Source organism: Crinia signifera, chromosome 5 (assembly GCF_055691185.1).
Source record: "Crinia signifera chromosome 5, ASM5569118v1, whole genome shotgun sequence".
NCBI lineage: Eukaryota > Metazoa > Chordata > Amphibia > Anura > Myobatrachidae > Crinia > Crinia signifera.
The window spans coordinates 36,631,718-36,703,679 of NC_139221.1; the positions used below are offsets into that span (position 1 = coordinate 36,631,718).

The 71,962-nt window shown below is 48.2% G+C and overlaps 1 protein-coding gene across 2 annotated transcripts; it reads left to right on the forward strand.

Annotated features, from left to right (window-relative positions):
• Window positions 1-2,040: 2,040 nt before the first annotated feature.
• On the forward strand, window positions 2,041-41,139 carry ERICH5 (glutamate rich 5). 2 transcript variants are annotated; one of them, XM_083187017.1, is made up of 4 exons: window positions 2,041-2,417; window positions 32,775-32,996; window positions 36,698-36,811; window positions 38,655-41,139. In XM_083187017.1, exons 1-4 carry the CDS (start codon window positions 2,330-2,332, stop codon window positions 38,669-38,671), a joined length of 441 nt encoding a protein of 146 aa, XP_083043143.1. In that variant the 5' UTR covers window positions 2,041-2,329; the 3' UTR covers window positions 38,672-41,139. The 2 variants fall into 2 exon arrangements, with proteins under 2 accessions (XP_083043143.1, XP_083043144.1); XM_083187018.1 differs by having other exon boundaries at window positions 32,823-32,996.
• Window positions 41,140-71,962: the final 30,823 nt, after the last annotated feature.

Sequence of the window (71,962 nt, forward strand, 5' to 3'; positions counted from 1 at the left end):
TGAATCGGATTGAATGAGGGAATATTCGGCCTGATTCTGGTTAGCTTGGAAAGCTGTGTAGATCGCAGCTTACCGAGCGACAGAGAGCCCAGCCAGCAGAATACCTGCCCCACTGCCACCATTACCCCTTGCAACCATGCGAGGGGATGTGTAACAAAGACACCCCCAGCGGCGTAACTATAGCACTGCAGCTCCCGCCACCGCGGGGGGGCGCTGTGCATGTGGGGGCGCCGGGGGCTGCGGTGCTATAGTTAAACCCCCCCTCAATCACCCGCAGACTTACATATCGCGCTGGTCCCGGCGGCTCCGTTCTTCTGCTGAGGACCACCAGAAAATGGCCGCCCCCATACAGCACACAGTTCTCTGAAACTGTCTGCTGTATGGGGACGGCCATTTTCTGGTGGTCCTCAGCAGAAGAACGGAGCCGCCGGGACCAGCGCGATAGGTAAGGCTGTGGGGGATTGAGGGGGGGGGTTTGCATGGGCGGCGGGGTAGGGGTGCTTGGCGGGGCGGCGACGGGGGGGTGCCCCCCCCTAACGGCGGGGGGGCGCCCAAAACGTAGCTACGCCACTGGACACCCCCCTCACATTTCATCGCTGCAGGATAAATCATTCGATTGTTGCCGACCATCAAATGCTTTCTCCTGCCTTTGCAAATTAAAGTCAGTCTCAACCAACTTTTATTTGCGGGTGCCGGGAGGAAGACAGGGTGGGTGGCTGGCGTCATATCGCTCGTACACACCGGCTGATGGTGCATCGATATATTGCATCGATATAGTGGCCTTTCAATGAGTGCCAACTAAGTGGACAATGGGTAACTGCTCTGTTTTACTGTTATGTTTTCCCTGTGTTGTTCTAATATGTGCCATATGTATGGCGCTGCCAACCAATTGTGGGGCCTTATCAATAAAATGTAATAATAATAACAACTGAAATACATATCATAGCTTTGTTATTAAAGTTGGTGTTAATATTGTATTTTGCACTTGACATACAAATATTTAGTGAAAAGCAACTTATTACACCCAGAAAATAAAAATATACATCTAATATAAAATATTAGAATGTAAACAAAGACATTTTCAAGCAGAGATCTACAAAATTGATCAACATTATTGCTAATAATGCTCATATGATACATAATTAACATAACAGTTATAATAAATGTACGCAGATACTGATGCTTTCTACAGGTATACGGTCGTTAGGTCGACAGCACTATGGTCGACATGGGCCTAGGTCGACCACTGAAGGTTGACATGGGCCTAGGTCGACACCTCAGAAGGTCGACATGGGCTTAGGTCGACAGGGTCATTAGTTCTAAACAAGCTTTAGGTCGATATGGGTAAGATCGACAGTCAAAAGGTCGACATGGGGTTTTGCACTTTTTTTTGAGCCGACATGTGCCGACAGGCGGTATTTCAAGCCCTATCCACTAGGGTGTGGTGGGAGAATAAAATAGTGTGCCGAAGCATGGCGAGCACAGCGAGCCATGTGAGGGGATGCGACTGTGTTGGGACAAAAACAAAGGTGAAAAACCCCATGTCAACCTTTGCTTGTGTTGAGCTAATGACTGTCGACCAAAGATTAAGTTGACTTTCTGAGGTATCAACCTATGCCGATGTCAACCTTAAGTGATTGACACAATGCATGTCGACCTTGGTGCTGTCAACCCTGTGACCCATTACCGTCTTAAACAACCCCCCTACCCTGAGACTTTAATTCCTAGTTTCGTCCCTAAAAATGTTAAGTGAAAATGTATTGTATGTTCCCTAAAGTCTGGCATGGTGCAGGAGGCAACTTCCACAGGTACAGTGCTGCAGTTAACAAAGTTTTAAACTATTTTTTAATAATGTCCATTGAAGTAAAACAAAGTAGATGGATTGCTATGCCCTGTTGCTATAGCATCGACTGAGTGTTTGCTCCCGGACTCAGTGCATGCCACGCATAGCACATACAGGGTGACTGACTGACTAATGATTACCCCCAGGCTCTGGGTGATGGCTGATGACGCATGCGCAGACGCTGCTGATACCCGGGGGACTGCTGTGGCTGCAGCAGCTGCAGTAGAACTGAGAGCTGTATTCAGCTGCTCATATGGCAACCGCTCTGTGCTAGTACACATCGTCCTCTGCCTAAACTTACTGCAGGTGTACTCCTAGCACCAGCCCTGCCGGCCGGGAGGCTGCTGCACCCACTACTACCGCCGCCTCCTGTCCTCATCCTGCTGGATGTGACCTCTGCTGCGGGTGTATTGGTACCCCCTACCCCTCTGTGCACCCTAGCGGAGATACCTGCCAGTACTACTGCCCTGCACATTGGGAGTTATCATGGGGTGTTCCAGCAGCACTCAGACTCACCCACAGGGGAACAGACCCAATGCTAAAGCAATGGAGACTAACGGGACTATGAAAAGTGGTGAGTACATAACTTATATCATGTTTGTATATATGTCTGTATATATGTCAGTGTGTTTTATGTATGTATGTATGTATGTATGTATGTATGTATTTATTTATTTATGTTGCTGTTTTATGTATATATGTATTTTGTTTGTATATATATATATAAGTAGATGTGTGTTATGTATGTATCATGTATGTGAAACCTACATGTCTATCATGTATGTATGTATGTATGTATGTATGTATGTATGTATGTATGTATGAATTCATTCATGTATGTAGGTGTGTTGTATGTATGTGAAAAATACTATTATATCCTGTATTATTTGTATGTATGTATGAATTCATTCATGTATGTAGGTGTGTTGTGTGTATGTGAAACATACATTTATATCATGTATGTATGTATGTATGTATGTATGTATGTATGTGAAACATACATTTATATCTTGTATTTGTACTGTATGTGTGGTATGTATGTATGTATGTATGTATGGATGAATTAATTAATGTATGGAGGTGTGTTGTATGTATGTGAAACATACATTTATATCTTGTATTTGTACTGTATGTGTGGTATGTATGTATGTATGTATGTATGTATGTATGTATGAATGAATTAATGTATGGAGGTGTGTTGTATGTATGTGAAACATACATTTATATCTTGTATGATGTGTATGTATTTAAGTATGTATGTATGTTTTAGAATGTGTGTGTGAGACATACCATACAGGAAATCCATGTATGTTTTGCATAAATACAAACTGTATTTGCTGGCGTATAAGACTACTTTTTTCCCCTGAAAAACATGCCTCCAAGTGGGAGGGTCGTCTTATACGCCGGGTGCACTTATATATCAAACTCTATATTTTGAGTGGAAATGTTGGGGGGTCGTCTTATACGCCCAGTCGTCTTATACGCCGGCAAATACGGTACATACAAGGGTGTTTTGAAAGAGGAGGGGCCCGTGGGTAGACTCTGGGTCAGTCCCCTCCTCTTAATGGTTAATACATTAATACTCAGAAAAAAAGTATTTAAACATGGATGCAGTGTGTGCCGTATGGCCCCTTTGAGCTCAGGGGCCCTTGTGCACTGCACACATTATAGAAATGCCTATACATACATACATACATAAATACATACATACGTTTCAAGTTCAAAACATGGGCCTTAAGTTTAACTCAGTGTTTTCCAACCTTTTTGGGACCTGAGCTACTCGTGACAAAATAAACCCCCTGAAGAGCTACTAAAATAAAAAAAATATGCATAATAACCAAAAAATGCCCTTAACACTTATGCCACACACTGTAATGCCCCTTACACATTATGCCACACACTGCAATGCAGCAGACACAATATGCCACACACTGCAATGTCCAATAAGCCGCATACATACCTCCCAACACTGGAGGCAGAGGAGAAGGGACATCTGCACATTCCGAAGGCTACCGTGGTACTCCTGCGAGGCCACATCCCCCATTTTTTCCGCTATGGGGGCATGGCCAGTGCTCTGAGAGCTGCTGGCCATGCCCCCAGACTCTCTGAATAGACGCTGTGCGCATGTGCACATCGTCTATTCACCACAGGACATGTGCTTAAGGCCAGGGGTCAATGCTTGCTGCCAGGGGTTAATTTTTGTTGCATGGGGTTCATTTTTATTGCCAGGGTTTAATGCTCTTTGCCAGGGTTTAATGCTCGTTGCCCCTTCTACTATGCCCGTCTTTTCACATGGGCATAGTGGGCAGTTGCACCATAATAAATTCCTCCATAATAAACTAATCGCTGCTGGATGCTGCAGCGTTTGGAGCTCAGCTCCATCATCCCCCTGCTGGCTTAAGGAGTCTGTTCTTCCCCCACACCACGCTAGAAGTCATATTTGACCTCTAGTGTCTGACAGGGAACACAGCGCTGCCACGTTCCCCGGAAGTGCCGGGAGTGCTTAGCGCGGTGTTCCCTGTCACACACTAGAGGTCAAATATGACTTATAGCGCCTGTCTCCTCCGGTCCCCAGAACAAGGAGTGTGGGCCAAGGCAGCAGCGGGGGATTGCGGCGGCGGCTGTAGCGGGGCAAGGCGATGGCAGCAGCTGGTGGACCCGACATATAGCAGTGGTTGGGCTACCCGTGTTGCTCAGGCAAGCTACTGGTAGTGCGTGAGCATCGGGTTGGCGACCACTGGCATAACTAAACTGCATCAGTACACTTATCCTGAATACATACTGTAGCAGGTATTCAATATGGAATTCCGACTGTTGGAACGTCCCGCAGTCAGAATCCCGGGCCTTTTTTGCTTCCTGTGACTGTAACTCGACAGCCGGAATTCAATGTTTCGGCTGTTGAGTATCGGAAAGTCAGAGGATTGGCAAAAAGGCGGCGGATTTCACAATCCACGTATGTTTCAAACAATACAGTCTCCCCTCCATATGGAGTCTGGTGTGTAGCAGGCAAATCTTGGCCCGGGATTGAATACCTTAACTGCAGATAATTTATTTATTCAAGAAGTATACAGGCGGCATACAGTATGTTGTTTTGTATCCCCGTGATACCGAAACATACAGCGGATATTCAGCAATGCTTACCTCTCCTCATTGTCCTCCGCTGTCCTGCTGGCAGCCTAAGGGCCAGGCCACACATAGCGACCAAGTGGGTCCCGTTCAACGGCACCCGCTTGGCTGCAGGGAGGAAGGGGGGGGGGGGGGGTTATACACAGCAGTGTGGCTGGATCCTAGTGTCACACAGCACAGCCACACTGTGTGAACACATACATTTGAATTTGACCTATGTCGACATAGACACCAAAAAACCACGAAAAACTCATGTCCACCTTTTGGCTGTCGACCTATTGACCCTGTCGGCCTATTGTCTGTCAACCTTTAGACCAGCTGGGGGGAACCTCCGGCCCGCGGGCCGTATACGGCCCCCGGAGCCAGTTTTTGTGAACCTCCCTCACGCCCAACAGCTGCACAGTGAGTCAAGTACAGGCGAAATCTCGCGAGAGCTACCGACCTATCGCGAGATTTCTCCTGTATGAGACTCCCTGTACAGCTGGCGGACCACACAGACCGGCAACTCGTAACCTGCGGCAACCGAGGCATGCCTCAATGCAAATGGCCCTTGGACCTCAAAAGGTTCCCCACCCCTGCTTTAGACCCTGTTGACCTTTGGATCCCGTCTACCTTTTCACTGTCTACTTTTAAGACCCTGTCGACCTTGTGTCTGTCAACAATATGACTGTCGACCTAGACATTGTAGATGTAATGTACCATAACCATATGGGATCACGGTGCAGTTTTCTGTAACTGTAAAAGACAGACAAATAACAGTGTGGGAGGATTATTTTTGGTCCAAGTCCAGTAATGATTAGTCCAGAGGGTTACATACTTTCCTGCTGGTGTTTATAATTCTTTGGAGTCTCTTCATTCTTAGCTATATATAGAGGTCAGCTTTACCATTTGGTACAGGTAGAGTTGTAGCTGATTCCAAATGAAGTCTGTCTGTTGATCGATCTATCGATCTATTGTCCCGTGTGTAGCAACGGCTTATCATTTTGGAATAGAATCTCTATTTGCATTTATTGTTTAGGAAACAGGAGATTGGAATAACACTGCACCCGGTGATATAACCCTGATTCTTTATTCCAATACTTATTAACCTTAAATAATGTTTCACAACTCCAGTCCAGCAGGAACACTACTGCTGGGTACATAGATATCAGATACATATCAGATAGCGTATCCGATAAACAGGAACATGCTGGTGCTCTAAATCGGCCCTGTCATTGCAGTCTGCACATTCATGATAAGGGGTCCCAAGGGGGGCATGCCACAAGTTGCAGGAGCCTAGACTCGCAGATCGCCCGTCTCTCTGTATGCTGGGTAGCCAAGCAGAGGGTCAAGAGGCAAAGTTTTTCATCCAGCCCCTGCTTGTCTGTGCTGGGCAGCCGAGTAGTGCATTGGGAGACGGAGCTGCTCGGCCAGCCCCTGCCTCTATGTGCTGGGCAGCCGAGCAATGCATTAGGAGACAGAGCTGCTCTCTCAGCCCCTGGCTCTGTGTGCTGGGCAGTCGAGCAGTGCATTGGGAGATAGAGCTAGTCTCCCAGCCCCTGCCTCTGTGTGCTGGGCAGCCGAGCAGTGCATTGGGAGATAGAAGGAAATAAGGTAACTGGGTTACCTACTGGAGGCGCAGAGGCTTGGTCAACCTGCAGTACAATACCATATTTGATGAACCAAATGGAAATTAAAACAACCAGCTGTTTCATCAAATACGGTACCGTATGGACTCATTACCACCATTATTTTCCAGTTATTTTCCAGTCACAGAACTTACCCTACCCCCCTCCCCTTTTTTAAGGTTTTTTAATGGTCTAAAAATTTTTGAATTTATTATTGTGGAGTTTATATTGTTTTCCATCTTTTACTAATACCAATTGCACAAAATAAAACCTACATATTTTTTATGGTACTAACACTGTCTAAATATTTATTTTTAATACTGTATACATTCATTAGCACAGTCTTTACTTTCTTTTCCCATTGGAAGATAGAGTTGGTCTCCCAGCCCCTGCCTCTGTGTGCTGGGCAGCCGACCAATACATTGGGAGACAGAGCTGCTTTCTCAGCCCCTGCCTCTGTGTGCTGGGCAGCCGAGTAATGCATTGGGAGATAGAGTTGCTCTCCCAGCCACTGCCTCTGTGTGCTGGGCAGCCGAGCAATGCATTAGGAGACAGAGCTGTTTTCCCAGCCCCTGCCTCTGTGTGCTGGGCAGCCGAGCATTGCATTGGGAGACTAAGCTTCTCTCCCAGCCCTTGCCTCTGTGTGCTGGGCAGCGAACTAATACATTGGGAGATAGAGCTGCTCTCCCAGCCACTGCCTCTGTGTGCTGGACAGCCGAGCAATGCATTAGGAGACAGAGTTGTTTTCCCAGCCCCTGCCTCTGTGTGCTGGGCAGCCGAGCAATGCATTAGGAGACAGAGCTGTTTTCCCAGCCCCTGCCTCTGTGTGCTGGGCAGCCGAGCATTGCATTGGGAGACTAAGCTTCTCTCCCAGCCCTTGCCTCTGTGTGCTGGGCAGCGAACTAATACATTGGGAGATAGAGCTGCTCTCCCAGCCACTGCCTCTGTGTGCTGGACAGCTGAGCAATGCATTAGGAGACAGAGTTGTTTTCCCAGCCCCTGCCTCTGTGTGCTGGGCAGCCGAGCAATGCATTAGGAGACAGAGCTGTTTTCCCAGCCCCTGCCTCTGTGTGCTGGGCAGCCGAGCATTGCATTGGGAGACTAAGCTGCTCTCCCAGCCACTGCCTCTGTGTGCTGGACAGCCGAGCAATGCATTAGGAGACAGAGCTGTTTTCCCAGCCCCTGCCTCTGTGTGCTGGGCAGCCGAGCAGTGCATTGGGAGACTAAGCTGCTCTCCCAGCCCCTGCATCTGTGTGCTGGGCAGCGAACTAATACATTGGGAGACAGAGCTGCTCTCCCAGCCTCTGCCTCTGTTGGCCGAGCTTCTTTGGTGGCTGACCACACACCTTAAGCATGGGCCCCTACAACTGTCTTCCCACTGGTAGTGCCTGTTCTTTCACCTGCAATATTCCAGAGAAACCTGGAAAACATCTGCTAGGGCTTCCTGAAGACTGGAGCTGTGAAACAATGATCTAGATGAAAGTGATGACATAACACAGCCATATGGTGTCGATCATCTTATTATTGAGCTGTTAATCCACACACCCCTGGCATTCCTTTGACATATAATACTGCTACCAAATAGGCAGTATTGGAATCAGGACCCAGATCAGGTGGTACATAGGGGTGTGGATCAGTTGGTCACCAGAAAGTTGTTAGACAGTCATTAGGTCGACACCATTAGGTCAACATGTGTCTTGGTCGACATGGGTTAGGTCGACAGGGTCATTAGGTCGACAGGGGTAAGGTCGACATGGGTAAGGTGGACAGGGTCATTAGGTTGACAGGGTCATTAGGTCGACAGGGGTAAGGTCGACAGTGAAAAAGTCGACATTTATTATTATTATTATTATTATTATTATTATTAAATTTATTTATTTTTTAACCTTATATCCTAGTGGATGGTAGGGCATGAAATACCGCCTGTCGGCACATGTCGGCTCAAAAAAAAAACAGTAAAAAAAAAATCCATGTCGACCTAATGACTGTCAACCTAACTCATGTCGATCTAATGACCCTGTCGACGTTACTGCATGTTGACCGTACCGCAGTTGTTGATATCCCCGACTTGCTGTAATATTTTCAAGCCAGTGATTTACACATGACCCTGGGGAGGCCCACAAAGTAGGTAGGTATACAAAGGAGTAAACTTCACGTTCGGGTCCATCTCCTAATACTTTAGGGCAGTGGTTCCCAACCCTGGTACCCCCAAGGCTGTGTACACACGGGGGCAATTTTGTCTAATATCACGGCCAATATGGTCGCTGAGTGACCCTATTGCCCGCGATGGGAGTGTGCACCGGCGATATATCGCCGGGTGCGCGCTTCCGTTTTCTCCCCCGTAGTGATCGCTGGTCACAGGAACATGCTCCTGCGACCAGCTGATTTCCACTGCCGGGCTCCCCATCTCTGGTCGCTGATGCAAAAGGGACACTGAGCGATATATCCCCCCGTGTGTACTGGGCTCAACAGTGCACGTTTTCCAGGTCTCCACACAGAGGGCCTTATTCTGGTCGGTGCGGCCGGATCCGATTATGCGGCCAGGACCGTGCGTGCGAAACCCCGCCTTCCATACGGATCGCCAACTCCGTCCGTACGCGGTAAGAAGCTGGCCGAACGGACCGCACGTGTATTTTACACGGAATACGCCTCCTCCATCTAAGGGAACCTCCCCCATCATTCGATGGTCGCAGACCATCGAATGCAGGACCGAGTGCTCCACCAGCTCCCGCAACTTCAGACCACACGGACATTTTTCCGTGCAAAAGCAGGGATCTGGGCGGGCAGCTGACATCCGGCGATGTCATATGTCCGCCCCCTACACGTGCGTCACGGCCACATTACCATACGTACGCCCAGCGTTTGCATGGGAACGCCCATGAAACACGGTCCGAATGCATATGGTAATGAGCACAAATAGCCCTTCACGCCCCTCTCCACCCCCTGTTCGGAGTGTTCACATATCATGCGGGATTTGGCCGTACGCCCCGCTCGCACATGCGCAGAGACGCCTCTGCACATGCGCAGACACAAAACATCGGCGGCCCGAACGCACGCTGATATATCCGCACCGACCAGAATAAGGGCCAGAATCACAAGTGACATAATTAGCTCCACCTGAGGATCTTTTAAAATGTGCCTGAATAATGAGTGCACCTGCTGGGTTACCTGGAAAACATGCACTGTTGGGGGTATTTAAGGACCAGGGTTGGGAGCCACTGCTTTAGGGGGAAATAAACGTTGTTTTTTTTTATTGCCTTGAATATTGCTCAGTTTAACCTTATTTCTGACTTAAACTGATCCTAAGTGTGAGAGGACCACAGGATTGTTTTATTGAATTTCAGTTTATTTTATATTGAAGCATGTAGTACATGTGTGGGAGTGCGCAGTTCTCTGCTGGAGTGCTGCACAAAAGGGCGAGTGTGCCCCGAAGACAGCCAGCTCTGTGCTCATGGAAAATGAAAGTTCCATGATGTAAATCCCTCTGGGCGAGATGCATTAAGCCTTAAAAAGTGATAAAGTGGAGAGTGATAAATCTCCAACCAATCGGCTCCTACCTATCATTTTTCAAACACAGTCTGTGACATAACAGTTACGAGCTGATTGGCTGGTGGTTTATCACTCTCCTTTGTATCACTTTTCAAGTTTAGTCCATCTGGCCCTCTGATGGGGATGTTGTAAACATTGGTCCAATGGTAGTGCCACAGTAGTGTCTGGCGCGTTTCGTTTTATTTGATGAGATTTAATCAGCATGGTGTTTGGCTATAAGCCTACACTGATAGGTGGCACTGCTTCACTCAAAGAATACACCAAACAATAGGATAGAAGATTATCACTTTTTTAATAAAAATATATAAAATGAATACATATTACATATATATAGTGCACCTATTAAAAAATAGACACACAAGACATACAACATTCAACACATAAAGACAAAGCAGAATATGATACTGTTCTGATGTATACTGAGGCTTATTTGCTTAGTATTCAGAGGCATTGATATCCATAGTTACCAGTCCCGGACATTTATAGCGCAGAGCTCCTTATTAAAATGATAGTGGACCTGTTTCTTTTATAAGAGCATATGGTAGATTTCCTCCAGCTGAGGAAGCCGCCGAGTTACTTTCAGGCGGAGAAACGCGTATTGGAGCCCTTATACAGCCAGTCCGGTACTGCCATCCTTATATCTGGAACCAGTCCCTTCACAAGAGCCGCACATAGTATGGACACTAGCACCTGGAGCTTGCCCCCTTGCTAAGGGTCAACTTTACCTGAAGGAGGAAATCTACCATATGCTCTGATAAAGGAAACATATCCACTATCTTTTCAATAAGGAGCTCTGCGCTATAAATTAACTATCACTGGAACAATCTTTACAATATCTTCCACTTAATTATCCTGTAGGTTTTTACATTGTAATTCCTGATGTATATATTAATTGAGGATGTCTGTAATGTCTCCAACATGCACAGTGGGGAACCATGAGGCGTGTACACCCCACAATGACTCCCACTGCTGGCAACAGTGGATCTCTCTGCAGCATTCTTCAGCATAGGATTCTTATTGAGCAACTGAAGAATCTCTGAGGACTGGATGGCACAGTCCTTATCTGGTTCTAATCATTTCTCACCGGCAGGTCAGAGTATACTCATAGTCACCAGTGCCATTGCCATATGGTGTCCCTTGGGTACTATACTAACTCCCATTTGCAGTGTACATGCTACAGATGGAGCAGACTCCATCTTTGCAGCCAGCGTCCGACTCTCGCACGCGCCCCTTGGCTTCGGAGCTGGCTCCGCCGCCTTCCCCGGTACCCCTCGCCGCCCCGCCTATCCCTGCCCATCTCCCTGAAGAGGAGACGGGCGATCCCCGGTAAAGGATCAGAGGCGCTCCATCTGTACCTCTGGGTAAATAATCAGACGCCATGACCTGGTCTACTACTGCTATGCAGATGATACAGAAGTGACAGAACTGTACTTTTACTTTGCTCCAGGTACTGAGGGGTAAATGTATGAAGCTTGGAGAAGTGACAGCTATCCGAACGTGATGTGCAAGGTGATAATGAATCAGCCAATAAGCTCCATTATTTAAATTGATAGTTAGGAGCTGATTGGCTGGAACACTATCCCCTTGCACATGACGTTCCTAATGAGAATAGATACCACTTCTCTAAGCTTCATACATTTACCCCTGAGAACCCAAATAACACAGGACAGGACTGTAGCATAGCCAACCAACAGACCTGCGCTCGGAGGTTCGGAACTATAAAACACTGGACATGTGCCGGCAATGTCTTGGCATTGTCCCGGATGACGTCTTGGCACTTAAACATCAGATATCAGCCACAATCAAATCCTCATTCTATCATCTAAGGAACATAGACAGAATCAAATGGTATCCGGTCCCTGGGTCGACAATGTCTAGGTTGCCAGTGAGTAGGTGGACACCTAAAAATGGTCGACATAGCCTAGGTTGACAATGACAGAATGTTGACAGAAGCTAAAGGTCATCTTGAACATCGTCGACACAAGTTTTTTTTTTTTTTTTTTTTAACCGACTTGGTTCGTACTTTACCCTCCGAGTGGGCCTAGAGTTAGATTATAATAGTGTTCCAAGCACAGCGAGGCACCGTGCCCAAAGCATGGCGAGCACACGCAGTACACACAAAAAATGTGGAAAACCCATGTCGACCTTTTCAGCATCAACAATTACTTTGTCGACCTTTTGTATCTGTCAACCTACTCACTGTCGACCAATAGTGGTAGATCTAGTGATTGCAGACCTACACATTGTCTATCATCTATACCAGGCATTCCCAACCATGGTCCTCAAGGCACACCAACGGGATGCGGTTAATTTCCCGGCGGTCGGAATCCCGGCATTCAAAATCCCGACGCTGGAATCCCAAAACTTTCTCCCTCCGTGGGTGTCCACGACACCCGTAGAGGGAGAATAAATTAGCGCGCCGAGCGTAGCGAGCCCGCAACGGGGATAGATCCATGTCCCCCCCTTGTCGGGATTTTGGCAGTCGGGATTCCAGCGTCGGGACTCCATACCGAATCTATACCAACAGTGCAGGTTTTGTAGATATCCAGGCTTGAGCACAGGTGACTTAATTAGCACCTGAGTGATTCTGATTAAACCATCTGTACTGAAGGCTGGATATCATTAAACCTGCACTGTTGGTGTGCCTTGAGGACCGTGGTTGGGAAAGCCTGATCTATACCAAGGGTTCCCAACCTTTTTTCTCTTCTGTACCCCTTGATTAGGGTTTTCCTTTATGAGTACCGTCCTCTTAATTTGAAATATCCACAGTACTTGCGAGTGGAGTGGAAGTGAGCGGTATGCCGGTCCTTACATTAAGAAGTAGTGGAGGAGGAGTAGTGTGCGGCCAGGAATCGGGTCCCTCTGTGTCTGGCCGCTGGCTGTGTACTGTCTCTGGTAGCGGAGGAGTAGTGTGCGGTCAGGAATCCAGTCCCTCTGTGTCAATATGGCCCTTTAATTCCTATTAGGATAAAAGTGCTATATAAATAACATTATTATTATAACAGAGACATGATAGCTAAAAGGGGATGCAGTTAAAATCCCAGCGGTCGGGATCCCGGCTTTCAGAATCCCGACGCCGGAATCCCGACCGCCGAAATCTCGACACATTCTCCCTCCGTGGGTGTCCACGACACCCCTGGAGGGAGAATAAATTAGTGTGCCGAGCGTAGCGAGGCACCGGGCCCGCTGCGTGGCGAGCGCAACGTCCCCCCCTTGTCGGCATTTCGGCTGTCGGGATTCCGGCGTCGGGATTCTGAACGCCGGGATCCCGACCGCCGGGATTCAGTACTGAATCCGCTAAAAGAAGGGGCCTCATCAAAAAGTGGTACAGGGGTGGAATATAGGCAGATAAGGTACCTGTAAACTATTGGTACTTCTATACTGCCAAAGATATGTTACATTGGGCAGTTAGGAACCATCACTTTGGTAATTTTGTACCAAACACAGACTGCTGGGAAGGAATGGTTTAAATATTAACTATAAAGTTAATGGACAGCTTAGTAAGTGCACAAAAAGTTTCACGTTTTCTTACATGATGCAATAACTTGCTCGCACAAGACGGGATTGATTTATGCACCAAATGGTGCTGTCTTGGTAGCCGAAATACAATCACATATGAGATACAGTCATTACATTTACTGACACCCGTTCTGATCTTATTAGAGTTCATCAGTGCAATAAATGGATCCGCAACATATTAGCAGGGGTGAAGCAGAAGACTTTGTTTATTACAGTTGTATCACCCTCTTCCCATGCTACGTGGGCATGTACACCCCCTACAATAGCAGCCCCGCTGTCTCTTTAACCCTTCGTTGCATGATTTATTTTGGGTGAAAAGTCCATAGTTTGGGCTCTCGAATCACCCAGGCCAGGACTCCAGACACCCAACCAAGATATTTAGATGGGTTTAGGCACCTTATTTAGTAATGGACATCTGATCGGAAAAACAAAGAAGTAGTCAGACGTCCATTCATATAGATGATCATGCCACAATTTCATCACCCATTTAGAATATTATAGTGATCATTGGAACTGTAATATAAGGACATTGAGGATTATATGATATGCTGGTCATTGTTATTAGGGGGTAGGTTGGTTATAGCAAGGGGAAAGGAATAGTAGTGAGGCTGCTTTAACTCTGCAACTATATCTGTGGTGCATAATCGTACATAGGCCCTTATTCTGGTTCACTCGCAAAGGAAAATTCCGTCTCAAATGGAAAAAAACCATGTGCACTGCAGGTGGGGCAGATGTAACAGGTGCAGAGAGAATTAGATTTGGGTGAGTTATTTTGTTTCTGTGCAGGGTAAATACTGGCTGCTTTATTTTTACACTTCAATATAGATATCACTGTGAAGTAAAACCCCGCCCAAATCTAACTCTCTCTGCACATGTTACATCTGCCCCACCTGCAGTGCATATGGTTTTGTCCATTTGAGAAGGAATTTGCCTTTGTGAGTGAACCAGAATAAGGGCCATAGTGACCAGGCGTGTATGGGTAAGATGGGCTTAATGATATGATAAAACACAGCTTCTAGACTTCTGTTTCTAAAGTTGGCTAAAATCCTTTCATTCATAATTTTGTCAGGAAATATGGCAGATTTAGATGTAGATTTTAATGTATTTCTGTTACAGGAAAGGACATTTTTTTTGTGTGTGTGTGTTCACATCCTCTCACCTTTATGAGATCCTCTTTTCTCAGTTGGAGACTGAGCATTATTGTTAATTATATATAGCTTACACTTCTCATAGAAACTCTAGGAATTGTATACCTGACATTGCAAGTGGTTCATAACCTGGGGGCCTATCCAATAAATAATCCCTTACGGTCAGTCACTGCACAAGATCTGAGCCCAGATTGGTCCCTGCCACAGTGTATGGACTTCCCTTCCTCACATGAAATATACAGCCTGGAATCTATAATACCCCTTTCACATCGGCCACCCGGCAATTACCCAGCATTTTTGTCGAGTGCAGCCTGACCCCAATTCACACCACCCGCAAATTACCAGGTTAAAGCTTTTCAACCTGGTAATTTGCTGAAGAACCCGAGTTTTTTGGTGGTGAGAAGGGGTCAACACGGCTCGTAAATCCCTGCACTCCGATCCCGGTCAAGAGCAGGGTCGGAGTGCTGGGATTTAAGCGTGTGTTGACCCTTTCACACCACCGAAAAACCCGGGTTCTTCAGCAAATTACTGGGTTGAAAAGCTTTAACCTGGTCATTTTTGTTCTTGGTGTGAAAGGGGTATTAGTAATAAGAAGAGTCTGATCTCAGGCACCTCTACGGGATTCCTTTGTTTGTCACTTTGTTTATGTCACTGTATTGTTATCAAACAATCTATAATTTCTCCAGAGACTTTAAGTAGTTTGTTATAGCTCACATAATTGCCTTATGGAAACTTTTGTTTAGTACATGACTTATATTTTTATTGCCATAAAATACAAACATATTTGATATAAAAAAAACAAAAAAACCCACTAAAGTAAAAGCCAGGAAACAAATTGATTTGCCCAGCCACGTAGCGCGAGTTGTCACGTGTATATGTTTTCGGTTTAGGAGGCAGCGCGGTACCGCAATGATTAGCTTACTGCCTCACAGCACTGAGGTCTTGTGTTCAGTTGCTTACAAATGCCAGTTTGTGTGGAGTTTGTATGTTCTCCCCATGTCAGCATGGATTTCCTCCAGATTCCTCCCAACCTTACAAAATATACAGGTAGTGTAACTGGCTTTGACCAATAAATTACCTTAGTATGTAGGAATGTAGCCATGCGCATCCTTGCTGTGAAACGGCCTCTTCTGTCCGTTTGGGACGCCAAAGTCACACGTCTAGCGTAGAATCGCTACAGCACACCGAATGCTTTTCTATGAGCCGCAGGAACGATTTAGATTCACGTGTGGTAAAGAGACCGCGCCAATCGACTAGAATGTCACATTATGGTGATTGGCGCGGCAACGATGAGTCGGGGAAGGGACTTGTATGAATGAGTAAATATATATTTATAATTACATTTGTTTTATTGAAAGTATTCAGACTCGTATGCAGGACTGCGATTCTCACAAGGTGATTGACAGGCGTTGGTTGTTTGGGGGTGTAACGCCGGCGTTTTCCGGGATTTGAGAGGGAGGCCGCTGTCATCAGCCTTCACAGCGCTGAGTAAATCTAGAGTTACTCAGCGCCATGAGCAGGAGGAAAATCATTTGATGATGGTGTGTGCGTTCCTAGCTGTGCACAGGGGGGGGGGGGAGCTCGGCAGGGCGGCGTTTCCCTGCTTGCTGGGCTGCGAATACATGCAGCCCAGCGAGCAGGTCTGAATGGGGCCCAATGTTCAGTGGTCTCCTAGGACAGACCAGGAGACACACTGGGGCAAGTACAGCAGTCTCCATAATAATAGTATTTAATCCCCTCCACAACTGGTGACTAGCTCATTCTCTGGATGAATCTTTAGCTGTGTACACACAGGCAATAATCGCTGGCAGTATGGTCGCTGAGCGACCATACTGGCAGCGATTGGAGTGTGCAGCAGCGATAAATCGCTGGGTGCGCGCTCCCATTTTCAGCTCCTAATGGTCACTGGTCGGAGGAGCACGCTCCTCCAACCAGCGACTTCCCCTGCCTCTTCTCCCCGCAGTGTGACATTTACATCAGCGACCATCTCTGGTCGCAGCTGAAAACGGGACACTGAGCAATATATTGCCAGCGATCATATTGCTACGTGTGTGCACAGCTTTTAGACTGTAAAGGACAAGGGGGTACTTGTACATCTGCCCCACCTGCAGTGCACATGCTTTTGTCCATTTGAGAAGGAATTTTCCTTTGCGAGTGAACCAGAATAAGGGCTAAGTTTCATTTATTAGCTGCGGTGACTGGAGGAGCACAAAGTTTGAAGGAGATGTATGAAAGCTTGGAGAGATATGGAGTACAAACAACCTGGCTTCTGTCATTATATAGGCTGTGTATGAGAAATGACAGTTTGGAGTGGATTGCTGTTTACTTCTCTCTCCAAGGACACAGTCATTAGGTCGATCTTATTAAGGTTGACATGCACTAGGTCGACACCTGAAATAGGTTGACATGGCTAAGGTCGATGTGGTCGGAAGGTTGACACAAGCATTAGGCCGACAATGGGAAGGTCGACAGTCATAGGATTGACATGAATTCTTTGAGCTGACGAGCCGACGGGAGGTATTTCATGCCCTAGCATCCATGATGGCATTGTGGGAGAATATCTTGCCCCGATGCATGGAGAGCACAGCGTGCAATGCCAGGGGATGCGCTACACCCAAACCGTGTCCATGTCGACTAAGTTGACATTTGAAAGAAAAAGTGAACTCATTTTGACCTTTTGATAGAAATGATCGTCAGAATCTGGTTGGTTGCTACGGGTAACATTTGCTGTTTTCATTTTTAGAAGCTTTAGTAACTATACCCGTAAGGGAGAAATTCAATTGCCTGCCGATCCCTTTCGCCCGGCCAAATCTGTGCCGCAGTCGCAGCACTTTACGGCAATGGGATCTCGCACAAAAGTGTTTGCTGTGTCCGTAGGGTAGCAAACAATTTTATGGTATTCAGGCACTTGTCCGGCCTGGTGAAGGGTGTGAGAAGCGGCGCCATTACCAGCGTCTAAACTCTGCAGCAGTGGCAATACGCACCCTTCCTCTGGAGTTGAATCCCCCCCATTACCTAATCTGGTGGTGTGTTTTCTCCCTTTCAAACCTTCCATGGAATAACCGTGCACAAAACTCTATAACTGTTGTCTAATTCCCACCCTCAACATTCTCACTTCTGTAGCAACTTTGAGAAAAGGTCGACATACCCCTATTGTAGACACATCCTGTTATCCAAACCAGGGCTAAATTAACGATTGGCCGGTTCTGTATTACAATGCCAGGGGGTGAGTTGGGGAACCCCTGTAATACCTCCTGGGCACTTCTCACGGGCTTGCTGTAAGACACAGTAGAATTATGTCATTTATAAATCTGTAACTTTACTGCTGTTATTTTTATTATCTGTATAATGGGAAAGTTCAAAAGTGTGATATATAGGGCCTTATTTTGATCGCCTCGCTCCCCAGTGCTATCACGCAGGGGAGCAATGTTTTCTTCTGCGCATACGCTGGGTGTTCCCATGGAAACTAGATGCGGGTGCTAGCCCAGGCAGCTGATGTCAGCGGATGAGTGTCTTAGCTATGCCTGCACCTTCCAAATCATTCGATGGTCGGCGACCATCGAATAATTCTGGCCCCACACCCAAGGCTGCAAATGGATGTTTATGGGGGAATTTGCCGAGCGAGACGGTGTGTGCAAGCGCCGGTAGGCATTTTATCCACACGCAAAGCTGTGATTTTCCCAGCGTTGCGTGTGCACCAGAATAAGGCCCGTACTTTGTAGATGTGATTTTCCCAGCGTTGCGTGTGCACCAGAATAAGGCCCGTACTTTGTAGATGTGATTTTCACAGCGTTGCGTGTGCACCAGAATAAGGCCCGTACTTTGTAGCTGTGATTTCCCAGCGTTACGCGTGCACCAGAATAAGGCCCGTACTTTGTAGCTGTGATTTCCCAGCGTTACGTGTGCACCAGAATAAGGCCCGTACTTTGTAGATGTGATTTTCACAGCGTTGCGTGTGCACCAGAATAAGGCCCGTACTTTGTAGCTGTGATTTCCCAGCGTTACGTGTGCACCAGAATAAGGCCCGTACTTTGTAGATGTGATTTCCCAGCGTTACGTGTGCACCAGAATAAGGCCCGTACTTTGTAGCTGTGATTTCCCAGCGTTGCGTGTGCACCAGAATAAGGCCCGTACTTTGTAGCTGTGATTTCCCAGCGTTGCGTGTGCACCAGAATAAGGCCCGTACTTTGTAGCTGTGATTTCCCAGTGTTGCGTGTGCACCAGAATAAGGCCCGTACTTTGTAGCTGTGATTTCCCAGCATTACGTGTGCACCAGAATAAGGCCCGTACTTTGTAGCTGTGATTTCCCAGCGTTACGTGTGCACCAGAATAAGGCCCTTACTTTGTAGATGTGATTTCCCAGCGTTACGTGTGCACCAGAATAAGGCCCGTACTTTGTAGCTGTGATTTCCCAGCGTTGCGTGTGCACCAGAATAAGGCCCGTACTTTGTAGCTGTGATTTCCCAGCGTTGCGTGTGCACCAGAATAAGGCCCGTACTTTGTAGCTGTGATTTCCCAGCGTTACGTGTGCACCAGAATAAGGCCCGTACTTTGTAGATGTGATTTCCCGTGATTTCCCAGCGTTACGTGTGCACCAGAATAAGGCCCGTACTTTGTAGCTGTGATTTCCCAGCGTTACGTGTGCACCAGAATAAGGCCCGTACTTTGTAGATGTGATTTCCCAGCGTTACGTGTGCACCAGAATAAGGCCCGTACTTTGTAGCTGTGATTTCCCAGCGTTACGTGTGCACCAGAATAAGGCCCGTACTTTGTAGATGTGATTTCCCAGCGTTACGCGTGCACCAGAATAAGGCCCGTACTTTGTAGATGTGATTTCCCAGCGTTGCGTGTGCACCAGAATAAGGCCCGTACTTTGTAGATGTGATTTTCCCAGCGTTGCGTGTGCACCAGAATAAGGCCCGTACTTTGTAGATGTGATTTCCCAGCGTTGCGTGTGCACCAGAATAAGGCCCGTACTTTGTAGATGTGATTTCCCAGCGTTGCGTGTGCACCAGAATAAGGCCCGTACTTTGTAGATGTGATTTCCCAGCGTTGCGTGTGCACCAGAATAAGGCCCGTACTTTGTAGCTGTGATTTCCCAGCGTTACGTGTGCACCAGAATAAGGCCCGTACTTTGTAGCTGTGATTTCCCAGCGTTGCGTGTGCACCAGAATAAGGCCCGTACTTTGTAGCTGTGATTTCCCAGTGTTGCGTGTGCACCAGAATAAGGCCCGTACTTTGTAGCTGTGATTTCCCAGCATTACGTGTGCACCAGAATAAGGCCCGTACTTTGTAGCTGTGATTTCCCAGCGTTACGTGTGCACCAGAATAAGGCCCTTACTTTGTAGATGTGATTTCCCAGCGTTACGTGTGCACCAGAATAAGGCCCGTACTTTGTAGCTGTGATTTCCCAGCGTTGCGTGTGCACCAGAATAAGGCCCGTACTTTGTAGCTGTGATTTCCCAGCGTTGCGTGTGCACCAGAATAAGGCCCGTACTTTGTAGCTGTGATTTCCCAGCGTTACGTGTGCACCAGAATAAGGCCCGTACTTTGTAGATGTGATTTCCCGTGATTTCCCAGCGTTACGTGTGCACCAGAATAAGGCCCGTACTTTGTAGCTGTGATTTCCCAGCGTTACGTGTGCACCAGAATAAGGCCTGTACTTTGTAGATGTGATTTCCCAGCGTTACGTGTGCACCAGAATAAGGCCCGTACTTTGTAGCTGTGATTTCCCAGCGTTACGTGTGCACCAGAATAAGGCCCGTACTTTGTAGATGTGATTTCCCAGCGTTACGTGTGCACCAGAATAAGGCCCGTACTTTGTAGATGTGATTTCCCAGCGTTGCGTGTGCACCAGAATAAGGCCCGTACTTTGTAGATGTGATTTTCACAGCGTTGCGTGTGCACCAGAATAAGGCCCGTACTTTGTAGCTGTGATTTCCCAGCGTTACGCGTGCACCAGAATAAGGCCCGTACTTTGTAGCTGTGATTTCCCAGCGTTACGTGTGCACCAGAATAAGGCCCGTACTTTGTAGATGTGATTTTCACAGCGTTGCGTGTGCACCAGAATAAGGCCCGTACTTTGTAGCTGTGATTTCCCAGCGTTACGTGTGCACCAGAATAAGGCCCGTACTTTGTAGATGTGATTTCCCAGCGTTACGTGTGCACCAGAATAAGGCCCGTACTTTGTAGCTGTGATTTCCCAGCGTTGCGTGTGCACCAGAATAAGGCCCGTACTTTGTAGCTGTGATTTCCCAGCGTTGCGTGTGCACCAGAATAAGGCCCGTACTTTGTAGCTGTGATTTCCCAGTGTTGCGTGTGCACCAGAATAAGGCCCGTACTTTGTAGCTGTGATTTCCCAGCATTACGTGTGCACCAGAATAAGGCCCGTACTTTGTAGCTGTGATTTCCCAGCGTTACGTGTGCACCAGAATAAGGCCCTTACTTTGTAGATGTGATTTCCCAGCGTTACGTGTGCACCAGAATAAGGCCCGTACTTTGTAGCTGTGATTTCCCAGCGTTGCGTGTGCACCAGAATAAGGCCCGTACTTTGTAGCTGTGATTTCCCAGCGTTGCGTGTGCACCAGAATAAGGCCCGTACTTTGTAGCTGTGATTTCCCAGCGTTACGTGTGCACCAGAATAAGGCCCGTACTTTGTAGATGTGATTTCCCGTGATTTCCCAGCGTTACGTGTGCACCAGAATAAGGCCCGTACTTTGTAGCTGTGATTTCCCAGCGTTACGTGTGCACCAGAATAAGGCCCGTACTTTGTAGATGTGATTTCCCAGCGTTACGTGTGCACCAGAATAAGGCCCGTACTTTGTAGCTGTGATTTCCCAGCGTTACGTGTGCACCAGAATAAGGCCCGTACTTTGTAGATGTGATTTCCCAGCGTTACGCGTGCACCAGAATAAGGCCCGTACTTTGTAGATGTGATTTCCCAGCGTTGCGTGTGCACCAGAATAAGGCCCGTACTTTGTAGATGTGATTTTCCCAGCGTTGCGTGTGCACCAGAATAAGGCCCGTACTTTGTAGATGTGATTTCCCAGCGTTGCGTGTGCACCAGAATAAGGCCCGTACTTTGTAGATGTGATTTCCCAGCGTTGCGTGTGCACCAGAATAAGGCCCGTACTTTGTAGATGTGATTTCCCAGCGTTGCGTGTGCACCAGAATAAGGCCCGTACTTTGTAGCTGTGATTTCCCAGCGTTACGTGTGCACCAGAATAAGGCCCGTACTTTGTAGCTGTGATTTCCCAGCGTTGCGTGTGCACTAGAATAAGGCCCGTACTTTGTAGCTGTGATTTCCCAGTGTTGCGTGTGCACCAGAATAAGGCCCGTACTTTGTAGCTGTGATTTCCCAGCATTACGTGTGCACCAGAATAAGGCCCGTACTTTGTAGCTGTGATTTCCCAGCGTTACGTGTGCACCAGAATAAGGCCCTTACTTTGTAGATGTGATTTCCCAGCGTTACGTGTGCACCAGAATAAGGCCCGTACTTTGTAGCTGTGATTTCCCAGCGTTGCGTGTGCACCAGAATAAGGCCCGTACTTTGTAGCTGTGATTTCCCAGCGTTGCGTGTGCACCAGAATAAGGCCCGTACTTTGTAGCTGTGATTTCCCAGCGTTACGTGTGCACCAGAATAAGGCCCGTACTTTGTAGATGTGATTTCCCGTGATTTCCCAGCGTTACGTGTGCACCAGAATAAGGCCCGTACTTTGTAGCTGTGATTTCCCAGCGTTACGTGTGCACCAGAATAAGGCCTGTACTTTGTAGATGTGATTTCCCAGCGTTACGTGTGCACCAGAATAAGGCCCGTACTTTGTAGCTGTGATTTCCCAGCGTTACGTGTGCACCAGAATAAGGCCCGTACTTTGTAGATGTGATTTCCCAGCGTTACGTGTGCACCAGAATAAGGCCCGTACTTTGTAGATGTGATTTCCCAGCGTTGCGTGTGCACCAGAATAAGGCCCGTACTTTGTAGATGTGATTTTCCCAGCGTTGCGTGTGCACCAGAATAAGGCCCGTACTTTGTAGATGTGATTTCCCAGCGTTGCGTGTGCACCAGAATAAGGCCCGTACTTTGTAGATGTGATTTCCCAGCGTTGCGTGTGCACCAGAATAAGGCCCGTACTTTGTAGATGTGATTTCCCAGCGTTGCGTGTGCACCAGAATAAGGCCCGTACTTTGTAGCTGTGATTTCCCAGCGTTACGTGTGCACCAGAATAAGGCCCGTACTTTGTAGCTGTGATTTCCCAGCGTTGCGTGTGCACCAGAATAAGGCCCGTACTTTGTAGCTGTGATTTCCCAGCGTTAAGTGTGCACCAGAATAAGGCCCGTACTTTGTAGATGTGATTTCCCAGCGTTACGTGTGCACCAGAATAAGGCCCGTACTTTGTAGATGTGATTTCCCAGCGTTACGTGTGAACCAGAATAAGGCCCGTACTTTGTAGATGTGATTTCCCAGCGTTGCGTGTGAACCAGAATAAGGCCCGTACTTTGTAGATGTGATTTCCCAGCGTTACGTGTGCACCAGAATAAGGCCCGTACTTTGTAGATGTGATTTCCCAGCGTTACGTGTGCACCAGAATAAGGCCCGTACTTTGTAACTGTGATTTCCCAGCATTACGTGTGCACCAGAATAAGGCCCGTACTTTGTAGCTGTGATTTCCCAGTGTTGCGTGTGCACCAGAATAAGGCCCGTACTTTGTAGATGTGATTTCCCAGCGTTACGTGTGCACCAGAATAAGGCCCGTACTTTGTAACTGTGATTTCCCAGCATTACGTGTGCACCAGAATAAGGCCCGTACTTTGTAACTGTGATTTCCCAGCATTACGTGTGCACCAGAAAAAGGCCCGTACTTTGTAACTGTGATTTCCCAGCGTTACGTGTGCACCAGAATAAGGCCCGTACTTTGTAACTGTGATTTCCCAGCATTACGTGTGCACCAGAATAAGGCCCGTACTTTGTAACTGTGATTTCCCAGCGTTACGTGTGCACCAGAATAAGGCCCGTACTTTGTAGCTGTGATTTCCCAGTGTTGCGTGTGCACCAGAATAAGGCCCGTACTTTGTAGCTGTGATTTCCCAGCGTTACGTGTGCACCAGAATAAGGCCCGTACTTTGTAGCTGTGATTTCCCAGCGTTACGTGTGCACCAGAATAAGGCCCGTACTTTGTAGATGTGATTTCCCAGTGTTGCGTGTGCACCAGAATAAGGCCCGTACTTTGTAGATGTGATTTCCCAGCGTTACGTGTGCACCAGAATAAGGCCCGTACTTTGTAGCTGTGATTTCCCAGCGTTACGTGTGCACCAGAATAAGGCCCGTACTTTGTAGATGTGATTTCCCAGTGTTGCGTGTGCACCAGAATAAGGCCCGTACTTTGTAGCTGTGATTTCCCAGTGTGTTACGTGTGCACCAGAATAAGGCCCGAACTTTGTAGCTGTGATTTCCCAGCGTTACGTGTGCACCAGAATAAGGCCCGTACTTTGTAGCTGTGATTTCCCAGCATTACGTGTGCACCAGAATAAGGCCCGTACTTTGTAGCTGTGATTTCCCAGCGTTACGTGTGCACCAGAATAAGGCCCGTACTTTGTAGCTGTGATTTCCCAGCGTTACGTGTGCACCAGAATAAGGCCCGTACTTTGTAGATGTGATTTCCCAGTGTTGCGTGTGCACCAGAATAAGGCCCGTACTTTGTAGCTGTGATTTCCCAGCGTTACGTGTGCACCAGAATAAGGCCCGTACTTTGTAGCTGTGATTTCCCAGCGTTACGTGTGCACCAGAATAAGGCCCGTACTTTGTAGCTGTGATTTCCCAGCGTTACGTGTGCACCAGAATAAGGCCCGTACTTTGTAGATGTGATTTCCCAGTGTTGCGTGTGCACCAGAATAAGGCCCGTACTTTGTAGCTGTGATTTCCCAGCATTACGTGTGCACCAGAATAAGGCCCGTACTTTGTAGATGTGATTTCCCAGTGTTGCGTGTGCACCAGAATAAGGCCCGTACTTTGTAGCTGTGATTTCCCAGCGTTGCGTGTGCACCAGAATAAGGCCCGTACTTTGTAACTGTGATTTCCCAGCGTTACGTGTGCACCAGAATAAGGCCCGTACTTTGTAGCTGTGATTTTCACAGCGTTACGTGTGCACCAGAATAAGGCCCGTACTTTGTAGATGTGATTTCCCAGTGTTGCGTGTGCACCAGAATAAGGCCCGTACTTTGTAGATGTGATTTCCCAGCGTTGCGTGTGCACCAGAATAAGGCCCGTACTTTGTAGCTGTGATTTCCCAGCGTTACGTGTGAACCAGAATAAGGCCCGTACTTTGTAGCTGTGATTTCCCAGTGTGTTACGTGTGCACCAGAATAAGGCCCGTACTTTGTAGATGTGATTTCCCAGCGTTGCGTGTGCACCAGAATAAGGCCCGTACTTTGTAGCTGTGATTTCCCAGCGTTACGTGTGAACCAGAATAAGGCCCGTACTTTGTAGCTGTGATTTCCCAGTGTGTTACGTGTGCACCAGAATAAGGCCCGTACTTTGTAGATGTGATTTCCCAGCGTTGCGTGTGCACCAGAATAAGGCCCGTACTTTGTAGCTGTGATTTCCCAGTGTTGCGTGTGCACCAGAATAAGGCCCGTACTTTGTAACTGTGATTTCCCAGCGTTACGTGTGCACCAGAATAAGGCCCGTACTTTGTAGCTGTGATTTCCCAGCGTTACGTGTGCACCAGAATAAGGCCCGTACTTTGTAGCTGTGATTTCCCAGCGTTACGTGTGCACCAGAATAAGACCCGTACTTTGTAGATGTGATTTCCCAGCGTTACGCGTGCACCAGAATAAGGCCCGCACTTTGTAGCTGTGATTTCCCAGCGTTGCGTGTGCACCAGAATAAGGCCCGTACTTTGTAGCTGTGATTTCCCAGCGTTACGTGTGCACCAGAATAAGGCCCGTACTTTGTAGCTGTGATTTCCCAGCGTTACGTGTGCACCAGAATAAGGCCCGTACTTTGTAGCTGTGATTTCCCAGCGTTACGTGTGCACCAGAATAAGGCCCGTACTTTGTCGATGTGATTTCCCAGCGTTGCGTGTGAACCAGAATAAGGCCCGTACTTTGTAGCTGTGATTTCCCAGCGTTGCGTGTGCACCAGAATAAGGCCCGTACTTTGTAGCTGTGATTTCCAAGCGTTGCGTGTGCACCAGAATAAGGCCCGTACTTTGTAGCTGTGAGCCTCCTAATGATAAGCAGCTCATTGTATCATTCTAATAAACACGTTTAACTCCTATTACTCAAGGTCTTTATATCCTTATCTGAAGCCAAATGAGAACACACTAATTAAATACCCTTCTACTGCTAGAAGCCCAATTCCCTGTGTGCAGGTTATTACACTAATTGGCATCTTTGCAATGACTCCGTTCCTATTTAGGAACCACAACAGTTGCTGTGTATTTGGAAATCATTTTTCAAGGTGATGCAATTATCTGCTGTGGATGCAAACAGGTGTGACATTACAGGTGGCGGATTTAGCCCAGGTGATTCCCTAACCATTCATCAGCAAAACATACATACTGTTTGATAAAGCACTTAGGGGTCTATAGGTGGCCATACACGTACCAATTACCCGGTACTTTTTGTGCTAAAATAGCATCGCATCCCATGCACAACATATGCACAACGATGCTATTTTAGCACAAAAAGTACCGGGTAATTGGTACGTGTATGGGCACCTTTAAGTCCTAAGCCTTGGAGAGGGATAATATGGATGGAGATAAGTCTTATTGGTTGCTATGGACAATATTTCCACTTGTCCTCTTTAGACAGTTTGATAAATCTCCCTAGTCGGTAAGGAAGGCCGTTATATTGGGTACTGGCTGCATTACTGCAGTTTATTGTATTTAGTGATTACCGACATTCATACAGCGGGATGCGTTCAGCATTCACTATACTGATGCCGCCATCCTAACTGCCGCTAGGGGACTGGCATTGGTACACCAACATCAATTAGGGTGCTGGCGCTGGAATACCAGATTAGGGATGGCCATCGTTGCCATTGCCATCGATGGTTGCCATCAAGGGCAATTCTGCAACTGGCCATCGATAGTGCTTAACTATGCAATGGATGACCATCGATATTTTTACATATCGATGGTCATCCATTGTGTTTGATTGATTGGCCTTTGGGCCAATCAAAACACGGGGGGCAGGGCTTCGCGGGTGTCGGAGCTATGCTCCGTGTCCCGGCACTTTAAAAAAAAAACAGCAAAACATGGTTTTGCTTTTTCCATCGATGGTAAAAGTATTCCACATTGGCCATCCCTATCCCAGATCTGTGGGTGCCCTTTGCTGGGCAGCTGACATCCGCTGACGTCAGTTGGCCGCCTCTTGCGTCATCAGGGAATCACCCGTGCGTTCCCATGGGTGAATCCCCCGGCCCGCTGCCCCCCCCGCCCGCAGTGTTGTGTGCGATCGCCCGGCAAATAATCTATGCGCCATGGCCGCTCGCACACAGCAGCTGCACATGCCCATAACTGACTATGCTCAGTCGTGAGAAATCGTTACCTCGTGCCAACACCCGGGGGACCGATTAAACCAGAATCACCCCCATAATATGGGCTTTCTAGGATGATTAGTATAAGTATTTGAAATCAAAGTTTTTTTTTTAAATTCTCTCAGCCAATCAGCATCCGGCCAGTCTTTTAAAAATGTTTTCAAATTCAACAGCACTTCCCGCCCGGCAAATAGGGCTACAAGCTCCCAGATCCCCGCTGCCCGGACCCCATGCTGCACATAGGTAGGGAGGGGGTCACGGCTCTTCTGTCCAGGGCATTGCACCCAGGGGAAGATAAAGTTCGATCTGCCCCGCATATGTCCCCACATGCAGCCACATAGCCCATCTCCGGCCAACACGTGTGGGGTCCAGGGACTGGCAGCAGCGGGATACATGGGCACAGTGCCTCAGGCACCCTCCCAGCGCTGCTCAGCCTATAGCTCACACCCACTCCTATCTGTGGTGGATGGTCTCTCTCCCCCTCACACCAGAAAATGCAGGGACAAGGCTGGTGTGAAAGGGGCCAACCTGGGAATGTCTCTGCTTGATCCCTGGACTGTATTCCCGGGTAAGTCCCTGCATTTTCTGGTGTGAAAGGGGTATAAGAAACTAAGAAAATACAGGTGTCCTCATACACCTGTCCCTTTTTCACCATACAGTGCAAGACGCCTGATTTTTGTACTGCATACATTTCCGTGCTATTGTTCCTTCATTGTGCTGCTTTTTCATCAATTTTGTGCTATGTACTAACTGCAGGGCTAAGTAGCAGTCAGTTGTGTGATGTGAGGATAAGTGTATATGGGCCCTAGCTTAGCTGAGCTTATTATAAAAAGTGAGAATGTCTTATGAGTCCTTGAATGCAGTTAAAATTGAAAGCTGTCTTCCTGGACTTTGGTCCAGATGGCCACGTTAATAGGCACGGGGCACCCCATTACACCCCCATACCTCCCAACATGACCCTCTCCAGGAGACATCACCAGCAGCTCCCAGAATGCTCGGCATGGCACTAGTGTGACAAAAGCAGCCGGTGGGGTGTCACTCACGGGTATGTAAATGTTCTGCCACGCCCACACCCTCTTGCAGTGAGGGGATATGGTGATTAGGTCTACCACAACTAGGTCGACAAGCATTGGGTCGACACCACTAGGTCGACATGGGTCAAGGTCTCAAAAGGTCGACATGGGGTTTTTCACTGTTTTTTAAACCGACATGTGCCGACAGGCGGTATTTCATCCCATATACTAGGGGGATACGGTCGTTTTATCGAATGACATTAGGTCGAATGTCATTTGGTCGACCCCACTAGGTTGAATGTGTAAAAAGGTCGACATGGGTTTATGTCGAACTTCCGACTATGTCGACTGCCATTAGGTCGACTGGGGTTAGGTCGAATTGCTCTTTTTGGGTTTTTTTTGGTGCCGACATGTGCCGACAGGCGGTGGTTCATGCCCTACCATCCACTAGGGTGTGGAGGAGGTTATTAAAGCTGTGGCGAGCGAAGCGAGCCACCGTGCCCGAAGCATAGCGAGCGAAGCGAGGGTCCGATTCACTATGTCAACAGTGTCCATGTCGACACTGTTGACATTTCGGCCAAAAAACCCCCAAAAAGAGCAATTCGACCTAACCCCAGTCGACCTAATGGCAGTCGACATAGTCGGAAGTTCGACATAAACCCATGTCGACCTTTTTACACATTCGACCTAGTGGGGTCGACCAAATGACATTCGACCTAATGTCATTCGATAAAACGAACCACATCCATACTAGGGCATGGTGGGAGAATAAAAAAGTGTGCCGGAAGCATAGCGAGGGGATACGGTGCACTTCAAACTGTGTCCATGTCGACATTCGGGGGAAAAAACCCATGTCGACCTTTTCACTGTCGACCCAATGCAAATCAGTGGGGCATCTGGGGAACAAGATTGTCTATGGCTGGAGCAGTGAAGTTTCCATACGTCTGTGATATATCCTCCCACCATTATCATAATGTAAAACAATGGGCATCATGCGTGCTTAATTATGTGACTGAACACCTGTGAATATGGCCGCCTTCTCACCTGCATTCTATCACCTACTTGGATTATTAGCAGTTTTACACTTTTGTGTTACCGTACATTATAAAAGCATACCTCCCAACTGTCCCGCTAAACGCGGGAATGTCCCTGTTTTTGGGGACGTTCCTGCATCCCTCCTGTGGCCGAAAACCGGGGACGCGGCCTAATTTGCATAAGCTGCACCTTCATTTGCATACACCACGCCCCCTTTTCCGCGCGAGTGGCCCTATTCTTTAATTGCAAAAGTTGGGAGGTATGTAAAAGGGATGATTTGGGAAGAAATCTCCAGTTGTTGTTTTTTTTTAAAACGGCAATCACTTTTTTTTGCAGTGTAAGTGATTGCCGCTTTAAAATAACAACTGGAGGTTTCTTGCCAAATCTCTCACTTTCTGATTGTCTCGCCCTATTACATTTCACCCTTCATATAAAGTTTTTTTTTTTTTTTTAATAAATGGTTAATTAATTGTCCAAGGCTGACATGACATCATTGTTTGCAGAATCTGGTTTAACAAACACAGGTTAGGTGATAGTAAATGTTTAACATGGGAAGCTGAAGTCAGGGACTGGAGCTGTGGGAACACGTCAAGTAATCACATTTTAGCAAAACATTCTTAGTTATTGGGGCCGGACTGGCATCTGGCACTTCTTCCCAAATGCCAGAAGGGCAAAGGCCTGATGTGCCAGTCTGACTTCATTGCACACATGGCGTGGGATGTACTAATGGAAAAATTAGTCCAAAAGCCCATTTTTGGGTTTTGCTGCACTTCCCATATTTACTATGGGCCTGATTCTAATTTTCTCGGTCCCCGGCGCATTCACACGGGGGACAGATGTTTTAGTAATGTGCAAGCACAGTGCGGGCATGGGAGCGTCCAGCGTTTCATGGGTGTTCCCATTGAAATTTGGCAGTGATGCGACTGCTGGGGGTGATGTCAGCTGCCCGCCCTGTTCCCATACATGGCACACGCAAAACTTAAGGTGCCCATACACTGCTGTGGTCTCCCGGCTGCAGGGACCCATGTGATCCGTCACAATTTGTTGTGATAGATCTCATACATCCCTGCTTCCCACCCCTCTCGCCACCAGGAGGGAGGTTCCTGGGCGGGTGGTTGGGCGGTCAGCAGGTCCGACCACCTGCTCGGGTCCAATGCGCACGGGACCGCCCATCGGACCCAACAGCATGTCAGGGACAGCCGATTTGGTCCGATTTAACGGCCTAATTGGTCTCAAATGGGCAAAATCTGACCCAAAGCTGCGAATAGATGTTTATTCCAAACATCCGTTCACAGCCGTGCGGGGAACACTGCGAGCAAGGGGGGGGGGGGGGTGGTCAGCTGAACGAGCGACGGGCGAAGGTGCTGCGCTGCATGTGAACCAGAGTAAGGTCCTATGTCTGGATGCTGGGTGTTCAGTCGGAGGCTACGTTACCCTATAGAAGCTTATTTCTGCACTGCGCTGTAGAGGAATCCAATCTGATCCCCCCAAGAACCCTCCCAACGACTGTCGTGTACCTCTTCACATTCACAGAGGGACTCCCAAGGCCATCTCAAAGGGCAACTCTTAGGGGTGTATTCAATGCTGTTGTGAGCGGTGGCGATGGCGGTTTGTATGATGAGGATGGCTTTTTTTGGTGAGGAAAAGCCATCCTCGCTGACCAAACTCCTCTCGCCATATTCAATGTTTAGCGACGGCGAGGATTCTCTTGAACGACGAGGTTTGCTGCAAATGCAGCGAGCCCCGCCGTTTTGATGGCCACACTCGCAGTTTCCACCTCAGGGAACAGGGCGAGGTGGAAACGGCGAGTGAACGAGATGGCGTTGAATACTCTGACATCGGTTCTGCTTGCCGACGGCATTGAATATGCCTCTATGTCGGGAGAGCCAACCTTTGCAATACTGATTGCATATTTTAGTACATATGCGATTAGTATCAATGAGGTACATTGCGGATATACAACCCATAGAGACCCCTGCTGGCCCTGCATCTCTGCTTCCCAATTGCACAAAATGTGTATCACGAATGCAGGCCACCATCTGGATGATACCATATTCAATAGAAATCTATGGGGAAAATTCAAGAGTCATGTGCATTGGTGTCCATTACTGTTGTGTTGTCCTGAGCTTTTGTCTGCTTTGTTTTTAGCTGTGGCATGTGCCGGTGCAAGGCTGCATGTTAGATCATTTGACAGTCATGTGATCTCGCGCATGCCCACTTAGCCTGCCGGGGTCGAGACACAGCGCCTCAGCCTGACATTGCTGGGTGCCTGACAGATTCCTGCTTCTCTACTTATTTATCTAGCACTTTCTATAATATAATAGATACAAATCTGATTGGTTGCCCATAGCAACATCCCAAATTCAGTAGAACTTCCGTGTCAGTAAATTAACCCCTTAAAATTTTCTCTCAATATGTTCTTTTGACTCTTATGTGCGGCATTTTATTTTTTCTTTTGTACATAATAGGACCTCAGTACCACTATACATTTCAGTAATGTCTCCGGTCAATTTTTTATTCTTAATTTTTTTTTCTGGGCCTGTTTTACCGTGCCACCAGATTGTCATCCTCTGCTGAATTCCAAATATAGCCTCTGTATCACAGATGAGAGCATCTCCCAGCGCCGGCATTTCCATTGCAGTGAACGGATCCCAGGTCACATCGACCCGGGTTATCAGTTAGCATAGCGATCCAGGTTGAACTTGTGTTCAACCCTGTGTAATTGAAGGGTCGAAATTCCGGGTCGTGTCAGACCATTTACACCACCTGCATACCTGGGATTTGGCGCACTCCCGTGCAAAAACCTGAATTTGCAGGGCTGGTGTGAAAGTGGTATTAATCTAGTTATTGCAAGATTGTAATGCCTCTTTAAGATAGCGCACTGGCTAGGACACGCACCTGGGCCAGGATGTTGAAGGAGGGTGTTGTGTCTAACATTTATACAGGTTGAGTATCTCTTATTTGAAATGCATTTTGGATAAGGGATTTTTATGGCTTTTGGAATTTTTTTTTTTTTTACCATACTTACCTGGTCCCCTCAATGGTCCCACAGCGTCCATGGCGGCCTTCAGGATCTTCTTCAGCGGTCCCAGGGGTGCGTTGTGCGAGTTTACAGGCGCGCTGGTGAAATCACCAGTGCGTCCGCACAATGCACTCCTAGGACTGCTAAAGACACTGAAGAAGATCCTGAAGGCCGCCGTGGACATCGGGGGGCTTGGTAAGTATGAAAAAAGGGGCAGGGAGAGGGGGGGGGGGGGAACAAAAAAATATTCCAAAAATAAACCCACGGTTTTGGAATATTTTGGACAAGAGATCTCCGGATACAGGAGACTCTACCTGTATTAATACTTGAAAGTAACCCCATGATTGTTCACTGAACCAAATGTGTACTTTCAGCATCCGAGGGCAGCGACCCAATCATAGACGATATTGAAACTATTCCAGATCAGACAAAGCTGACCGAAAATGAGCAGTCGACAGCGGAGCAGACTGAAGCCGTAGAATGTGATGGAGCCGAAACCATGGCGCCTGAGCCGAAAGAAAGTGATACCACCGACGCACCAGCAGAGGAGGAGCCAGCGGATGTGATGACTGACCAGAACAACATGGAGGCTGAAGGTCAGCACCTCTTTGCTGTACATACAATAAACAAGATACCAACATCTAGATAACATAAATTCATGGTGCAAAGGATAATGTAGGGCAAATTCAATTAGCACCAGGTTTACTGCAGAAGAACAGCGTTGAGCTTTAACACCGGAAGATATTGCGTTTTAAGCCAATTTCCACCTGCAGTAAAACCACGAGTAATGTGTGTTAACCCATAGTGCTAAGTGCCTGGAGCTATGTGTTGGCACGCTGGCTGTGGTAAGGATACATCCTACCTAGAGTTCATTCTGAAGCCCAGTAGGTTGCAAACTGAATAGCTCTGGGCACTGACAACACAGGAAAGGGCATGACAGTGGTTAGAAAGCGCACATTGAAATATCCTTAAAGCACAAATTAAATATAAAATCAATAAATATGTAATCTTGTACAGAAACCAGATTTTCTTTCTTTCTCTTTATTTCTTTCTATTTTCTTTTTCTTGTGTTCTTTCTTTCTTTCCCATTGAACAATGGCCCTCATTCAGTATGAATAGAAGTTTTGAGAATAATCGCAAAACTACAATGCGGGGTGCACCCAGCACAGGGCGAGAGTGTCCTGCAATGCAATCTGAAAATATTGTGATTGCCTCGCTATTAAGCATATTCCCAGCAGCCCATCTGCCCAGCCAGTGGCACGGCTGCCATGTTTCAGGCCGCAGTGGCTGCGTGTGAGGTCATGTGACCGCCGAGGCCCATCCAGCAAATGGTTCGAATACGCCTGCATGTCCGTACAGCACCATCACCGTCCCTGTCAGAGAAAAATCAGCAAGTCAGTGATAAACCAGGAGGTACGTCCCACCAATAGGTCACAGGGTTAGGGTCAGCCCCACATTACCGCGCGGCAAGGTTGTAAGACATACCAGTGCAGAGGTCTATACTCATTCAGCTGACCTCACCAGATTATTAACGTCTAAACTCAATGGTCAGGCTCAAGAGCAGTAAAGACCAGTAGTCGCTATGGCTCCAGGTGACAACATGGGTAGCCACTGGATTCAAGAAGCAAGTAGGTCATACACAACTGGAAAAGTTCTCAAGTTCTCCCAGTTTTCACAGCCAAAGATGGCCGTGGGCGGTCATGAACCGCATGACTATACAGGCTCGACAGACGTCTACAAAACTGGTAATGATATTTTTCTTAGCAGCAAAAGACAATTCCCGTCTAAAAACTCCGACTGGAAGCAGTTTTAGTATCTGAGGTCCACAGCCCATGTAAAAATGCATCCACGCTAGGAACCCTGCCCACTGGAAGTCCAGCTTCATCTTTAACCCAAATCCTACATTATACACCCCCTATTACTAATCCATGCATCTATAATCATTAACATTTGCATCATTAACCCTTGTACTCTGCATCATTATTATACATTCATTATGTCTTATTCCCCCCTCACCTCACCTGGACCACACCACTGCCCTTACCAATTTAAGCTGGGAGGTAACAGAGAGATGCCAGAGCACAATTCCTCCATGTTATAATATGCAGGAAATTATTAAAATAATTCCATAAACTACCCCCTTCGTCTGGATGATTACTGTTGCTTCTAGAAATCTATATATAGCACACTACGGGGTCAGTGCGGATGCTGGCCATGTGACATTCCCAACAGGCAATCATGTCCTTCCACAGAGCTTTGTTCAGGCATCCCATAAATGTGCGCAGGTAAAACAGTGATATAGACTGTGCCGTAATGGGTAAATATGTGCGCAGTTGTACATAGAGGCAATGTAAAGTGGCACATCACCCATAATTAAATTGACCCCTAAACCTACTAACTGTTAATTATTTAATGAAATTATCATTACAAACACCTGACCATAGCTATGGCCAAAGGTCCATGGAGCTCCTTACACACCATCCATAGCTATGAATAAGCTTTCATGGAGCTCCTTACACACCATCCATAGCTATGGCCAAGCTTCCATGGAGCTCCTCACAAACACCTGTCTATAGCTATGGCCAAGCTTCCATGGATCTCCTTACAAACACCTGTCCATGGCTATGGCCAAGCTTCCATTGAGCTCCTTACAAACCAGACCATAGCTATGTCCAAGCTTCCATGGAGCTCCTTACAAACACCCGTCCATAGCTATGGTCAAGCTTCTATGGATCTCCTTACAAACACCTGTCCATAGCTATGGCCAAGCTTCCAAGGAGCTCCTTAGAAACACCTGTCCATAGCTATGGCCAAGCTTCCATAGAGCTCCTTATATACATTCCTATAGCTAAGGCCAAGCTTTCATGGAGCACCTTACACACCTATCGATAGCTATGGCCAAGCTTCCATGTAGCTCCTTACAAACACCTGTCCATAGCTATGGCCAAGCTTCCATATAGCTCCTTACAAACACCTGTCCATAGCTATGGCCAAGCTTTCATGGAGCTCCTTACACACCTTCCATAGCTATGGCCAAGCTTCCATGGAGCTCCTTACATACCTTTCTATAGCTATGGCCAAGCTTTCATGGAGCTCCTTACAAACACCTGTCCATGGCTATGGCCAAGCTTCCATGGAGCTCCTTACACACCTATCGATAGCTATGGCCAAGCTTCCATATAGCTCCTTAAACACCTTTCCATAGCTATGGCCAAGCTTCCATAGAGCTCCTTATATACATTCCTATAGCTATGGCCAAGCTTCCATGGAGCTCCTTACACACCTATCGATAGCTATGGCCAACTTCCATGGAGCTCCTTACACACCTGTCCATAGCTATGGCCAAGCTTCCATGGAGCTCCTTACACACCTGTCCATAGCTATGGCCAAGCTTCCATGGAGCTCCTTACACACCTATTGATAGCTATGGCCAAGCTTCCATGGAGCTCCTTACACACCTATCGATAGCTATGGCCAAGCTTCCATAGAGCTCCTTATATACATTCCTATAGCTATGGCCAAGCTTCCATGGAGCTCCTTACACACCTGTCCATAGCTATGGCCAAGCTTCCATGGAGCTCCTTACACACCTGTCCATAGCTATGGCCAAGCTTCCATGGAGCTATATAGAAGTGCTAAACAAGGGTATTTTTAATGGATTTTTGGAAACAATCAATTGCGGGGTTTATCCACATTTGGACTCCTCTTCTTTATCAGACAAGCCCCATATCATTCATATAGTGAATAGGGAACTTCATCTGTTACATAAAAGCTGAGACCAACCTCGCTGCAGCAAATCAGGACCTATCCAACCTATGTACAAGAAAAGTCCTTCTCTTTCTCTTGTACATTATTGAACCTTATTAACTGTTTAAGGACCGCACCCCCGAATATGGATATAATGAAATGGGGTCTTCTCAGTTGAACCACTGTATGGATATTGGTGTGCAGGTATACTCCTGCCCCATTGGGACCAAAACTAGTGCGTAAACCCTATCCAAACCATCCATATCTCTTCATCATTAGCTACAGATAACCTTGGACATCTCCTTTTACTATATGTCATTGCTACAGTAAGTGATTGCTTAATATAGACCGTCTCATAAACACATGAAGAACATCATGAACCCAACGCTGTGCTTTTAAAGTTAAATTGCTGGTATTGTGCAATTGTTATCTACCCGCCTGTTACTATAGCATCGTAGCTTGCTCTGAGTCAGGTTACACTGGCCTCTGACAACACTGCCACGGATAGACCAAACACTGCTAATGATATCTCTATGGTGACTGTAACCAGGTGAGATGGAAGATGCTGTGGAAGCCGAGATGAGCGGAGAGATGGCGAGTGAGGGGCCGGAGACAAAAGACAATGAAACAGGACACCCGGAGGACGCGGCAGAACCAGAGATCAGTATGTCTGCAGGGGAGGGAACGTCCTCTTTTCTTTTTTCATCATTACTCCGGTGACACAATGAGCAGATCTGTTGCTTCTGGTCTTTGGTTACCTGCTTTAAGTTAACAGTTATGTAATGAGATACAGGGTTCTACACACGTGTCCAGTGTTTATATGTGAGCAGGATTGCTTGTAAAACAAATAGGAGGACATGTGTGATAGGATCATGCAAGTACTGTAGAAGTGTTCTCCTCTGAAACTTCATGCATTTGCTTTTTTAGGTATCCTTGTGGTCAGACCTGGATTTAACCATCACGTGGAGTTAGGCACCTAGAAGGGGATTAGAGTTAGGCTGCAGGGCGGGTGTGTTAGGGTCAGAAGGCAGGGTTAAAGGTTTAGGGCTAGCACTAGCAGGGAGCGTTAGGCTGCAGAGGGGTGTGTTTGTGTGTTACAGTTATGCTGTAAGAAAGTAGGGTTAGGGTGATGGGTCAGCATATCTGGACAAGGGGTCCCCACCAAACCCTCCCGCCCTAACTCTTTTACTCCGCCACCTAAACCTAACCCCTTTGCTCTACAGCCTAACCATAACCCCCCCCAGCCTAACCCAAATCATGCTAACGTTCGGCATTCAGGCAGTTGGGATTCTGGTGCCAGCATCCTCATTGATGTCAGGAGTCCGGTGCTGGTGTCCTGGCGGTAGTTGGGATGCCGGCACCGATATTGTGAATGCTTTGTTGTTGATGAGTATAGGGCTACTATATTGGTGCTGTCTGCAGACATGTACCCCTCTCCACACTGTCAGACCCTATTGGACAGACCGGCGCCAGGATCTATTAGTTTCTCTAGAACGAAGGGGTAGATTTATTAAGCTTGTGAAGTGATAAGGTGTCTGGTTTTTATCACCGGCCAATCAGCTCCTACCTTTCATTTTTCAAACCAAGCCTGTAACTTCACAGGTAGGAGCTGATTGGGCGATGATAAAAACCAGACACTTTATCACTTTGGCATAGTGGTTAGCATTACTGGCTCACAGTATTGAGTTCAATTTTTGTCACTATCTGTGTGGAGTTTATATTTGTCTACAGCTTTCAAGTGTGTGTCTGTGTGATAGTGAATATAGAGCCTCATTCATAGTTGTTTACAAAAGCCAAATACTTCTCACATGGAAAAAAACACGCTGCACTACTGGTGGGGAAGATGTAACATGTGCAGAGAGAGTTAGATTTGGATGAGGTGTGTTCAAACTTAAATCTAAATTGCAGTGTAACAATAAAGCAGCCAGTATTTACCCTGCACAGAAACAAAATAACTCGCCCAAATGTAACTCTCTCTGCACATGTTACATCTGCCTCACCTGCAGTGAAGCATGGTTTTGCCTATTAGAGAAAGATTTTGCTCTTGCGATCGACTCTGAATCAGGCCCATAAATTGTAAGCTCCATCGGTGCAAGGATAATGAATGTGCGCTAGATTAATGACTGTTAATAAACAAATATATATATATTAAATGGGTGATAGATTTGGAGGGGTCTGGTCGACAGTGTCAAGATCGATATAGAAAAACGATCAACATAAAAAGGGTCAACATATGAAAAGGTCAACGTGGGTTTTTGGGGTGCCATAGACCTGCAATTAGTGCTGCACTTAGCCCGCCACACTTTGGGCAATGCCTCCACAAATTCTGTCATTCACAATCATAGTCCAAAACACAGAAGATAATGCAGCGCTCGATTTTAATGATTGCACCCAATAAAGTATTTAAAACATATTTAATGAATAAATTGATATTATTACTGAGACCTAACCTCTGATCCCTGTTGGACAGATTACTAACTTGTGTTTTTGTATTGTCCCCGATGCAGCTAACGTAGAAGAGTAAATTAATTCTGTAAGTTACATGGACTCCTTAGTACGAGTGGTGGAATATTCGTAGAGAATGTAGATCTGCAAGCTGTGCGAGAAGGAAGCCCATCAGAATTCATCCCATTGCCAAGACTTCAGCATGTAGTTCCCGGCTGCAGATTTCTGCTGCACTACAATGTGGTGCCTTATGTACAAACTCAGCTCAAGGAAGATTTACTGAACCTATTTGTGTGATATTATTGTTCTCTATGTAGCCTCGAGCAGTAAGAAGCCTCAGTCCTCAAGATGAATAGAAATGTCGCCCCCTTGGGGCATAAAGTGGTAATGATCACATTATAATATGGTGTTATTGGGTACATGGTTTTCATTTTCTATACCTTCATATCTGGAACTCTACAAATCAGCTTGTTTGGAAGGACAGGTAAGAATTCTCATCTCCAATCGTCTGTGGAAAGAAGCTATCTTTGCTTAATAGGGTAACTCCACTTCAGACTTTGCTTAATTAAAACAATTATTCTGAGCTGCAGTTTACTGGCGTGGAAAAAAACAGTTTGTATCCCAATTGCACACTGAATGAGAAAATAACTACATATTGATCAGATAATACAGAGATCTTGGTTGCATATATCTGCAGATATAGGGCTAAGCCCCCAGGCCGTGCGTCAAGGCCTCTCTGTCACTGGGGATCCCTAATACTGGGTATGGGACTGGGGTGTGGGCCCCCAACATGCCGAGTATGGTGTAACTCCTGATAAATGAAAGCGGAATCCTGCCTGATATAGGAGCCGGCCCGGGCAGGGAGGCGCGGTAGCACTAATGTGATGCGCTGTGAGCTCAGATGGGGATCGCTGGAGAGGGGCAGTTGTCTCTCAGATCGTAGTAATATCCGCGCTAGCTACCGCCTACTCCACAGTAATGGTGGCGCAGGGGAGGCCGTTTCTTTATGCTAAGTGCATGTTTAAGTCATAGAGGTAAATGTACTAAGATGGGATGTTGCCCAACTATTTAGATTATGCTTCTTATTTATTTATTTGCACCTTGTACAAGATAAAATATATAATCTGATTGGTAGCTATCTATTATATTCTAGAACAGTGGTTCTCAAACTCGGTCCACAGGTGGAGCTAATTACTTCAACTGTGATTCTGTGAGGAGACCTGCAAAACATGCACTGTGCGGGGTCCCGAAGACCGAGTTTGAGAACTTGTGTTCTAGAAGGCGCTAAATAAATAAGAAAACTCTGGTTAGTTGCTATGGGCAACTTCCCACTTTCAATAGAACTCCTATCTTCATACATTTACCCCAAAGAACAGGGATGGGGAACCTTCCGCCCTACAGCTATTGTTGAACTACACAACCCAGAATGCCCTGCAACATTTTTAGTATGGCTAAAAAGCAAATCTGTAGCAGGGCATGCTGGGATGTGTAGTTCCACAACAGCTGGAGGGCCAGAGGTTCCTCATCTCTGCCATAGACCTACCAGTCAAATCCTGTCATTATTTGAGAAATTTCCCCCATTTTCTGCAGTCCCAATGTTTGTTTTTTTCACATCTTTAGGTTTACACAGAAAAGTTGCTTAACCCTTTAAATGCCAACAACTCTGTGAGCGATGTTCAAAATATCGGCTGAAAATGCCAGCGTCGCTCACATTTGTTATATAAATTCAAATAAAAAAGATTATATTTCCTATATAAGGTAAACATTACAGGACATTATGATGCATACAAATGTTTGGCAATTTTTACACCTCTCTTGACAAATTCAGTTGGCACTCAAAGGGTTAAATGACAGGATGGGTTTATTAATCAAGTTACAAACAAAATATAGGGGGCGATCAAACGTTCTACACTAAATAAAATGTCAGCAAGAAGCTGACTGGTTTCTAGAGGCAACTTCTCCTGCCCTCTTTAGAAAGGTTTGATAGATCTCCCCCAGTCCCCACTGGTGTGCTAATGTGTAAATATCAGTAATGTATGACATTGTAGAGTTACTGGACGGATTTCAGAGGCTACTGTACGCGGTTTTCTATCTGAATATGCAAATAATCTCCTTACACAGTTGCTGGGAGATTCTCATGTGTTTTCTTTATCTCGATTTCACTTATTTTTAAACACGGATGCGTTATTACAGAGTGCTCACAACTGATGCCAGAATGTTTCTCATATAGAAAATTCCCATTTTGCTAATTACCCAGAGCAGAAAAGTAGCTTTGGGTACAATAAATCCCCCCTCCCCCCAGCAGTCGGATCTGTGGTTACTCTTGGTACCCACTACGCTTGGAATATTTTTGTATTATATTGTACGTCACCTTGTTCCACCTAAGACGACATGTTGGTTTTGGCTGGAGTTGGACCTAAAAGGAAATTGTACAAACAGATTTTTCTATTATTTTAAAAGTAAAAATGACTGAGAATATTTCATGTTTTAGATAAAGATTTAAGAATTTCCAGGGTTTTTCTGTGCAATAAATGATTATATAATGTGTTTGTGTCCTCTTTATACCGATCTGGTTTATATCATGGAGGTGATGGAAGCTAAAGGCAGCAATACCCCGGCTACTATACAGCATGCAGGCTGCTGTCCCGCTGCTGCCCGGTGCTGGTTCTCATGGGTCACTAATCTGTACACCAAGAAAACACACACGGGCCCAGTTATCATTTGCGACTAATTCCCCCAAACCACTGTTTTCGAGTGTCAGCCAAATTTAAGTACCCTTCGAATGTAAGACGGAGGGATCCTTCCTGTGCAGTACCCCTATAGGTTTCTATGGGGGGTGCGATGGTGCCCGATGTATCATTATCGGACAGCATTGCATCAGGTCCAGGGGCTGCCTCCATTCAGGGATGGAGGCAGCTCATTGTGTGGGCTCGTATATAGCTTGTTTCCAGGGCCGCTGACAGGGGGTGCCAGGGGTACAACTGTCCCGGACCCCAGCCTCTGGAGGGGCCCGGGCAGCTGCCCACAGTGGCACGGCACCCCCCCCACAAATGCCCCCACCCGGCGGCCAGGCTCGCACAACACACAGTGCAGCCTGCAGAGCGCCGAGCCTAGGATACAGAGGGGCTCTGAAACAGAGTGAGTGCTCCGAGTCTTGGGAGAAGATGCTGCTGCGCCGCCAACACCACCGTTGGAAAGTAATTGGGGGGGGATTCTGCTGTGCTCCCGGGCTGAAGGTCAGTCCCGGGCCCCAACATTGCTAGTGGCGGCCCTGCTTGTTTCTATGGATTACAGACCACACTGCTGTTGGGGCAATTAGGGCAGCACTAACCGCGCATGCACAGACCATCCGGCACCCGGCTGAGCGCATCAGGTATACAGGGGTGGCGTCCTGGGGTGCACACCGGTAATGAGATGCAAAGATGGCTTCTTTAGGTGGTGATGCAGAGTGGTATCTACACTTGTGGCTGAAGGGGTGTAACGGGGCGTTGGTATACGCAGATCTCAGAGAGTCGGTGCCATGGAGTCTCTGGCTGTGCAGTGTTGTGTGTAACACAAATAATCCCAGTTACCAGACAAATCTTTGGCACCAGGAATAATGGTGGTATTAGTGCCCACGATAATAACAGTGAAGAAGCTTAGTGTACAGACAGGAGTACACTGACCATGAGATGTGTACAGTGCTGTGTATTGGCACAAGGCAGACCGACAGCGCCATACTAGGGGGGAGATTTACTAGGCCTTGGAGAATGACAGATAACGTCCCAGCCATTGTGTAACTGCCATTTATCACACAGGCTGTAACACGTCAGGAGCTGATTCGCTGGTACTTTACCTCTCTCCACTTTATCACTTTATAAGAATTCCTACCTCTGCCCTCAATGTCCTTGATACACTGAAGGACTTATGTGTAAACTCTCCCAAAATGTGTTTCTACCAAATACATGGGCACATGCAATATACTGAGTATAAATTCCCCTTATAGTGTAGAGGAGACGTCCGTTATAGGTCCAAGGACAGCCACAGCCTCGATCTCCACTCTCCCGCCCCTTAAACAAAAAGGAAACTTATTTTTATTACAGTTATTGTTCAAGAATTAAAAGTATGCAAGTCAAATGTGAGTATTCGTTTAGAAAAAATTGCTGACAATGAAATCCAGTCACCAGGGAACATTCAATTGCCAATGTAATACCTGCTTTATGTGGTGGGATTCCTAAAGGGACAGCAGATTTGTCCTCTACTGTTCAGACTCTAAAAGCCCCCATACATTAGGCCGACTTGTCCAAAGGACAAGTTGGACCTAATCATCCTGACAGCTCCCCGGGGTGATTTGGCACTTGATGTGCAAGGTTTTGCATGTGATAAATCGAATATGATTTATCACATGCAGTCCCCGAGAAGATGCAGGTGGAGGGAGCCGTGAGACTGGCAGGGTGGGGGGCTGTTGTGGAGAGCCGGGCATGTAGTGGGCGGGGAACTCGCAGAGGAAACCACAGCGCCGGGTACTGGGAACGCAAGCCGGATGGAGGGAGCAACTTGGACTGCGCAGGAAGTTGGGCAGGAGAAGATGCTGCCGGGCAGGGCGGGAGGAGAGCACTTCAAAAAAATTAAAAAGCCCTTACAAATGAATGGTTAGCCACTGATTGGCTGATCGATGATTGGCTGAGAGAGGTCTCAGCCAATCAATGGCTTCCTATTCTTTGTATGGAATTTTTTTTAAGTGCTCAGCTCCCGCCCTGCCCAGCAGCATCTCCTCCTGCCCTGCTCCCTGTGCAGCCCCCTGCTCCCACCGAAGGCAGCGGCTCCCTGCGCAGCCCGTGCTGTTCCCTCCACCCGGCTTGCGTTCCCAGTACCTGATGGCAGAAGCTTCCTCCTCTGCCCGGCATCTCCCACCCGCTGCCATCAACCGCCCGCATGGCTCCGGGCTGCACATTATATTTAGCAAATCTTATGTGCAGCCCCTCCGACCTCCCGACTCCAATCCGATGCGCACGGGACCGCGCATCGGGTCGGACGGGATATCTACATGTGCGATTTGGGCCGATTTCATGAATCGGGTGAAATCATGCCCAAATCACCTAGTGTATGGGGGCCTTAAGTGGGCCCCCATTCGTACCCATTCAATGTTAAATACAGCCGGGACCCAGTGCTTGGCTAATTTACAATCTGCAGAGTTTGGCTGAATTGACGTTTTTACGAATGGCAACTTCAGCCGAATTTGGCTATACGAAAGAATTCCCATCATATACTCTCATGTTAAATTCATAACATGGGCTTCTATGTAGATGCACAGAGCCTATCAGGTGCAGAGCATCCCCGGAGCCTGCTCCTGATTGGCTGAGGAAAGACCCAGTGACAAATTGCCTCATTCTCGGGGAGGGGCTGCAAGTGTCAACACAGTTGGATAAGGGATTCAGGTTTTTTTTTTTGTCACAGCCGTGGAAGCTAGGCATGCGAGTATATATCTGTTTTCACAGCTACCCTATGGATTATCTACTGGAGAAGAGGACAGACCTACAGGGGACCCTATAGGTGAGTATGGATTTATATGGGGTGTAATAAAGTTTTACTTTAATCGGTGTGTGTTTATGTTCTTTGGGTATTGGTTCTGTAGTAGGACTACAAGTCAAAGTGGGCTCATTAATACCCCACATGTTGGGGTTTGTGGTTATCCAAGTCTCAGCATGTGGAGGTGGCTTGCTGGGCCCTGTAGTTCTACTACAGAACCCAATATCTATTTTTAACACTTTAATTTTTACACCTTTTTTAACCATCTGCCTGACATCCACAGCCCAGAGACACTGTGGACAGCCCTGGGCTTCAGCTCGAGCTGGAGAGGGCCTTCATTGGGGGAGTTCCCCACTCCCCCAGGGACCTGGCCCAGGCTGACCAGTCAGGGTGCCATATTTTGGCTGTGACATGGCACCACTAGCTGTTGGAGCCCGGTGCTGGTTTCCTGAAATACGGTTAAAGAAATACAGGGGAACTCCATTTGATTTTCCCCCTATATTTCTTCATCCAGGACCGGCTCAATGAGCGCAGGTCATTTTTTAAATGATTTATTTTTCCATAGAAGCATCGCACGAATCTGACTTGATCCGTGCAATGCTTCAAGCTCGTCTGTCTTTGGCTGCAGGGAAACTTGGCAGCCAAATACAAATCACTGCACCATCGGAAAATAAGAATCCAGAGAATCAGTCAACCTTGTAAATTAATAATGGACAGAAGAAAAAGTAGTAGAGATATTTGGGTGCATTCAGAAAATATTTTTGTCTTACATAGAGGGTGTGATTGGCATACCTCTTTATTAGAAATTACCAATAAAAGTTACATTTTAAGAATATGTAATAATCAGTTGGACGTTTTGCAAAAATATTTTCTGAGTCCACCCAAATATCTCTACTACATTTTATTCTGTCCATTATGAATTTATCCAATTAGAGATGGGTAGCGCCACCTCTTTCTGAAAATGACGAAAGCCTAAAAATGAAGAGAGAAATCTAAAGCAATAATGATAAATAAAGAATAACTGATAAAGAGAAAGAAAATATATTTTTTCCAAAGACGAACAAAGGAACACTCAGTGCAGAATTAAATCTTCCCCCCGAGCTTTGGCCCGATTGTAGCCGATCCCGCTCATTCTCGGCCTTCTTAGTAAATTCCCCTCTAAGTCAGGGACTGTGGAATTTGAATTTACTTAAATGGGGTTATTTGGCGCTGTCTAGAAGATAATAGGTCAAATCTGATTGGTTGCTATGGGCAATATCCTACGTTCAATAGAACTCCCATCTTAGTAAATTTATCCATGTGCCTCCTAGTCAATGTTCCAGCTGCGTTCTCGGAAATATTGGTTATGTCCATGATTGTGTCTATATTGTAAATGTCAATATACATTATATACATTCGTCAGGTGCAAAGAGGTCACAAATACATTTAAAATTGTGGTCTTTGTCACCTTTTTAAAACAAACAAACAAACAAAAAAGGTGTTTATCATTCAGTGACCATACCGCAGTGTTCCATTTTGCTCAGCGACTTTTCAGTTTTGATTGACAAGTCACCAGTGAAAAGTCAAAATTGAAGGAGAATGCTCCTGAGACCATTAAGGGCTGGCTGCGGGAGCACACACCTAGCGATTTATCGCCCTGTACACTAAAAACCCAGGCGATGTGGTCGCTCAGCGACCATTTAGCCAGCAATACTGGCTAATATCGCCCTGTGTGCACAGGGCTTTAGCACTGTTGTATATACCAAACACTAGACAACACAATCTGAAACATAAAAGGTAACAAAACAATTACATTTTCACAACTGACAATTAAAGAGGTTCCATACTCGGTGTGACCGCGCGTTTTAAACTGTTAATTGTACCGTGTATGGGCGGCATAAGTCCTATGCGAATGGTTGCATTGTATGCAACTATGCAAATGCACCTCTGCTGCCATCTGGTGGCAGGAGTTACCATCATATCTATTAACTGCACATGCTGAAGGCCTTATGTTTGCAAAGTCATAGCCCTTAGTTTATGCCATTGCATACCTCCCAACTTCTGTGTTGGTGAAATAGGGACATAGCGAGCGCCCGAAAAGGGGGCGGGGGTATGCAAATGAGGGTGCGGCTTATGCTAATTAGCCGCAACCTCATGTTCATACGAGAATAGACGCTATACGCATGCGCACAGCGTCTATTCTATTAGATTGGGGGTCTCCCAACTGCCACCCCCGCAGCGGGACAATGCCTGCCGTGGATGGGACAGTGGGACAGGACCTGAAAATCGGGACTGTCCCGCTGTAATCGTGACAGTTGGGAGGTATGCCATTGTAGTGGATGCATACACCCCCTCTCATCCGCAGGACACCTGACGAAAACACGGTTGTTGTTGAAACATTGCTTGTTTTTCACATTTAAAGAATATTTTTACACTAAGGCCAGTATTCAATGCCTCTGATTCGCCATATTTTCTGGGGAATCAGGCAATTCCACGGGTTTACAGGGAATTTTCTCAAAGGAAAAACAATTCGCCCTATTCAATGGACACAATTCTCTGCAAATGAAGAGCGAATGTCTGGCGATTCTCTGTTTGTGATTCACCGGGATTCGCCAGTGGTTTTCAATGGGGTTTTTAGTGGAAATCGCCGAGAGTGTATTCAATGCTGAAGTGGAGAACTGCTTTCTCCAGTGATTTTCCCCGGATTATCCATTTTACATTCGTCATCTTTTTCTGGAGAACTGGAATGTGATCTTTGAAAATAAAGTGTTTTTTATTTTTATTTTGGTGTCAAAAAATTAGATTTTTTTTTCTGTGAAGGGGCATGCTATTTTTATTCATGTGCTTGCAGCACATGAATATATTAAATTTTTTTTTTTTTTTTAAACAATATATATATATTTTTTTTACACATTCACCAGCAGGGGGCCGAGCCGGGAGCCGCTCATTAATATTCACTGCACACTGATCCCGATCATTACACATGCACAATCGGGACCAGTGTGTAGTGGCTCCCTAACACAGCCCCCTGCCAGCTCTGGGGGGCTCTCCCTGTGTCCCCCACAGCCCTCCTTCACCCCCTGTCCGGCACAGGCAGGGAGGCTTCCATCTCCCTGCCTGCAGCCGTCCCTCAGCTACCCGGCGGCATTCGCCGCTCGCCCTCCGCCCTGTCCAGGGTGCTTTCCCCCGGCTGAGGAGCACAGGCAGAGGTGAGCAAAACAGTACAAGGGTGGGAGGGAGTTGAGCTCTGTACTCCCGCCCTGCTCCCTGGCTCAATCGCCGCCCGCCCTGCGCCCGGACACATTCGCCGCCCGCCCTCCGCCCTGTTACATTCGCCGCCTGCCCTCCGCCCTGTCTCCCCATTCTCAGCAAATTCGCACTCAGGGGCGGAGAGCCCCTGGAGTGTTGAATAGGGCGGACGGGCGGTAGCCCGGCGAATCGCCCTACATGGAGAATTGGGGAGAAAGTGCAGCGAATCCTACACAGGATTCGCTGCCTCCCCCAATTCCCAGCATTGAATACCTGCCTAAAGCTGGAGTGCTGTATTATTGGTCTATATATATATATATATATATTGTAAGACAGTCATAGACGGCAGGTACCTTCCCCTAGAATCCTGTCTTATGGCATATAGACTGCAGGCTGTTTCAATCTGTGTGGTAAACTCCGGCTTACAAAGGGTGTTCTGTCCTGGGCTTGTAATCAGGAGAGCACCTGATTCTTTTAAAAGGAGCCAGCCCTCTCCATAGGTGTCTCTCTCTCTCCCTGGGGGTTGGAGGCAGTAAGCTGCTGCTAGAGAGAGACAAGGCTGTAAGTACTGCGTTACTTGATCTATATCTGCTGTATGTGTCCAGTGTCACATAGTGTGGCCCTGGTATAGAGAGGGACGTTTATTCTGTTTAGTTAGAGCTCAGACGAGCAGGTTTTATTTTCTGTTTTGCCTGAAGTGTAAAGGCTGATTTTTTTTTTGTTTCTTGCTCTGAGTGCTGCAATAAACTCAGGCAAGCCCTGTTTTGGACCCAAGCCGTGGTGTCACTGTCTAAGTCTGTGCCAAAACCTCACCTGTGCCTACCTGTTTGACGCTAAAAACCCACTATATATATATATATATATATATATATATATATATGCAGGGAAGATGTCAGTGCTGGCGGCACTCAAAGCAGGGAGACTTGGTAATAAATGAAGACAAGCTGACACCGCACACACCCAAGCTGTGCGGTGTCAGCTTGTCTTCATTTATTACCAAGTCTCCCTGCTTTGAGTGCCGCCAGCACCGACATCTTCCCTGCATATCTATATCTTTTGGAGGGCACCGGGAGCAAATGTCCTAAGTCTCTAAGGAGTGCCGGTCGTACACCATTGTATGTATGTATATATATATATATATATATATATATATATAGATACAGGAATACCCGGCACTCTGCTTGTTAAAGGCTTATCTTGCTGCGGTGCCATCCCAAGAACTCCAAGGAATCCCAATGCAAGTAAACAGGATGAAGGCGGCACTCTCACAGTCTTTTTAGTAGAATAAAATCCTTTATTTAGCGGACAAGAAACCAATCGAATATAACCAAGCGCAGGGCACTAGTAATGGTCTCAGCTTCCGTTTATAAGGGATACTCAGCCCTCAGAAAAGACAAAAAACATATACACAAGGTAAACGGCGCTAATGGACCACACTAATTAGTATTCAAAAAAGTATAAATTTATTAAAAAATACAATGAAATATTTCTAATGCAATTTTATAATAACACCGGTCGGTAGAGCTATCAAATGTGCACAACAATTTCTGGCCATAAAAATATAAAAAAAGGAAGAAAAACTTCTTTCACTAAGCTGCAGTAAGTGTGACAGAGAATCAATGTTCCGTTACGAATAGATCTATAAGTGCCTAATTAGGCTGAAACATGGAGTGGATCTGAGGCTTGGTAGCTTTTTGTCCACTTAAGGTTTAATCAGTCCCAGAGACTCACTAAGACACACTGATACACATTGATGTTAATCGTGATAGCAAGCGTGTTAGTCAGTCACACAATCAGGCTTGGTTATAGAACTGCCTTCATAGATGCTCCATATTTGTAAAAACTGCAAGTGCTCATTCATTCAGGCATAGCAGCATATTTGAGTAAAAGTGATACTTAGGCTTCCAAGCTGTTGCAGCAATTTTTAGTCCACTGTTGGGTGAGAGTTCGCTGGCCTGGAGCGGGTCCCCGGCTGCTGGTCTTCCCGATATTGCAGCCCTTTCTGGGACTCCCTGCTCCGGCAAATATCTCCCCGGCTCACGTTGTCTTGCTTGTTTGCGGAAGTTACAGTGACGCTTGATGACGCGTTTCCCCGCCTTCTCCTGGTCAGCGGCTTCATCAGATGGTTTGTCACACTTCGTCTCCGTCTATTTATTTATGCTCGCGCCGCCCAGATGGGCGTGTATTCATATATTTGACAGTGTCATCAGCTGTGTTTTTACTCATTGCGCGGCATCTCCGTATGTTTCTAGTCAAGCCTCATTTTCACACACAGGTTATCTATTGCAGAGAACCAAGCCTCGTTTTCATAGTAATCGCAATCGCTTTATTTAGCGGTCCTACGCCGTTACGGAGTTACCGCCGTCATCAGAGACACAAAGCATATGAACATACACAGGCAATAAATACCTAACACCATAACATAAACACGCCCCCCATGTCCCACCCGATTGGCTGGCATTATATATATATATCTCAATTGGGTTAACCTCAGTAGTGCACTAATCCTAAAAAGACAGCAGCTCCTCCGATAAGGTTCTCCTGTTAGTGAGATCCAGGGGTGTACAGAGATACAGAGCCAATTCACACAGTTTAGTCCATTCCGCTGATACCCTTATCAGTTCTTCCGTCCACTTTTCAAATAAGAAGGAGACTCCTAGTCAGACAAGTGATCCTTTATTCATAAAACCCAGCGCGTTTCGTCACAGAGGACTTCGTCAGGGGTACAGATGGTACAAATAAAACAGGATACAATGTGTTTATACATAAACACAATACGTATAGACAATTATTAAAAAGGTATGGGATATACATGCCAAAGAAGTTTTTAACCTCACAGCAAGATTATTGTGGGAAAGTGTCTTCACACAATTGTATAAAATCTAAAAATAAGAAGTTTCAATGTTTTGGGGTACACATGGTTTTTTCCATTTCAGAAGGAATTTGCCTTTGCGAGTGAACCAGAATAACCCCTATAGTCTGGACGAAGATGAGATATATTGACAAAAGTCATTTTATTCGCACACTTTCAGATACATATTAAAGAATAAATGTGAATCCTGAAACATCGAATGAAGCACTGCGCATTTGTGTCAATCTAGTAACATGAAGGTCAGGCATTGCAAGGGGATATTTCTACAATGGATCTGTTCCGAGCATTTACAGCTAATTTGCAATCATGCCTCTCCCGCGTTTCTCTAACTTAAATCTCCTCTGGTCAATACACCCCCATAAAGCGGCCAATCAGAAGGGTTATAAGGTCATGGAGTGAGCGCAGGGGATGTGCGGGGACAGATCGGCCACTGGTCCACCACTTGCTGTTTTGTGTTATTATGAAGCAATCATGTAATCAAATCAAAAACGGATTTAAAATTGTGGTGTTCCCTTTGTGGCTCTAGCAGAATAATAGGTGACACAAATGATGCTTTCATAGTGTTTAAGAAACATCCATGGTAAGAAGCTTTGCTGATGCTTGTCCTGTGAGTGAGACAACTCCGCGAAGGGGAATGGGGCCGAGAAAAGCGTAGATGTGGGCGTAGACAAGATCGGGGAAGAAAAAACAAACATTACTGATCTATTAATGACGGGAAGCCATCAGCTCTCCACCATCGATGGCAAAACCATCAATTGTCAATGTCAAACATTTAAAGGGTGCTGGTTCTCCCTACCAGGAAATTCCAAAGCATTTCCACCCTATATGTCCTTGGGCGGCTCCATCCGTTACATTGTACATAGGAATAATGCACATATAGTGGAACATATGCAGAGCAGTATGTATTTAGAGATTCCCCCACATATGCTTGTGCACCAAATGTGCCAGGTTGGCTACATGCCACCATCACCAGTGAATACCAAAAGTCGGCAAAGTGCCTTACCCAGGGCCCCCTTCTCCTCCTCCCCTGTCCCTCGGCTGCAGCAGCTGTCCAGGGACCATTCCACTTCACCCCAGGCTCCACCGCCATCGGTATCACTTTATCAGTGACAGCACAAAAGCTGTATGTAGGAATGACAGTGGCAGTGCATGTAGTATGTATGTATGTATGTATGTATGTGAGGCAGTGTATGTATGTATGTATGTATGTATGTATGTATGTATGTAGTGTTCACTCTAGCACCCGCCATATTTGAAAACCCATGCAGTTCCTGTTCCCTGCCTGGGGTGTCGCTGTCTGCTGTTGTGTTTCTAGCACAGGTCTGGTTTGCATATCAGTGCTGATATACAGATAACATTGTGCTAGAAGCACTACAGCAGAAAGCGACACCCCAGGCAGGGAAGAAGAAATGGATGGGTTTTCAAATATGGTGGGTGCTAGAATGAACAGTACGTATGTATGTATGTATGTATAAGGCAGTGTATGTATTTGAGAGGCAGTGTATTTATGTACATACTGTATGTATGTGAGACAGGGTTGCCTACACTCCCGGAGGCTCCCAAAAATCACTAGTCCTGCCCCATCCTCGAGGACCTGCGAATAGCGAGTTTTCCTGTACTAGGGGTGGGGCTTGATGACATATAGATCAGGCCCCGCCCCCTGAAGTGCTGCCGAGTCTCCTCTCCGGGCTACTCCTGGAGAGTAGGGATGGACATATATCTTTTAAATAATGGCTGGGCATCCGCCATTGAATCTTTCAATGCGATGGTCACTATGCATCAAAAGTATTTGATAGGGAAAAAAGGATTTTTGTAAGAACTTACCGTTCGAATCCCTTTCTCTGATATGGTCCTGGTGACACAGCTCAACATTGGGATGTAGGAGGGTCCGTAGGAGCCAGGCACCTATCCTAAAGCTTTTGGAGGGTAGGCTCCTCCCTTCTGCATCCCAGACTCCTCAGTTCAATCTTTCAAAGCCACTGGAATACATTAACTCAGTACAAACGCCTGCACATATTATATGCACAATTTCAAAAATAACTTTTCAACCATTTATAACATGAAACATCATGAACACTGGCATACTTACTGAGCGTAAGGGAGGGATCGCTGTGTCACCAGGACCATATCAGAAAAAGGGATTCGAACGGTAAGTTCTTACAAAAATCCCTTTTTCTCTTTCAATGGTCCTGGTGACACAGCTCAACATTGGGACGTTCCAGAGCCGGTCCTTTGGGTGGGTACGCTCAGGTCTGCAGCTCTCATCACTGCTCGCCCGAATGATGCGTCCTCCGACGCGAACTCATGGAACCTATAGAATTTGGCAAAAGTGTGAACAGATGACCAAGTGGCGGCCCTGCAAACCTGCTCAGCCGTGGCCCCATGTCGAACCGCCCAAGAGGTGGCGACGACCTGGTGGTATGCGCATTAATCCTGGCCGGCACAGGCCTACCAACCTTAGTATATGCAAAGGCAATGACAGAACGCAACCACCTAGCAATGGTCTTCTTAGAGGCAGGCCAACCAATCTTGTGCACATCATACAAGACTAGCAAAGTGTCAGTCTTCCGGTCACCCTTCACCCTGTCCACATAAATGCGCAAGGCACGCACAACATCCAAATTCCTCAATTTGTCCCTTTTTCTTGAACCCTCTGGGGGTTGAAACACAGGCAGAACTATCTCCTGATTCAGATGAAAAGCAGAGACTACTTTTGGCAAAAATTGGGGTACTGTTCGAAGAACAGCCCTGTCATCATGAAAAATAAGAAAAGGAGACTTGCATGACAATGCTCCCAACTCTGATACTCTCTTTGCTGACGCAACAGCCAACAAAAATACAAGCTTCCATGTAAGGAACTTAAGGTCAGCCGATCTCAGCGGCTCAAAGGGCGCCTTTTGAAGACACTCCAGTACCAGCGATAAATCCCATGGAGCCACTGGTTGCTTGTAGGGAGGTTTCAATCGTGAAACCCCTTGCAGGAAAGTTTGCACCTCCGGTAGCAAAGCTATCCTTTTCTGGAAATAAATTGACAAGGCCGATATCTGTACCTTGAGTGATTGAAGGCTTAACCCAGACGAAAAACCATCCTGCAAAAACTCCAACCATTTTGAAAGTCGAAATCGCGATGTATGCGACTTCTGCCTTTCACACCACCTAATATAGGTCTTCCAGACCCTATAATAGTTTGCTGAAGACACTGACTTCCTAGCTTTTACCATGGTGTTAACCACAGCCTCCGAGAAACCCTTGTTCCTCAAGATGGCGGTTTCAATAGCCAAGCCGTCAAATTTAGCCGAGCTGAATCCATGTGTAAGAACGGCCCTTGGTTTAACAGATCTGACCTCAGAGGTAGCCGCCACGAGTCCACAGACAATCTCTGAAGCCTCGAGTACCAGAACCTCCTTGGCCAATCCGGGGCTACTAGAATCACCGGAATTCCTTGGGACTGGATTCTTTGCAATACTCTCGCCAGCATTGGAAAGGCGGAAAGGCATAAAGCAGATTCTCCTCCCAGGGAATAGTCATTGCATCTACTGCTGCGTGGATCTCTTGTCCTGGCATAGAACCTGGGCACCTGATTATTTAACCTCAATGCCATCAGGTCCACCTCCGGAGTTCCCCACTTCAGTGTAATCTGATGAAACACCTGTGGGTTCAGGCTCCACTCCCCTTCTAGCAGCTCCTCCCTGCTCAGGAAATCGGCCTCGATATTCTCCACCCCCGGGATGAATATCGCTGACAACGCTGGAACATTCTGTTCCGCCCACAAGAAGATCCGAGAAACCTCCCACATGGCCAGCTTGCTGCGTGTGCCTCCCTGATGATTCAGGTACGCCACAGCCGTGGCGTTGTCGGTCTGAATCCTTAAAGGAAGACCCTGCAGTCTTTCTCCTGCCAGAGATATCACTTTCCACACAGCCCGCAGTTCCAGGATATTGATCGGCAAGGCAGACTCCTCCGAGGTCCATAAGCCCTGGAGGCGCAGGTCCAAAACCACTGCCCCCCAGCCCCTGAGACTGGCGTCGGTAGTGACTACCAGCCAGTCCCAGGACTGCAGAGACCGACCCCACTGAAGGGAATCCACCTCCATCCACCAATGCAGGGAAGACCGTGTTTCTGGAGACAACACTATGTGCTCTGACTTCAAGATGTCAGGATGTTCCACTGGAACACTCGAGAGTGGAACCTGGCGAACTGTAGCGTCTCGAAAGTCGCCACCATTTTCCCCAACAGTTTGAAACACCTCCAAACCGATGGGCTCTGAGACCCCAGGATCTCCCGCACCAAGGAGGCCAGGTCCCTGGCCTTTGTCTCTGGTAGGAATACCCGATGTAGATGGGTATCCAGGACAACTCCCAGGAACTGGAGTCTCTGTGACGGCACCAACTGAGACTTTTGTAAATTTAAAAGCCAACCGTGAGCCTGCAAAAACCTGATGGCTTCTGCCAAGTGACTCTGCAACTTTTCCGCCGTCTCTGCTTGGAACAGCAGGTCGTCCAAATACGGAATCACAGTGATTCCCCTCAGTCGGAGGGCCGCCGCCATTACTGACATTATTTTGGTGAATACCCTTGGTGCCGTGGCCAGACCAAAGGGCAACGCCTGGAATTGCAAATGCAGGTCTCCTATCACAAACCTCAAGAGAGCCTGATGTTCCGGATGGATTGGCACATGAAGATATGCGTCCTGGACATCCATGGACGCCAAAAATTCTCCCTGGTCCAGGCTTAGCAGCACAGACCATAGAGATTCCATCTTGAAATGGTCTACCCACAGATGGAGATTCAAGGACTTTAGATTTAAGATTGGTCTGAAAGACCCGTCTGGCTTGGGCACCAAAAGAATAAAAGCCTTTCTTCCACTCCGCTCGAGGGACCGGGATAACCAGACCTTTCTCTAAGAGAGATTGAGCCGCCACCAAAAGAGCAACACAGAGCCGCGACTCCTTTGGCAGTGGTGTAGGAATGAATCTTCTCGGAGGAAGACCTTTGAAGGGAATTCTGTAACCCTGGGATACAATGTTTTTCACCCAGGAATCCTGGCCCAACAATGCCCACGCATCCCTGAACCATCTCAGACGCCCCCCCACCTTGACCACCGCTGGGGTATTCCCCAGGTAGTCATGCGGAGGGCTTGTCCTCTCCTTTGGTGCTTGGTTTCTTATGAAAGGAACCGAACTTTGACTTTGGGGCCTTGCCCCTGGAGGACTGAAACTTTCCCCTAAAAGACTGTCCTCAAAAGGACAGGGCCTTTAGGGCCGAAAGGACGGCCTAAAAGCAGAAAACCTTGAGGCCTGCTTAGCTGCAGGAGCCGGCAGGAAAGTACTTTTGTCTCCCGTGGCCTGCTTAATAATTTCTTCCAGCTCTGAACCAAACAACAGCTTTCCTTTAAAAGCTAATGCCTCTAAGGCCTTTTTTGATTCATTATCCGCCTCCCAGGCTTTAAGCCAAAGCACTTTCCTGGCATTGACGGACACTGTGGAAACTCTGGAAGCCATTTTGAGAGCTTCCTCCTCAGCCTCAAGCACATACTCCGCAGCTGCTTTAAGCTTCTCAGCAACACACATGGATAAGCATGTAAAATTGTACACAGGTCATTGGCCCACACAATCATGGCCTTAGAGACCCAGGCTGATGCTATAAGAGGGCGTAAAGTGTAGCCTACCCCCTCAAATATTGCCTTGAGGTTACCTTCCAGCTTCTTGTCTACGGGGTCCTTAAAGGCTGCCCCCCCTGGACAGGTAGCACCGTGGCTTTAGAAAGCCGTGCCACAGAAGCATCTACCACCGGAACTTTTTCCCAGAGGTCTGCATGAGCCTCAGGCATGGAGTATAGACTTAAAAATCTCGTAGGCATCTACAGCCTTTTATCGGGCGTTTTCCAAGCCCCTTCCAATAAATCCTGTAAACCTTCATCCGCAGGGAAGGTAACAGTTTCCTTACGCTGCCTTTTAAAAACACCTTTTGCAGGAGTTTTATCCTCCACAGACAAGTTCAAAGCCTGTTTAACAGCAGTAATCAAATCCTCCACCCCTGAGGCCGAGGAATCCTCAGAGTCATCACCCTGATCCCAGGGGATGTCTGTGTACTCTCCCTCCTCTTCAGTAACAAGAAATGGCACTGAATAAGACCTTTTAAGGGTCCCCACAGTATCACCATCAAATTTGTCTAACAAATCATTAAACCTGCTGATCCCCTTAGCAGTATCCTGCATGACCTGTAAGAAGCCAGGATCTGCCTGGGTTAGAGGCAAGGAGCCAGAGGACTGCTGAGATGATGACATGGGTCTCGGGGAAGCTACCAACACATCACTCTGCCTGTCCAGCAATTGCACTAAGGCATTAACAGACTTGCCCAGGGTACTGGCCCACGCAGGTTCTGATTGCTCTACCCTCTGGGGTTCACTCCCCATGGGTCTCACAGCAGCGCAAGTAATACACAAGCCCCCCTTGGCCATCTGCTCAGGGACAAAATTCAGTGTACAAACACTGCAGGCGCTCAATGCATTAAGGGCTCCCTCCCCCAAAGCTACAGACTGTTGCTCAGACATGATGTAAAATTAACACAGTCACAGCGCAAAATGTACAGGCGTTTTATACAGAGCCAATGTACTCAGTCACTTATCTGTCTGAAGCGTTCACAGTGGGGAAAACGATGCCCAGGAAATCCAATCACTCTGCCAGGATCTGTCAGCCAGCTCAGCTCCGCAGCAAGCGTTCCGAATGGTGCCAAAACAGAGTGAGGGAAGAGACCAAGTCCCTGCTGCTGCGGGGTCCGTGGCTTTTGGCGCCAACCACCCCCAGACAGCCGCTCCCACTGCAGGATCTCCAAGTTCCAGTGTCTCCCCCTCTGCTGGGGACCACTTGGAACATGACTGGAACATGACTGTAACACACTGCTGTCCTCTCATATAGGAGCTCAGTGTGTAAGCTCCGCAGAAAATGGCCACCGCCATCACGGAGCGCCTGTCCCCCATGATCCCCACCTAGCGTGAAGCCGGTTTCAGAGCGCTCCAGAGCCCAGGCAGCTTCTTAATAGAAGCTGTAAGCGCTGTACAGGGAGACCAGACAGTGTCTCCCCCGTGCACAGTGAGCTGACAGGACGCACTTCTGCCTAGCTAGTGTAAAAGTTAATAAAATAAAAAACTCCTAACTAACTCTACTCCTTCGGCTGCTCCAGCAGCCCTTTAGAATAGCACCCACTCCAGTGGGCACCTAACACGAACTGAGGAGTCTGGGATGCAGAAGGGAGGAGCCTACCCTCCAAAAGCTTTAGGATAGGTGCCTGGCTCCTACGGACCCTCCTACATCCCAATGTTGAGCTGTGTCACCAGGACCATTGAAAGAGAAAATATATATATATTTTTGGCGCATGCGCAAATACTGTTTTTGCACATGCGCAAACATCTTCAGCCTGGCCGCGCATGCGCAGAAGCACTGCAGCTTGGCTGGCTGGCGGGACCATTGGAACCCTATTAAATGTTTACCATTTGATGGTGGCAAACATCGAATCGAATGGTAAAACCACTACCGTTGAAACAAAAAAAATTGATAGTAGTGAAACAACACGATGCGATGTCCTTCTCAGGGAGGGCAGGGATGTATGCACTGCACAAACCCGAGCTGTCAATTTTTGGGGGCGCCTAATGTGTGGGGACCCCTATCGCCCCTCCCTTAATCCAGCCCTGTGGTCTATTGTGACGAGACAGACAGACAGACTGCTGTAAATTGGCTGCATTTATAAATATTTCTTTCTTTCCAGGGGCCCTAGGTTTTGTTCTGGGGCTTCAGCCACAGCCAATAATATTGACACTGACCTTAGAGTTTGGTACGACCGTCAGCTGAGACCCAAAAGGGACGTGGACCCGTTTGCGCAGACAGTAACTTTGCTTCCTCACAGGCCCAAGTCTTGTGTGCCAAGAATCCGCACGTCAAGTTCTGCGGTAAGTGTCCATAGTGTACTTCTGCTTAGTCCCCAGGAGCAAATCATTCTTCTGTGCTAGGGAAACCAGTAAGAGCGTGAACCAGTCATGCTGATGTGCAGAATACTTAATACTCAGGACCTTGTTCTGATTGACTCACAAGGCTGCAAAATTCCCATATGGTAATGAGGCTGCCCGGCAACCCCCGGTATCCGAACTATTTGTAGACAACAAGTACCATTAGGTCGACATGTCATTAGGTCGACACTGCCATTAGGTCGACACTGCCATTAGGTCGACAGTGTCTAGGTCGACATGGTTTTTTTCACTGTTTTTTGAGCCGACAGGCGGTATTTCATGCCCTACCATCCACTAGGGCGTGGTGGGAGAATAAAATAGTGTGCCCGAAGCATCGCGAGCGAAGCGAGGGGCTGCGGTTCACTTCAAACTGTGTCCATGTCGACTGTGTTGACATTTCGGCCAAAAAACTGTGAAAAAAACCATGTCGCCCTTTTGACTGTCGACCTAGACACTGTCGACCTAATGGCAGTGTCGACCTAATGACATGTCGACCTAATGGTATGTCGACCTAATGACATGTCGACCTAATGGCATGTCTACCTAAAATCATGTCGACCTATTGAGTTGTCGAACTAATGGTGTCGACCTAATGGCTGTCTATCTACTTGTTGTCTACAAATGGTCCCACATTCCAACCCCCGCCCTTCTCCGCTGCCCACTCTCCGTGTAGGGTGCATGCACTCAGCGAACAGAATGTTTGCCGTGGGTGAACGCAGCCTGCATCTGCACATGTGCAGAAATGCGCCCGTGCAGAAGCGCAACATCGGTCCTCCGTGCGAAAATCTGTGCAATCCAATAGACTTTCATATTTCGGCACTGGTCTCCAGGCAGTAGTAGGGATGCCAGCAACATTATAGTGAATGCGGGCATCTTGACCGCATACCTGCTGGGATGTGTAGTTTCACTACATCTGGGGAGCCACAGTTTGGCTGGGTTTGTACTAGAGCACATGTTCTCAAACTCGGTCATCATATTCAGGTCTCCTCAAAGATTCACAGGTGAGATAATTAGCTCCGTTGTTGATCTTTTAAAATGTGTCAGTGAGTAATGAGTACCCCTGTGCACCTGCCAGGGGACCTGAGAAATGACAGCTGTTTGAGGTCCTGAGGAACCAGTTTGAGAACCAAAACATAAAGGTGGAAAAACAACCAAATGACTGGCTTTATAAGTCTGGCAAGAGACCAAATAGGTGTGTGTTCTTTAAACCACTTTGCGCTGCTAGATGGATTTAAATAGTTGAATATACCACTGGACAGATGGATATATTCTAATATTGATATATTTTTTTTTATGCTTGTGTATATTCTTATTTTATGTATAAAATATTTTTCATAATTTCATAACAGTGTGTCCAGTGTCCATCTGTCCAGTGGTATATTCAACTATTTAAATCCATCTAGCAGCGCAAAGTGGTTTAAAGAACACACACTCCTTTGTACTTTATGAGTTTTAGCCAACTCATATAAACCATCTGCAAGCAGCAGTGGATTAATTATATATTACCCATTATATTTTAGACGCATTTTTTCCAACAGCGCCAGATAACTGTGCAGTACGGTGTAGGCTTTGCCCCCACCCACCTGCATAATCCACCCCTTCTCAAGAGACCAAATAGGACAACTGCTTGAGGCCGGCAAGTTGGTGTGAAGCCGTACAGAGATCTGTTGCATTTAAATGTAACTGCCGTTCCCAAATCTATAACCAGACCCGAGTATCTGTGCCTGGGCTGGTATTTAAATATAGAGTGGGGAGGTGTGGTCAGGATCTTAATCTTATTTTTTTAAATCCATCACTGTTGTATTTCATGATTACGGATAAACTACAAGATCTAGAGCAGGCATGTCCAAAGTCCGGCCCGGGGGCCAATTGTGGCCCGGGATGTTACTTCAAGCGGCCCGCAGCCTCCAGCCAGAAGCGGGGCGGCTGGAGGCTGAAGTGGGATGCACAGCACAGGACTCTAGAGGTGGGACCCCGGCGAGCGCGCCTTTCCCTTGCTGGCTTGCTGTCTGCATTGGTGAGGGGGTGCTGTTTGCCACTGTGAGACGTGTTTGCCGTCTTTCAGATGAGTACGTGTCCAACTCCTGCTGCTGCAATTATATATCACCCTCCATCGCGATCACAGTGACAGCAGTGTGCCAGGAGGGGGGGGGCAGCAAAGGGGAAGCTTGCTCTCGTAATATGCAGAGAAGGGCGGCGGCGGCGGGATCCCAAGCGTCTGTCACCTGCAGGGGAATATACAGTGAAGGGAGGCAGTATGTGGTACATACAGAGAAGGGTGGGCAGGCTGAGAGACATAGTGAAAGGGTGCAGAGGGGGGGCATACAGTGAATGGGGTACATACAGCGATGGAGGGGCAGTTTATGGGAATATACAGTGAATGGTGCAGAGTGGGGGGCATACAGTGAATGTGGGCAGAGTGGGGGCCATACAGTGAATGGGGCAGAGTGGGAGGCATACAGTGAATGGGGCAGAGTGGGGGATATACAGTGAATGGGGCAGAGTGAAAGCATACAGTGAATGGGGCAGAGTGGGGGACATACAGTGAATGGGGCAGAGTGAAGGCGTACAGTGAATGGGGGCAGAGTGGAGGACATAAAGTGAATGGGGGCAGAGTGGGGGACATAAAGTGAATGAGGGCAGAGTGGGGGACATAAAGTGAATGGGGGTAGGCTGGGGGAAATACGGAGAAGGGGGGGTCAGACGGGGAATATACAGTGAGTAGGGGCACGCTGTGGGACATACAGTGAGTGGGGGCATGCTGGGTGACATACAGTGAATGGGGGTATGCTGGGGGACATACAGTGAATGAGGGCACGCTGGGGGACATACAGTGAATGGGGCAGAGTGGGGGACCATTCTGATGGTCGGCCCCCACACATTTTCACGTCACCATATCTGGCACTCTTTGCAAACAGTTACGACACCCCTGACATAGAGAAAAATACTGCAGGCAAAGAGTCAAATTTAGCAATGATATTCAATGCAATCTGGGAGCGATATTAGCACTCAAGGCTGCACTGCAATATGCGATCATATCTGCTGGATGTATTACTGAGCACAGGCAGGGACAGGGCTCAGAAAGTAGACTGTCCCTGTGATATGCTCAGTGAGCTGCCCGGTGGCCTGTGCATGCAGTGTCAGCAATTACTGTGCTGAACAGCGGTTACTTTCTGGGCGGAACCATCTGGCCAGTCAGCTATGTGATGTGTAGTCCATGGGCTAGCACCACTTTCATATGGCGGTAGTCGATATCAGGAACACATCGCGTTCCGGATGTTGGTAAATTGAGCAGCATTGCATACCTCCCAACATGACCCATTCCAGGAGGGACAAAATGCTCTGCTCCTGGACTTCCTTGCCAGTTGCAGAGGTGGGACTGCACCACTGTGGCAAACTCAAATAGAGGAGCCACACCTGCCAGTGAGTCTGGACTGTGCTGTTTAGGGTGGCAGTTGGTGGGTCCACCCTATCTGAATTTTGGACTGTGCTGCAGCCCTGCAACTGCCACTGGCATGGATGTCCAGAAACAGAGCATCTTGTTGGTAGTTATGCCATCGCACTCCCCCAGAGAAACCTATGGGAAGATGCTGCTGCAGGCAGAATGGAGCATCAGGTATCTATGACATATAGTTGGGGGGATTCTTAGTATTTGCAGCTAATAACTGCAAGTGCACAATAATAAATGGGCTCCTAAGACTTTTGGAAATGTCTCTGTTCTCTTGTCTTCTACCACAGTTGATGATGGACACTTGGGAGCTGTGTGTCATTAGACATAATGAGTAAGCGGAAGATAAATTGCAAGTATAACTAGTGTGATACTATTTTTATGATGGGCAGCTACAAAAATATGTGCAATGATTTTTTTTTTTTGCATGAGGGCATTCACAACTGTTCCGTAGGCATATTGCCAATTGCCTCAAAGGTTCTGTCTGTTTGAACCCAGATAAGCAGCGAGACTGTGCCATGGGCAATACCAACATACAAGGAGACAAAACTCAAGTCAACCCGTTAGTACTGTGCTTGAGGACTGAGTGGTCGTCATAATGAGTATAGCACAGTCTGCGAGCTGGAAGAGCAATAATGTTCTTTATACGGAATATCTGGACAGTGCTTACTACTGTAGCTACCACAAGGCTACTTTAAGGCGTATTGAGCAAATCCTCCTCAATTCTTCTATCTTATAATGGCCATGGACAGATTGCTTTGCAGCCCTGCCCTTTCAGTGTACATGCGCAAAAATGAGTGTGTGGTAAGGACTCACAGGAGTGTGCCACAAGTCAGGGGGGCCTGGCCTCGTAGCGTGCCCACTTCTATCTCTGAGATAACAATGACAAGATGGGTAGCTAAATACAGAGATGGAAAATATGCTGTGCACATCACCCTACCCTCTGCAAAGCTCTGGTTTGGCCTACATCAGGAGTGTTTAACATGTGGCCCCCACAGCTGCTGTGTAGCCGTGGCCTATATTTACATCTCTCTTCTTTCTCTCCCTTTTCTCTCATTGCATCCCTTCACCTCTAGCCCCTCCTTTCCTCTCATCTTCTTATCGATCATTGCTCCTTTTTATATGTCTCAGCCCCTCCTCAGTTTGTCTTACCCACAAAATAATGATTGGCTATTCCTGCATGCTAGTGAGTGATGGCCATTACCCTGTGCCCTTTCTAGCCCTGGTAAATAAACTTTATAATAGATCACAAATGATTACATTCAGTAGTGGAATGTAGGCACAGTGAGGCTGATGATGTCACAGGCACAGTGAGGCTGATGATGTCACAGGCAGCCTTTGTGATGTCACTCAGAGGTCATAAAAAAGGCTTCGCTTGGTGAATAACAATCAGTAATTTGATGAGAGTGAGCTGTGTGGTACATACATTTTTTGTGTAGATATACATACGCGTTTTCTCATTTCAATAACATGTGGCAGCCTAATTTAGGGCTGTTAAAAAAGGACAGGCTCCGCCTGGAAGGCACCAGAGGTGTCAATTTCAGAATTGTAGATGCTGCTCAGTACATACTGCGCAAACAATTTAAGATCAATGGCCTGCAAGATTTGGCAAAAGGATATGCTAGTTCCTTCAGTCCCCTGTCTGAGCCAGCAGTGCAGATCCACATAGTGTTTTTTGGTGGAAATAGATCTCACGCGTTCGTAACATATTTTAAGGATGGAAAGATATACATTGCGGATAGTGATAATTTTCAGTTTGGCGCCCCTTACAACAATCATCTGTATGCCTTCTATTGTAATGTTCCAGAGGAGCAGAGGCATTTGCAAATTATGAATACGGAGAAACAGAGGAAGAGCACAAAGGATTGTGGTATATATGCTATAGCAAATGCTGTAGAAATACTGTTCACCGGCAATATCCCCAGCTGCACCTACAATGTGCCATTAATGAGGCAACATCTCATAAAGTGCCTGGAAGATGAAAAATTTACGCCATTTCCTAAAACTAGGAAAAGAAAATGCCATGAACCGTTGGAACCACAAATCACCAACAAACGGAGGCGACTGGATCCAGATTTAGTTTGCTGCAGCATAGAAACTGGAAAGTTTACACCACTTCCAGAAAATCGGAAAAGGAAATGCCATGAGCCGTTGGAACCACATATCACCAACAAACGAAGGCGACTGGATCCAGATTTATTAGATGCAGCCTAGAAGATAGTAGACAGGATTGATTGGTTGCTCATAACAACATCACATGTGAAGTAGAATACACATCTTAGTAAATTTCCCCCTGGAACATTTAAACTACTTCCAGAAATTAGGAAAAGGAAAATGATAAAAGGGAGGAAACAATCCGGCATTCATTAGATGCAGCTCTACCTGACAGTGGCGACACTGACGCAAAAGCTGGGGATTATGGCTACTGGCGACACCCCAAAAAAAAAACGACACCTAGCAGCCACCTCATGGGTGTGTTGGAAGAGCTGCTAAGATGATCATTTTTGTTAAAATGTTCACAGTTACATCCAACTCATTGATATTAATTCCAACAACGTTAACCTCATCTTCAGGGACACATGACATACACTACACAAAGCCGCGCAAAAACAGCATCAAACCCCACCCCCAAGTCTAATAAGGACAGTCCTGTACTAACCACGTGCCATCAGGTGTGCACGCCATGCCAGCCACTCTGGAGGCACTTCTCAGCAAGTGCTATGTCACCATGGTGTGCTCGGGGACTCGGCACAGAGACGGAACTTCTGGTCACCTGAAAGTTTCACTGACCCGTTAAAGCAGGCATGTCCAAACTAGGGCCCTCCATAGTTTTGACATGCCTACAAATCCTAGCATGCCTTGCCATAGTTTTTACATTCCCTAATAGCAAAACTGGAGCAAGACATGATGGGTATATTCACAACAGCTGGGGAGGCCATAGTTTGGACATGCATGCGTTAAAGTATCCAAGTAAATTCACTTTATTTTTTCATCACTTTAAATCAGCTTCTGCAGATTTGTGGATTCAAATACAGAAGTGCGGCAAGTAAACTCTCAGTAATCATAACTGACATAGCATGCTTTATTATTTCAGATTTTTGTCCTATATCCAAACTCCCTTTTACAGAATATGAAAATGTAAATTTGGGGATTTAGATGACCTATAAACCACCACTGACTTATTTATACTGTAAAGGCATATTAGATGGTAGAAATGTTTGTTACATCAATTTAGCAAAAAAACAAACTTGTGGCACGTTAAGAGAAGAGATAATAAACAACTAACGGATATGGATCATTAGGTCTACAAGAAGTTGGTCCACAAGCATTGGGTCGACACCATTAGGTTGACATGCAGAAAGGTCGACATGTGTCTATGTCGACAGGTCATTGGGTCGACACAAGCATTAGGACGACATGGGCAAGGTCGACAGTCAAAATGTCGACATGTGGTTTTTCACAGTTTTTTTTTAGCCGAATGTTAATACAGTTGACATGGACACTGAAACGTAGCACCACGTCTGTTCGGCACACTTTTATTCTCCCTCCACGCCCTAGTCGTTTACGACGAAACGCGTTGGATTTATTCCTTGTACTTGTTGAACCAAATTGACTCTATACGGATGAGAAAAATGCTTTTATCTTGTGTTTTTTATATAAATTTGTATTAAAACTGTTGAACAGTGATTTGCATTACGGTTCTTTATACCGGTTTTGGTGATGGATAGATATATATATTTATATATATCTATATATATATATTCCATTGACAAAAAACCTTACGGTTTCACATGTCCCATTAGGGCTTCTTACACATGATCTGGCATTTCTGAAACCTGTTGTAACTCTTCCACTCAAACGCCAAAAAGCAATGAAATTACAATCATTAAGGCTGACGCCTTAATGGACGTGTTCCTTGCGCAATACAGATATGGTACGCCATCACAGCCTGTGGGTAAGTGCAGATTCAGCACTCTCACAGAGTGAGATTGCTGTCACTCACACAATGGTGGAGCTGCTAATTCACAGATGTGTGTGCTCATTGGAATACACACATGCAGTCTATGCAACTGAAGGTCTGAGCAGTAAACAGAGCCGAGAGGATAGGGTAAAAGTGGTGTTGATTGGGTAGGAGGCAGTGTGGTGCGGATGGGGAGGAATAGAAATGCGTAGATGGTAGGAAGGCTAAGCAGCACTGATGGGGGACTAACAAAGCAGATGGGTGGAAAAGAGTGGCACAGATTGGGGAAGGCAAGACAGAGTGATGCGATTGGGTGGGAAACAGAGGAGCAGTTGGAGGAAAGACAGCACTGATGGGGGAGGGGGTTCGGAGCAAAGGGGATAAAGGGAAAACAGAGCAGTACAGATGGAGAGGGGAGACAGCAGTACAGATGGAAGGAAACTGTGTCATGGATGAGGCGGGCAGAGCAGCATGGATGGAGGGGGAGACAGAGTATCACTAATAGAGGGGAAGCCAGTGACACAGATAGAAGGAAACAGTGGCATCTGTGTGGAAAGGAAGGGCAGGGCAGATGGGAAAAGACACATTGGTGCGGATGAGGGAATACACACAGTAGTAGGGATTGGGGAAGACAGAGCAGCCTGAAGGCGTATAGGAGAAGAAAGTGTTGATGCATAGTAATTGGGAGTATTATAGTTTTTGCAATTATGAAAGATGTTTCTGGTAACTGCATGTGTATACTACATGAAATGAATAGATGTAGTGAGTGTGAAAGATGTTGGACCCTCAGTGGGATAGTTCTTGTAATAGTGTTTATTCTAGCATCTGCCATCTTTGAAAACCCATGCAGTTCTTCTACCCTGTCTGGGGTGTTGCTGTCTGCTGTAGTGTTTCTAGCACAGGTCTGGTCTGCAGTGCGGACATACAGACCACACTGTGCTAGAATTACTATAGCAGACAGCTACACCCCAGGCAGGGAAGAGGAACTGCATGGGATTTTAAAGATGGTGGGTGCTAGAATGAACACTATAGTAACTCAGATGTATAGACAATTTTAGATAATTGCAGGTACTTATTAGGATGAGTGTGCCACATAACTGCTCAGACCTTCAGTTGCATAGACTGCATGTGTGTATTCCAATGAGCACACAAATCTGTGAATTAGCAGCTCCACCATTGTGTGAGTGACAGCAATCTCACTCTGGGCCTTATTCTGATCGGTGCGGCCCGATCAGAATATGCGGCCGCAACCGTGCAGGCGAATCCCCGCCTTCCATACGGATCGCCACCTGCCGTCCGTACGCGGATATGTGGCGATCCGCATGAAATTGGACGGGGATACGCCTCCTCCGTCTTGGGAGCAGCCCCTGCATTCGATGGTCGCCGAACATCGAATGCAGGGCCGCACGCTCCACCAGGTCCCGCAACACAAGACCACACGGACACTTGTCTGTGTGAAATCATGTATGGGGGCGGGCAGCTGACATCCGGCGATGTCAGATGCCCGCCCCGTACCCACGCGTCACGGCCTCATTACCATGCATACGCCCCGCGTTTGCATGGGAACGCCCATGAAACGCGGGGCGTATGCATAGGGTAATGAGGCTAAGTAGCCCCTCACGCCCCTCTAGGCCCCCTGTGCGGCGTATAAAGAATCCGTGCAGCGAAATCGCCTGCACATGCGCAGAGTGACCTCTGCACATGCGCAGACGATCAACATCGGCGGTCCGTCCGCATGCGGGAATATCCGCACCGATCAGAATAAGGCCCTCTGTGAGAGTGCTGAATCTGCACTTACCCACAGGCTGTGATGGCGTACCATATCTGTATTGCGCAAGGAACATGTCCATTAAGGCGTCAGCCTTAATGATCGTAATTTCATTGCTTTTTGGCGTTTGAGTGGAAGAGTTACAACAGGTTTCAGAAATGCCAGATCATGTGTAAGAAGCCTTAATGGGACATGTGAAACCGTAAGGTTTTTTTGTCAATGGAATTTCATAGCTTTTTCCAATTTATTTTTATTTTAAATTTTAGATTTCAGTGTAAGAATAAAATTAGATCTTTTAAATGTTTAATGATAACACACCCCTGGCAATGAGTATTACCCCCGGCCACAAGCATTACAAACCCCTGGCATTGAGTATGACACCCGTCCCAGTGCATGAAACCCCTGTCAACAGGCAAGACATCCATCCCATGAAACCCCTGGCAATGAGCATGGCACCCAGAGTGTAGAAGCTTTACTGTAGGGCATTGAAGGAGGACAATGTACACACGGGGTACCCATAGGGGGGGCACAGCGTGCACACGGGGGGCACTGGGGGGGACAGCGTACACACAGGGGCACTGGGGAGACTGCGTACACACGGGGCACTGGAGGGGAAAAGCGTACACATGGGGGGCACAGCGTACACATGGGGGGGCACTGGGGGTACAGCGTACACACAGGGCACTGGGGGGGACAGCATACACACGGGGGGCACTGGGGGGGACAGCGCACACACGGGGGGCACTGGGGGGACAGCGTACAGACGGGGGGGGGGCACTGGGGGGGACAGCGTACACAAATGGGGGGGCACTGGGGGGACAGCGTACACAAATGGGGGGGCACAGCGTACACATGGGGGCACTGGGGGGGACAACAGCATACACACGGGGGCACTGGGGGGGACAGCGTACACATGGGGGGCACTGTGGGGGGACAGCGTACACACGGGGGCACTGGGGGGGACAGCGTACACACGTGGGGCAGCGTACACACGTGGGGCACTGGGGGGGGGCAGCGTACACACGTGGGGGACCCGGAGGGGGGGGCAGCGTACACACGTGGGGCACTGGGGGGGGGGCCAGCGTACACACGTGGGGCACTGGGGGGGGGCCAGCGTACACACGTGGGGCACTGGGGGGGGGCAGCGTACACACGTGGGGCACTGGGGGGGCAGCGTACACACGTGGGGCACTGGGGGGGGGCCAGCGTACACACGTGGGGCACTGGGGGGGGGCAGCGTACACACGTGGGGCACTGGGGGGGGCAGCGTACACACGTGGGGCACTGGGGGGGGGCAGCGTACACACGTGGGGCACTGGGGGGGGCAGCGTACACACGTGGGGCACTGGGGGGGGGGCAGCGTACACACGTGGGGCACTGGGGGGGCAGCGTACACACGTGGGGCACTGGGGGGGGCAGCGTACACACGTGGGGCACTGGGGGGGGCAGCGTACACACGTGGGGCACTGGGGGGGGCAGCGTACACACGTGGGGCACTGGGGGGGGGCAGCGTACACACGTGGGGCACTGGGGGGGCAGCGTACACACGTGGGGCACTGGGGGGGGGCAGCGTACACACGTGGGGCACTGGGGGGGGGCAGCGTACACACGTGGGGCACTGGGGGGGGCAGCGTACACACGTGGGGCACTGGGGGGGGCAGCGTACACACGTGGGGCACTGGGGTGGGGGGCAGCGTACACACGTGGGGCACTGGGGGGGGCAGCGTACACACGTGGTGCACGGGGGGGGGCAGCGTACACATGTGGTGCACTGGGGGGGGGGCAGCGTACACATGTGGTGCACTGGGGGGGCAGCGTACACACGTGGGGCACTGGGGGGCAGCGTACACACGGGGGCACTGGGGGGGACAGCGTACACACGGGGGGCACGGGGGGGACAGCGTACACCCGGGGGCACTGGGGGGGGGACAGCGTACACACGAGGGCACGGGACAGCGTACACACGAGGGCACTGGGGGACGGGACAGCGTACACACGAGGGCACTGGGGGGGGGGGGACAGCGTACACACGAGGGCACTGGGGGGGGGACTGCGTACACACGGGGGCACTGGGGGGGACAGCGTACACACGGGGGGCACTGGGTACTGGTGGGGGCAGCGTACACATGGGGGCACTGGGGGGGGCAGCGTACACACGGGACACTGGGGGGGACAGCACACACATGGGGGGCACTGTGGGGGGACAGCATACACACGGGGGCACTGGGGGAAAGACAGCGTACACATGGGGGCACTGGGGGGGGGGACAGCGTACACACGGGGCACTGGGGTGGGGGGGACAGCATACACACGGGGACACTGGGGGGGACAGCATACACACAGGGGGCACTGGGGGGGGGGGGCAGCGTACACACGGGGGCACTGGGGGGGGGCAGCGGGCACTGGGGGGGCAGCATACACACGGCGGGCACTGAGGGGGCAGGGTACATGCAGGGACAGTGGGGGGACAGGGTATGCACAGGTATAGTGGTGTGGGGGACAGGGTACACACAGGGATAGTGGGGATGGGGGATAGGGTACACACAGGGATAGTGGGGATGGGGGACAGGGTACACACAGGGACAGGGTACACACAGGGACAGTGCGGGGATGGATTTACCTGGGTGCAGCTGCTCCACTGATGGCCCGGGTGGCTGCTTTCTGTCTTCCGGGAGGCGGAGGCAATTCAAGGCCGGAGCTTCACCAGATTGATAGGCCACAGGCTGTGGAAGCGCCTGAACCTGGTCCCGGCGGCAGCATGGGTCTGGGCAGGAAATATAATAATAATAATATTAACAATAATAATAAAGGGCTCAGCTTTAGGAGCTGCAGGCGGGCGGCCAGGCAAGCACGTCCCCGGCCTGGATGGTAGGGGATGTAAGATGCCGGGGATAGGAGCTGCTGGCTGGCGGGCGGCCATGTCCCCTGGGTGGATGGTAGAGAATGTAGGATGCCAGGGGGACAGCGTACACACACACGGGAAGCACTGGGGGGGGGGGGCAGCGTACACTTACGGGGGGGGGGGGGGGGGGGACAGCGTACACACGGGGGGCACTGGGGGGACAGCGTACACACACGGGGGCACTGGGGAGCGGACATCGTACACATGGGTGGCACGGGGGGGGGGGCAGCATACACACAGGGGGGCACAGCGTACACACATGGGGGCACTGGGGGAGGGACAGCATAATCACACAGGGGCAACAGCATACACACGGAGACACGGGGGGGGGGGGACAGTGTACACACGGTGGGGAACTAGGCGGGACAGCGATCACACGGGGGGCACTGGGGGAGATATTGTACACACGGGGGCACAGGGTACACACGGGGGGCACTGGGGGGACAACGTACACATGGGGGGCACTGGGGGGGCAGCATGCACACAGGGGGCACTGGGGGAACAGCGTATACACGGGGGCACTGGGGGGGGAGAAATTGTACACACGGGGGCACAGCGTACACACGGGGGGCAGCATGCACACGGGGGGCACTGGGGGAACAGCGTATACACGGGGGGCACTGGGGTGGGCAGCGTACACACGGGGGCACTGGGGGGCAGCATACACATGGGGGGGCACTGGGGGGAGACAGCGTACACATGGGGCACAGGGTACACACGGGGGGCACTGGGGGGACAGCGTACACACAGGGGCACTGGGGAGGTCAGCATACACACGGGAGGCACTGGGGGGGGGGGCAGCGTACACATGGGGGGGCACTGGGGGACAGCGTACACACGGGGGCACTGGGGGGACAGCGTAAACATGGGGGGCACTAGGGGGGACAGCGTACACACGGGGGGCACTAGGGGGGACAGCGTACACAAATGGGGGGCACAGCATACATGGGGCACTGTGGGGGACGACAGCGTACATATGGGGGCACCGGTGGGGGACACAGCGTATACACAGGGGGGCACAGCGTACACACGGGGGAACTGGAGGGGGACAGCGTACACATGGGGGGCACTGGAGGGGGACAGCGTACACACGGGGGGCACTGGAGGGGGACAGCGTACACACGGGGGGCACTGGAGGGGGACAGCGTACACACGGGGGGCACTGGAGGGGGACAGCGTACACACGGGGGGCACTGGGAGGGGGACAGCGTACACACGGGGGGCACTGGGAGGGGGACAGCGTACACACGGGGGGCACTGGTGGGGAGACAGCATACACACACAGGGGCAACAGCATACACACGGGGGGCACTGGGGGAGATAGTGTACACACGGGGGGCACTGGGGGGAGACAGCGTACACACGGGGGGCACTGGGGGGAGACAGCGTACACACGGGGGGCACTGGGGGAGACAGCGTACACACGGGGGGCACAGGGTAAACACGGGGGCACTGGGGGAGGACAGCGTACACACACACGGGAAGCACTGGGGGGGGGGGGACAGCGTACACGCGGGGGCACTGGGGGGGGACAGCGTACACACGGGGGGCACTGGGGGGACAGCGTACACACGGGGGGGCACTGGGGGGACAGCGTACACACGGGGGGGCACTGGGGGGGACAGCGTACACACGGGGGGGCACTGGGGGGGACAGCGTACACAAATGGGGGGGCACATCGTA

What these genes read in the sequence shown, in the direction of transcription:
- ERICH5 (XM_083187017.1), top strand. Translation starts at nt 2,330, where the DNA reads ATGGGGTGTTCCAGCAGCACTCAGACTCACCCACAGGGGAACAGACCC. An exon ending in TAACGGGACTATGAAAAGTG is followed by an intron (nt 2,418 to 32,774) that starts GTGAGTACATAA and finishes GTGTACTTTCAG; the next exon opens with CATCCGAGGGCAGCGACCCA. An exon ending in GAACAACATGGAGGCTGAAG is followed by an intron (nt 32,997 to 36,697) that starts GTCAGCACCTCT and finishes GACTGTAACCAG; the next exon opens with GTGAGATGGAAGATGCTGTG.